The following is a 71,584-nucleotide window of genomic DNA, read 5'->3' as shown; positions in this document are numbered from 1 at the left end:
GACCCCAAAGTCTAAGGGGGGAGGGGCCAGCACTCTCCCTCCAGACTGGCTTGGGAGGCAGAAACTGTCACATGTTGCAGACCTTTCTGGAGGACAGCATTGTGCTTAACCCTTCCTGTCCCTGAGAGATCTTCAGGGCTGCCAGGTGAGCACACGTAACAACTGGTCAGCATGGTCTTGCCTTTTGATTTATAGCGCCATCAGGTGCTGAGGTGCAGTACAAAGGGGTATAAATACATCACAACTGGTCAGCACGGTCTTGCCTTTTGAGTTATAGCGCCATCAGGTGTTGAGGTGCAGTACAAAGGGGTATAAATACATCACAACGGGTCAGCACGGTCTTGCCTTTTGAGTTACAGCGCCATCAGGTGCTGAGGTGCAGTACAAAGGGTTTACTGCAAGTTAGGCTGGATGACTCGGAGGCAGGTTTTTGGTGTCTGGTTCTGGTAACTTGGAGAAGCTTTTAGAAGCTAGAGGGTGGAGGCCAGGAGGGTTGATCTGTATAGTCAGGGGAGCTTGGCCAATCCCCAGGCAGTGGGCCCATAGGGTACCCCTAAATATGGAGGAGTTATGCTGAGGTGCAGTACAAAGGGGTATAAACATGTCACAACTGGTCAGCACGGTCTTGCCTTTTTGAGTTCTAGTACCATCAGGTACTGTGGCGCAGTACAAAGAAAGAAATCTGTTATACTGATATACACCACATTGTGAAAGGGTAGCTGTGGGTGTCATGAGCCGTGACCTATCTTCTCTGTTCTAACGTTCTCCCCGTCTCTCCCCTCCCCCCCCAGATAAGCTGCGAAGCACCAAGGAAGAAAACAGCCAGATGCAGAAAACGTTGGAAGAAACTCTGAACGAATTGCACAGCTTGTAGGAGTGATGTCACTGCCAGACCACACCCAACTGCGACCCTTCCTGCACCCCCCCTCCTTTTACCCAGCCACCCACGGACCGGACCGCGCACCCGCCACCCCAGCAAGCCGATTGTCGCGTTCTCGTAAAAAAACGCGCGGTGAAGGACGTTTTTTTATTCAGCATTTAAACATTCCTGTGGCCACGCTCTCGTTTATCAGTTGATCTATCTATTTGCTTCTTGCATGGGCGAGACCCGTCTGTGTACGTGTAACCCGTTCCGCCCCCTTCACTTCGTACAGCCAATCAAAAAGCGGGGATCAAATCATGCTAATTTTTATATATGGACCAAATCCTGCTGCTGTGTTCATAGTGCCAAATTTCTAAAGATTTGTTTTTCATACAGGATCAGTGCTATCGGCCTGCTACCCGGATCGATGTGATGACCAAAAATAACAAAATTGGGGGGGGGGGGGGGGGGGGGCATCATGAAAATATGACTCTTTCATCTGGGTGTAGCCACAACTTTCTTGGTCATGGATAAAGTAGGGAAGGGGTAGAACCTTGCCAGGTTATTGCTGTGCTGCTGGAGAGATTTGCCTCACTTCCTGAGGATCAATTTCTCCACGGCAACACCGACCAAAGTCAATTTTTCTTCTGTTTAATGATCTGGCTGTGTCCTTCAATGAATGGAAGAAAAATGTCATTTGGTCATTGTTGCCGTGGAGAGATTTACCCTCACTTCCTGTCTCGGCAAGACATGACGTGAGACCCCCTAGGGAGTGTTTGTGTTTTTGGGGCTGCATCCTCCAAGGCCTTCCGTCTAATGATCTGGCTATGTCCTTCAATGGACGAAAAGGCGTGACATCGCCGCCTGTTCGGTGCAGTACAAAAACACGCCCTAGGGGGGCCTCGCTTCCTCACTTTGCTGAAACAGGAAGGTGAGGGTAAATCTCTCCATGTTTCTTCCGTTCATTGAAGGACACAGCCAGATCAATAATTTGGCCAGTGTTGCCGTGGAGAGATTTACCCTCACTTCCTGTCTCAACAAGACAGGAAGTGAGGCCCCCTAGGGAGTGTTTGTGTTTTTGGGGCTGCATCCTCAAGGCCTTCCGGCTAATGATCTGGCTATGTCCTTCAATGGACGAAAAGGCGTGACATTGCCACCTGCAGGATGCAGTGGTGGTGAACCTTGGCACCCCAGATGCTTTGGAACTATATTTCCCATGATGCTCATGCACTCTGCAGTGTAGTTGAGCATCATGGGAAACGTAGTTCCAAAACATCTGGGGTGCCAGGGTTTGCCATCACTACCCTAGGGGACCTCGTTGACTGACGGGAAGCGAGGGCAAATCTCTCACCAGCAGCACAGACCAAATTAAAAACCCTGTTGAGATTTTTATTTCTGGATGTGTCCCAGTTGCAGTCCGTTGTCATCAGGGCAGGAAGTGGGGGACCTTTTCTAACTGACCCCTAGGTGGCATGACAGGAATTCTTATCCTTCCCCCCACTCTATCATTACCAGATTTTTGGCTTGAAATACTCTGTGCAGGCTTTTTTATGAAGTATTTACATTTTTTTTCCATTTGAATTAATTTTTTTGCATTTGAGGAAGACTCTGGAGCCTGAGACACCAGGGGGGGGTGGGGGTCCGTTTCCTGTCTCCATGCCCGGTAGGTGTCCCGCAGAGGTAGGCTAACTTCGTACCTCCAGCTGGTCTGGAACTACAAGTACCATGAGGCATTGCAAGAACTTGACCGCCACGAGCATGACTTCTTAGAGGCATGGTGGGACATGTAGTCCCGCAGCAGCTGGAGGGGTGAACTTTGCCTACCCTTGCCCTAGAGGTTGGATTGCAATTGCACACACTCTAGAGATGGGAGACCGCATATATTTTTGGTATATTATTTTTTTTTCTCATCTTTTTTATATTCTTTTTATTTTTTTTTTTTATTTTTTTCTCTTTTTTTTTTTTTTTTTTTTTTTATTCTATTTTTAGCATGGGGTCAGGCAGTTTTAGGATCTTTTTATTTGCACCTGGCTCCTGAAATGATCAATTTTTGTTATAGGAAGTTGTAAATCTCTCGCACAGGTCTAAGATCGAACGCACAGATTCATGCTTTAAGCCCGGGGTGACGGGTTCTCTTTTTTTTATAATCATGTCTCAATGCAATGGAAAAGGGCCCTTTGAGGAGGTAATCCTGTCTACGATGGGGGGGAGGGGGATTCGAGGGGTTTTTTTGTAACCATTTAACCTGTAAAAGCATTCCTATTTTCCTGTACTTTGTAAACCCGCCCCTTTGTGATGTCATGACCCCGAATTAATGACGATCGTCCAGTCACTGGTGTTAAAGCTTTTTCATGTATATTTTCAGATTGTCGGTAACTGGTGACGTTTTTTTTACTAAACACTACCCGTTTGCCGCGGTCGGCGTTGCCCTGGCTGCTGGGGGGGCGGGGGTAGGTGGTGGGGAGGGTGGGGGAAGGTAACTGCTGATATTTTTATTTTTTTTTGCTTTGGAGCAACTAGTACAAAATAAATTCACGTGCCACTTTTCAAACGACTGCCTTGTGTCCTGTGTGCGGGGGAACGGAGGATTCTGGGACTTCCGTCCATGTTGAATTTTTTGTTCGTTTGGGGGGGGGGGGGCAGGGAGGCGGGCGGGGGTTGACTGTCACAATTTATTCTCTGACTGGTTTTAAACAATTATTATTTTTATTTTTTTTTTTTTTTATTAAGGGGGGGGGAAGCTTCCATATACATCAATAAAGTAAGGCTGCTACATGAACTGGAGACTGGTGTGGTGATTGTGGGCGGGGTCATGACCCTCAGGTCAGATGAAGGGTTTGTGGTGGGATGCAGGGTGGTCGGTAGCTGAGCCTGGTTTGGTTTTGGGGTATTGCAGGAGATCAATACAGATTGAAATCAGTTACCTCTAAAGCAGTCGCCAAACTGCTCCCCATAGGCTGGATGTGGCCCTTGCCTGCTTTATCTGGCCCTTGAGGCACGGTTCCTTCCACTGCCACCGACAGCGAGGCACGGTTCCTTCCGCTGACATTTGGGGGGGAAGAGATATCTTTCCCAGCACTGACACCCAACAGTTTGGGGGGGTGTATCGTTTTTGCACTGACACCTGCCAGTTGGGGGGGGGGGTATTGTTCCTTGCACTGACACCTGACGGGGGGGTGTGTATCGGTCCTTGCACTGACAGTTGGGGGAGGGTATCTGTCCTTGCACTGACACCTGATGGGGGGGAGGGTATCGGTCCTTGCACTGACAGTTGGGAGAGGGTATCTCGGTCCTTGCATTGACACCTGACGGGGAGTGGTGGTTATTGTTCCTTCAACAGTGTGGTCCTTTCCAAAGTCTGAAGGGCGGTAATCTGGCCCTTTCTTTAGAACGTTTGGAGACCCCTCTGCTCCAAAGTGACATGATGGGAGTTTTCTCTTCCGAAGAGTTTATTAAAGATTTTACATGTTACAAAATAAGCTACAATACAGATTCCGCTAACAGTGGAATTAATAAGAAAACAGATGCCAGATACAAAATGTCAATACCTGTCTTAAAACAGTAAAGATAATAGTATTTGCAACAGGGGTCAATAATCAATCGACCAAAGCATCAAGAGGAAAATACTCTGAAGACTACACCATTTTCAGAATGCAAGATATATATATATATGATGGTAAGTTATCAAAAGTCCTGAGTAGTCCCCTAGCAAATGAAGAGAGGACAGAAGAAGAAAGAAGAGTAAAGAGCAATGCTCCAAACTGGAGTCAGAACAAGTAATTCCCCAAACCCGGAAGGACAGACCATTCTAATGCACCAGAGAGACATGCATATAGTCGGCCCATGGTTCCTATATCTGTTCAAATGTTTGGGCAGTGTCTTTCAGGGTTCTAGCAATTTCTCTTTTATTCATTGACGGACACAGCTCCTGATCTTAATAACCATTGGGTTATACTGGCCCCTACAGGACACTAGGCAGGAAAAAAAAAAGTCAGTCTTTGCCCATGGGCAGTCCCAGGGGGTATATTCTCTCACTCTGCTGTAGGTACTGAGTTTTTTTTCTGCCTAGTCAGGACCTAATTCCTTCCTGGGATCTCTGGTCCTGGCACATTTTTCTTTTTAGATAGAACTTTTTCCTGTGAGATCTACAATCACCTGCTGGACTGGGCGACGGGTTGGATAATCTAGATCCAGTGGTCACCCCAGCCAGTGAGCATGCACAGACCTCAGCTCCGCGATAGGTCGGCCGCGACATAGCCTCACCGGACGGGGGCTGGCCTGCGAGTTAAATGCCTTGCGAGGTAGCATACGACTTGGTCTCGGCCCGAGTCACACCATTCCTTCTGGCCAACAGCCCACCCCCCCCCCCCATTTAGATGGTAGGGGGTTTGGTCTGGAGCAGTGCCCGCCTCGTTCCTGGTATGCTGGGTAGCTGTCCCCCCTCTTCCCCCTGGAGGGTTTTGGGGTGGACGTGGGCCCCTCCTTGGGACGGCTGATTCGGCACTGAGGCCGGTATTCACCATTGCCCTGGTGTTGCAAACTCTGACTAAGTGGGCTCAGCTTATACGTCGTGACGTGGAGGGAGAACAGCTCCCCCCTACCTTTGCTGAGCTGGCAGACCAGCTGATCCAGAGGCTGCAGTTTATCTGCGATGCCTCTTTGGATGCGGCTCTCCTAGTGGCTTGGCTCTCTATTTTGGCAGTGGTCCTTTGGCTCAAATGCTGGTCTGCAGACCAGACTTCTAAAAAGGCCTTGACTGACCTCCCCTTTAAAGGAGATCGCCTGTTTAGAGCTACCCTGGATGACATCATTAAAGGTCTCACAGGGGGAAAGAGTACCTTTCTTTCGCAGGCTACTATGGGCAAGGACCCTTGTAGATGTGGGCCCCCCTCCTCGGCTTATAAGAAGTTTTTTCATCCCTTAGGGTTGACTGACAAGGGCTCAAAGCCTTTCAGGGCCTCCTCTGGAGGATCCAAACGAACCTAGTCTGGCAAGCTGAGAACGGGCTTCTCCAGAACCACGGACGGGGTCCCTTCAGCATAAAGGTGTGCCCTCACCTGTTCCGGGTCGGGAATGTCTTTGCTGGATTGCGGACCCGTGGACGTGGACTTCCTTAGTACAACACAAGTGGGTCCACAAAGTCATTTGGTCCGGCTACAAGATCGAGTTTTGCTCTTGTCCCCCCCAGCAAGGTTCTTTCCTTCCAACTTGTGCCTGTCCCAGAACCGCCTTCAGGGTCTGTTTGGGGGCGGTACAAGACCTGTTACTTCAAGCGATGATTGTCCTGGTTCCGACTTCAGAACGTTTTCAGGGTTTTTACTCAAACCTGTTTACAATTCCCAGGAAGGAAGGCAAGGTGCGTCCAATTCTGGACCTAAAGGCACTGAACTGCTTTGTGCGGGTGCAGAAGTTCAGGATGGAGTCAATTCGCACGGTGGTGGCATCCCTGCATCAGGGATTTTCTTGCCTCTATCGACATTAAGGATGGTTACCGTCACATTCCATATGTGCAGGTCACTAGCGCTTCCTCCGCTTTGCTGTGGGAGAGGAGCATTATCAGTTTGTGCTGTTTACCCTTTGGTCTTGCCTCTGCTCCTCAGGTCTTCACAAAAGTGTTAGCCCCGGTGTTAGTACTGTTACGCCAATGGGGGGGTCGCGATACTGGGCTACTTGGGAAGAGTTCTCTCTGCGAGCGGAGTGTCCTACTGCTCTAGTGGAAAACCTGGAAATCACCATACGAACTCTGAGGGAGTTTGGCTGGATTCTGCATTTTCAGAAGTCTGCTCTGGTTCCATCCACAAAGCTGGACTGTCTGGGTCTGGCTTAGCCAGATTGCTCCTTCCCCTAGACAAACTCCAGAATTTTCAGGCTGCAATTCGTCTATCGTCCAGCAGATGGTCAACCCTCCGGACTTGTATGCGTATGCTGGGCCTGATGTTTACCTTTGAGGCGGTTCTGTTTGGACAATTCCAGGGATGGCCAGTGCGCATTCAATCGGACAGTGCCACGGCCGTGGCTTATGTAAATCATCAGGGGGGCACAAGAAGATTCCTGGCGGCTCTGGAGGTAGCCGGCGTTCTAAGGTGGGCAGAACGGTTCGTTCCAGCCCCTTCCACTGTACACATTCCTGGGGTGGAAAACTGGCAGGCGGATTACCTCAGTTGGCAGGCGTTAGACCAAGGGGAGTGGTGCTATCATCCGGAGGTGTTTCATCAGTTGTATCTGGTGAGGCATCCCTGAGGTGGATCTGTTGGCATCTCGGCTCAACCGAAAGGTCCTGAGGTTTGCTCGGTCACGGGATTCTCTGGCAGATGCCACAGACATGCTGGTGGCCCTTTGGGGGTCAGTATCGTCTGATTTACGCCTTCCCTCCTCTCAAGCTTCTGCCAAGACTTTTACGCAGGATTGAGGCAGAAGAGATTCCGGTCATCTTAGTGGCTCCGGATTGGCCTCGTCCAGCTTGGTATGCCAATCTAGTGGGGCCAGTCGCCGACAGAGAAACCTCTATCCTATCTATCTAAGTCGGTGATTCCAACGCTGTTAAAAGCTTGGAAATCTACTTCTAGGAAGATCTACCATTGTACGAGGAAATTGTACATTGCGTGGTGTGAGTTGCTTGGGGTTCATCCTTGAATTTCTCGGTGGCTCGATGGATGGTTGTGACCCGGAGAGCCCCACAGCCTCAAAGAGGGAATCAGGTGGGGAGATGTGCTCCAAAGACTCCATGAGTCACCAGGGGACCCCACAAAAGGTGTAAAACACTACAAAGGGAAAACCCCCATTATGCTAGCAGCCCCACCCAAGTGCCAGGCACAAAGCACCAGAGAGAGGACCCCACTAGACTCACCACCCGCAGAAACAGGCACCTGCAGCCACCAGGATAATGCACTACACATGCAGCGATCATGAAGTATAACGATCCAAGTGTCAGCACCAGGGTATGAAGAGGGGCTCCCTTTGTGGAAATCACCGCCCACAGGGCTCTACTGTCATTGCTGCTGCTATTTTCAAACCACAGCAAAATGGCTGCCGCGTCATTTTACCTGTATGGAGTCTACCTAGCCAGGATAAATTATGAAGAGACCACTGTTGGAGGTCCGCTTCCAATTTATGGAGCAGGGGAGGGTAATTGTGTTTTTATAACAAGTCTATAGAAGCCATCAACTGTATCCCCAAATACGGGATATGAGTAGGGTTCAAAATAAAAGGAAGGTGGTCCCTAAGGCGATCGACCACATCCGCAGTCACGGAAACATTCAGTGCCACAGACTTAGCGATATTAACTTCCACCCCCGATACCCTGCCAAAGTCTTGTACGATGGGAATTTTATGGTCCTCATGTCTTAGAGATCTCTCGCCTTGGTGTTACTTCATATATGACAGGTATGCACCTCCACATAGCCTTACATGCTCCGTAATAAAGGACTTTTTTTTGCATCAACCCATCAAAGATGCTGATGCAGGGATGTGCATATTGATGCTCACTGTTGGCCTCCTCTGGAAGGGGGGGGGAACAATCTTTATAATAAGAGCCACAGTAGGTAAGAGATGACCTCACAAGGCTCAGTTTAAAGAAAAAAAAAAAGTCACAAATGATTCCAACATAATAGGTAAAGGGAACATTAACGAACCTCCAATGTAGCCTGGGTACTTCTCCCCAATGACAACAAACGTAAGGGGATCATTTTCACGTTGAGGACCAATGTAACAGGGTACTTCATCCCACTGACCACCAATGTAACTGGTTTCTTCTCCCCCAATGACAACCAACGTAAGGGAATCATTCTTCCCACTGAGGACAAATGTAAGCATTCGACCCACTAACCAATACAAGAGTTGTCCTCCCCACTGATGACCAATGTAAAAGGAACATTCTTCTCATTGATGACCAATGTAAAAGGGATAATCCTCCCACTGATGTATGGAGCAGTCTTTTTATTGACCACCAATAGAAAAGGATGTTTCTCTTACGTCCTCCGACAGTCGCCGCCCCTTCATATTCATCACCAATGGGTTATGTCCTCTTATCCGTAGGAGTAGCTAGGCAATAGAATATGTTAGTACAAAAGACTTTTAACATATCCCCACCCCCAGGGGGTGGTCCCCTCAGTACATAACCCTCCACTTCCTGTAACCAAACCAGTTTCATTTGTCTAGCTGTCAGGAGTGGCTGGATGTTTCTGTGCTGGGACACCTTGTCTCAGCTCTCTTTCCTTTCTTTGGATTTTATTTGAGTTTTTTCTCTCTTTCTTGTTAGCTATTATTTTATCAGCGTTAGTTAGTTCTTCGGAAGAAGAGGATCATGCGGGCTGCGTCTCGGGCTGACCCCCCTGGTCGCAGGTTGTGGGTCAGTGGTTTCTCAGCCCGCCATCGAGCGTTCAGTCAGGTATCGCTCCTGAGTTTTCTGAACGACCCATCCCTGTGTCGTGCAGGGATGCCAGGTGAGGTGGCTACCTCACCGGACGCTGTGCGGTTTCTCAACCCACCTTCTGATGCGTCCTAGATGCGACTCTCCCTGCCTTATGTTCAGCGGTTTGTTCGCCTGTGCGGGTTCCCCACGCCATGTTAGAGGTAAGTGTATGTATGTGGGGACCTGTCTGTCTGGGGGGTGTCAGTCTGGGACTGTGTTACCTTACCCTGTGTTCACAATGTTACTGTCTCCCTATCCCTCATGTTGCATGCTGTGGGCTGCAGGAGGGGGGGGTTGTGCTGCACTCTGTGTCAGTCTGTATGTGAACGGCTGTGTGCTGTGGGGCTTGAGTTTCTCGTGCTTGGGGCACATTACAGCGCCGCTGCGGCGGTTTACCATGCTTCCTTTTGCTGGGCAATTTGGATGTTTTTTACTTCACCCTCATGGGGTGTGGGAGCGGCGGTTTCGGCGCCAAACGGCGCCATTTTGGCTGCGATCGCTCCGGCCGCATGTTTTACATGCATGGTGGCCATTTTCTTGTAGCCTCCATAGGCTTTAATAGAGCGCCCTGTATACCAGCACTTCCTTTCCTTCAGGAGCACCGCAGGCAGCAGCAGCAGCAGCGATCTCCAGGTTCATTTCCCTCTATTCCCTGTATCCTGCCTTGGTTTAATTGTCCCTGTGGGGGTCCCTTGTGTGGGGTGTTTGTGTGCAGTGGGCTACGATCGCAGCGCTCTCTTAAAGGGGCGGTCACCCATTTATTTTACTGCTACAGGGGCATGGATTCTCAGGAAAACAAATTTCCTACAACTTTAGTGGGAAGCCAGGGGTCTGCACTCTCCCCCCCTGGGGGGGATTTGGCTGCGATTGTGGCTAGCCTTGCGACTCAGGTGCAAATGCTGGTGGCTGCTCAATCCACAAAAAGGCCCAGAGTTTCAATTTCCTCTGATTCAGAGGGTGATGGTGCTGGGGCTGATGTGGCTGGGGTCTCCTTATCGGGGTCCCGTTCCTCCCTGGACCTTATCGGGTCAGAAATGGAGGCTGAGGTGGAGGGGGTTGATAATTCTCCCCCTGGCTCGTCTGAGGAGCTTGCACTCATGGATGAATTGGTTGCTTCTATCAAGCAAACACTGCGGTTAGAGGAAGAATCATGTCCTCCAGCTGCCTTGGCGGCTTATGGGACGCAGAAAAGGCGCAAAACGTCGCAGGTGTACCCCTGCACTGATGATTTCCAAAACGCTGTGAAAGAACAGTGGCGTAATATACGCAAGCCATTTGCTGTACCTAGTAGGTTTAAGCTACGCTATCCCTTTACGCCTGCTACTGATGAGCGCTGGTGTATTCCACCGCCGGTGGATCATGCGATAGCGGTTTTGAACAAATCCACTGCGATTCCGGCTGAAGACACCCCGGTGTTCCGGGATGCCACGGACAAGAGGATGGAATCTCTTGCCCGTCACACCTATTCTATTATGGGTTCTATGTTAAAAGCCTTATTTGCTTCTCTTATGGCGGCCCAAACGGTCGCGAGCTGGACGCAGGTGCTTAGGCGGGTCCTGGTGGCTGATTCTGCCCCCCAGGCGACTTTGGATATGGTGGATCAAATCCACCAGGGTGTCATGTACTTGTGTGATGCGGACCTGGATATGGTTCCGTTGGCTGCACGTGTACACAGTGTGGCGGTGTTAAATCGCCGCCTGGTTTGGTTGAAGTGTTGGTCTGTGGATCAATCTTCCCGTAAGACTTTGGCCAATCTGCCTTATGATGGTTCTCGCCTTTTTGGCGAATCCTTAGATGCACTAATTAAGGGAGTCACGGGTGGTAAGAGCACGCTCTTGCCCCAATCCCACAAGCCCAAGGCGGCTCCTGGTAAGAAGCATGCTTCCTTTCGACCCCATCAGGGGTCCTTTCGTGCCTTTCGGTCACACTATAGGGGCAAGCCGTCAAAGGGTCAAGGCTCCCACAAGAAGCCGTGGGCTGGTAAGCAAAAGTCCGGCCAATCCGGTTCTGCGGCCCACAACAGTGCGGCCTGAAGGGGCGCCCTCACCCGAGTCTGGGGTGGGGGGACGCTTGCTCGCTTTCTCTCGGCCATGGCTGTCCCGGGTTCGGGACAGGTGGGTTCAGGAAGTCGTTCGATCTGGTTACAAGATCGAGTTTCTCTCTCGGCCGAAGAGCAGATTTTTTCCCTCAAATCTTCTGTTATCCCCGGAGCGTTTGCGGGACCTGCGTCTAGCGGTGCAGGACCTGAGGGCTCAGGGTGTGGTGGTCCCGGTGCCTCATCGGGACAGATTTCGGGGGTTCTATTCCAATCTGTTCACCGTGCCCAGGAAAGAGGGCAAGGTACGTCCGATTCTGGACTTGAAGGCGCTGAACCGCTTTGTGCGGGTGCGCAAATTCCGCATGGAATCCCTGCGGTCGGTGGTGGCTGCCCTGGTTCCGGGGGAGTTCATGGCTTCCATCGACTTGAAGGATGCGTATCTTCACATCCCCATTTTCGAGGGTCACCAGAGGTACCTTCGATTCGCCATAGCGGAGGATCATTACCAATTTGTGGCTTTGCCTTTCGGTCTCGCCTCGGCTCCGAGGGTGTTCACCAAAGTGCTGGCTCCGGTTCTGGCCTTGTTGAGAGCCCAGGGCGTATCGGTCCTGGGATATCTGGACGATATTCTGGTTCGGTCTGCGACCAACCAAGGTCTGGTGAAGGATATGTCCGTCACGTTGCAGACTCTGCAAGAGTTTGGTTGGACGATCAATTTCCCAAAATCAACATTGTGCCCGTCAGTCCGCCTCCCATACCTGGGAATGATTCTGGACTCTGTCCAGGCGAAGGTCTTCCTACCGGACGACAAACTCAGGACTCTTCAGGAGGGAGTCAGGTCCCTCAGGGACAATCAGTTCTCGTCCATTCGGACGTGCATGCGGTGTCTGGGATTGATGGTCTCGGCTTTCGAGGCGATTCCCTTCGCTCAGTTTCACACTCGGGGTCTCCAAGCGGAGATATTGTCCAAGTGGGACGGGCGACCGCACTCTCTGGATCTTCAGATATCCTTGAGTTCTCAGACCAGAAGGGATCTTCTGTGGTGGCTTCGGTCCCCCTCAGTGTCGGGGGGCAAGTCTTTTCGTCCCCTTTCGTGGACGGTGATCACCACGGACGCCAGCCTGTCGGGCTGGGGTGGTGTTCTGGGCGTTCTGTCCGCCCAGGGTGTGTGGTCGAAGGAGGAATCCTCCCTTCCGATCAACGTTCTGGAACTGCGAGCGATACTCCTCTGTCTTCGTCGTTGGACGGACAGTCTCCACGGCTGTCCGGTCAGGGTGCAGACGGACAATGCCACGGCGGTGGCTTACATCAATCACCAAGGGGGCACCAGGAGTGCCCAGGCGGCTCGAGAGGTGGCTGCGATTCTGTCTTGGGCCGAGACGCATGTTCCGGCAATAACAGCAGTTCACATTCCGGGAGTGGAAAATTGGCAGGCGGATTATCTGAGCCGCCAGACCCTGGACCAGGGGGAATGGTCCCTTCACCCGGATGTCTTCCAGATGTTGTGCGCGAAGTGGGGTCTTCCGGAGGTAGACCTGTTCGCGTCTCGTCTGAACAACAAAGTTCCACGGTTCGTGGCAAGGACGCGCGATCCTCGGGCAGACGCGTCGGACGCGTTGGTTGCCCCGTGGCATCAGTACCGACTGATGTATGCGTTTCCACCGCTTCAATTGCTGTCCAGGTTCCTTCGCAGGTTGCACTCGGAACCAACTGCGGTGATTCTTGTGGCACCGGACTGGCCTCGCCGGTCCTGGTACGCAGACCTCGTAAATCTGGCAATCGACGTCCCGTGGCGTCTGCCTCTTCGAGAAGATCTTCTGTCGCAAGGACCGATCTTCCATCCTGCTTTACAGTCGCTGGCTTTGACGGCCTGGCTGTTGAAACCGAGGTCCTGAAGAACAGGGGTCTTTCCCCTGAGGTCATTCACACCTTGATCAATGCGAGGAAGTCTTCCTCGGGGAAGGTTTACTACCGTACTTGGAAGGCGTATTTTGCCTGGTGCGAATCCAGGGGTTTCTCTCCTACCACTTATTCAGTGTCTAGGGTATTGTCCTTCCTTCAGACGGGTGTTGAACAGCGTTTGGCGCTGGCTACGATCAAAGGTCAGGTGTCCGCTTTGGCCGTTCTGTTTCAGCGTCCTGTGGCATCTAACGCTTTGGTTAGCACTTTTGTGCAGGGGGTACGTCATCTGATCCCTCCTAGGAAGGACCCTCTACCCCCTTGGGACTTGAATCTAGTCCTGTCTGTATTGCAGCGTGCTCCTTTTGAAAGGATCAGGGAGATCTCGCTGTCTTTGTTATCCAAGAAGGTCGCCTTTTTGGTGGCTATCACTTCGGCTCGTCGAGTGTCGGAGCTGGCAGCCTTGTCCTGCAAGTCTCCGTATCCGGTTGTGCATTTGGACAAGGTGGTCTTGCGACCTAACCCTTCTTTTCTTCCAAAGAGGGTTTCGGACTTTCATCTCAATGAGGATATTGTCCTGCCTTCGCTCTGCGCGAAGCCTAAGCATCCGACGGAGGTGCTGCTTCACTCCTTGGATGTTGTCCGGGCGATTAGAGTCTACTTGAAGTCGACGGAGTCTTTTCGCAAGTCGGATGCCTTGTTTGTTCTTCCGGAAGGTCCTCGGAAGGGCATGACGGCGTCGGCTTCTACCATCGCCAAATGGATCAGGCAGACCATTGAACAGGCCTACGCTTTGAAGGGGAAAGTTCCCCCTGTACCTGTGAAGGCGCACTCTACCAGGTCTCTGAGTACGTCTTGGGCCTGTCGTCATGGGGCCTCTGTGGCCCAGGTGTGTAAGGCGGCGACTTGGTCGACCGTTCACACTTTCACAAAATTCTACAGAGTAGATGTTCAGGCATCGGCTGATGCTTCCTTTGGCCGCAAGGTTCTTAGTGCGGCTGTTCCCTAGAGCCCTTGTTGCGGGTTCTTTGACTGTTTGGGACTTTTGTTTTTTCCCTGGGTTTTCTTGCTCCTGTTGAGCGAGTGTTTTGTTCTTATGCCCGACTGGTTTCCTTCCTTTGGTAAGGTTCCTTTCTCTGATGGGGAGACGGCGTTGCCTTGGGCGCGGCTGCGTTCTTCCCACCCCTCATGTTTACACTGCTTTGGGACATCCCATTGGTGATGAATATGAAGGGGCGGCGACTGTCGGAGGACGTAAGAGAAAACGGAATTTTTGTAAAATCTTACCTGTAAAATTCCTTTCTCTGAGTCCTCCGACAGTCGCCGCCCCCGCCCCTCTTTTGGGGTTTTTCATGTACTCTCTACTGCTATTTCACTGAAACTGGTTTGGTTACAGGAAGTGGAGGGTTATGTACTGAGGGGACCACCCCCTGGGGGTGGGGATATGTTAAAAGTCTTTTGTACTAACATATTCTATTGCCTAGCTACTCCTACGGATAAGAGGACATAACCCATTGGTGATGAATATGAAGGGGCGGCGACTGTCGGAGGACTCAGAGAAAGGAATTTTACAGGTAAGATTTTACAAAAATTCCGTTTTCTTCTTACTCCTGACCAATGTATGGGGATTCTTCTTCCCATTGACCACCAATGTATGGAGCATTTTCCCTCTTCCCATTTATTACCAATGTAAGAGGATCATTCTCATTGATGACCATTGTAAGAGGATCATTCTTCCCATTGATAACACCAATGTAGAGGGCATTCTGACCACCCATGTAAGGCGCCTTTCCCCTGACTACGGGGTGGCCAACTTAAGGTGGTACTTTTTCCCCACTGTCCAGTTTGGCATGGAGGAACTCGGGCGTCCTGCACAACGCCCTGACCTCAACCCTACTGAACACCTTTTGGGATGAATTGGAAAGAAGATGGTGAGCTAAGCTTATTTTGGAGCCCAATGTGTCAGCCAGATCTTTTCACTCAACAGTAGTATCTGACCTCACAAATGTTCTTTTGGCTGATTGGACACGACTTCCCACAGACGTACTCAAATATTTAATAGGAAGCGGTCACAACAGCCAGTTCCATGAGTGATGTGGAGCAGTGGTCCTCAACCCTGGTCCTCAGGGCCCACTAACAGGCCAGGTTTGCAAGATAACCAAAATACATCACAGGTGATATAATTTGCTGCTCAGTGATTGCAGTACTCTAGTCTACATCTCCCCAAGGTAATACCTAAAATCTGGCCTGTTAGTGGGCCCAGAAGACCGGAGTTGAGGACCACTGATGTGGAGGATCTCCATAAAGACATGGTTTGGAGAGTTTGGTGTGAAGTAACTTGAGTGTCCTGCACAGAACCCTGACCTCAACCCTACTGAAATTTTTGGGATGAGATGGAATGAAGATTTTGAACCAGGTCTTTTTTGGCACCAGTTGCATGAACCATGTCTTCTCATCCAATATCAGCACCTGACCCCACAGAATCTTGTGGAAAGAGTCCCAAGACCCCCCCAACTGTACAAGTTGAATAAATGATGCAAACATTTTCAGTTCCACCATCGACTATTTAAGCTGGAAACGCACAGCTGTATATTCCTAGTTTTCTACTTCAAGGTTAATAAAAGCAGAACTTCCTAAATGCTAAGGTCCGCTTACTCAAGTTGCTCCCCACCCCCAAAAAAAACACAATTACCTGTGGAAGGAAACAACTTTCTCTTCCTCCAGCAATGCTTGGGCTATGGCACCACTCATCCCTGCCTGATCTCAAAGAACGTTGGAGGAGCCCAAACTGCAGAAGATGATCCTGCAATCTTATAAGATTTGGGCCACTTGGCAGTCCCAGAAATCTTGTTGGCATGGCAAGAGTCAGGGAAATGCCACTGTATCATCAATTTCTCCCTCCAGAAATTGAAGGCAATGTTTTGTGAGGGGGATATACTGAACAAGCATCTCTTACCTGAAGCGCAAGGTTTAAATTATTTTTCATAAGTATTAGTGGATCAGAGAACTAGGAACCCGCGAAGTTGCACGCTCCTAGTTCTCGGCAAAGTTAATGAACAGTCTCACAGCCCGGGGCATCTTACATTTCAACTTCTCATGTTCTACTGCACTCATAAGATTATAGAGCAACACTCACACTGGCTCCCCAGAAGCTGGACCCAACATTCGCACTGGCTCCCCAAAGAGGGGGGCACTCGTATTGGCACCCCCGAAGCCAAAGGGGAACATTCAAACTGGCTCCCCAGAAGCCAGGCCCATCAATCACACTGGCTCCCCAGAAGCCAAAAGGGAACATTCACACTGGCTCCCCAAGGAGGGGGGTGGGGGGACTCACACTGGCCGAGGGGGTGTGCACTTGGCACTGGCTCCCCAGAAGCCAAAAGGGTAACATTTACACTGGCTCCCCAAGGGTGGGGGGACTCACACTGGCCGAGGGGGTGTGCACTTGCTCCCCAGAAGCTAGGCCCAACATTCGCACTGGCTCCCCAAAGGGGGGGCACTCATATTGGCACCCCAAAAGCGAACATTCAAATAGCCGGGCCCATCACTCGCACTGGCTCCCCAGAAACCAAAGGGGAACATTTGCACTGGCTCCCCAAGGGGGGTTACTCACACTGGCCGAGGGGGTGTGCACTTGCACTGCCTCCCCAGAAGCTCAACATTGGAACTGGCTCCCCAGAAGCCAAAGGGGGATGTGCACTCACACTGGCTCCCCAGAAGTCAAAGGGCAACACTCACACTGGCTCCCCAAGGAGGGGAGTGGGGGGACTCACACTGGCCGAGGGTGTGCACTTGGCACTGGCTCCCCATAAGCCAAAAGGGAACATTCACACTGGCTCCCCAAGGAGGGGGGGACTCACACTGGCCGAGGGGGTGTGCACTTGCTCCCCAGAAGCTAGGCCCAACATTCGCACTGGCTCCCCAAAGGGGGGGCACTCATATTGGCACCCCAAAAGCGAACATTCAAATAGCCGGGCCCATCACTCGCACTGGCTCCCCAGAAACCAAAGGGGAACATTTGCACTGGCTCCCCAAGGGGGGTTACTCACACTGGCCGAGGGGGTGTGCACTTGCACTGCCTCCCCAGAAGCTCAACATTGGAACTGGCTCCCCAGAAGCCAAAGGGGGATGTGCACTCACACTGGCTCCCCAGAAGTCAAAGGGCAACACTCACACTGGCTCCCCAAGGAGGGGAGTGGGGGGACTCACACTGGCCGAGGGTGTGCACTTGGCACTGGCTCCCCATAAGCCAAAAGGGAACATTCACACTGGCTCCCCAAGGAGGGGGGGACTCACACTGGCCGAGGGGGTGTGCACTTGCTCCCCAGAAGCTAGGCCCAACATTCGCACTGGCTCCCCAAGGGGGGGGGGGGGGGGGGACGACTCATATTGGCACCCCAGAAGCCAAAAGCGAACATTCAAATAGCCGGGCCCATCACTCGCACTGGCTCCCCAGAAACCAAAGGGGAACATTTGCACTGGCTCCCCAAGGGGGGTAACTCGCACTGCCCGAGGGGGTGTGCACTTGCACTGCCTCCCCAGAAGCTGAACATTGGAACTGGCTCCCCAGAAGCCAAAGGGGAACATTCGCACTGGCTCCCCCAAAGAGGAACATTTGCACTGGCTCCCCCAAAGAGGAACATTTGCACTGGCTCCCCCAAAGAGGAACATTCGCACTGGCTCCCCCGAAGGGGAACATTCGCACTGGCTCCCCCGAAGGGGAACATTCGCACTGGCTCCCCAAGGAGGGGACTCATGCTGGCCGAGGGGGTGTGCACTTGCACTGACTCCTCAGAAGCCAAAGGGCCACCCTCGCACTGGCTCCCCAAGGAGGGGGGTGGGGGGGGGACTCACACTGGCCGAGGGTGTGCACTTGGCACTGGCTCCCCATAAGCCAAAAGGGAACATTCACACTGGCTCCCCAAGGAGGGGGGGACTCACACTGGCCGAGGGGGTGTGCACTTGCTCCCCAGAAGCTAGGCCCAACATTCGCACTGGCTCCCCAAAGGGGGGGCACTCATATTGGCACCCCAAAAGCGAACATTCAAATAGCCGGGCCCATCACTCGCACTGGCTCCCCAGAAACCAAAGGGGAACATTTGCACTGGCTCCCCAAGGGGGGTAACTCGCACTGCCCGAGGGGGTGTGCACTTGCACTGCCTCCCCAGAAGCTGAACATTGGAACTGGCTCCCCAGAAGCCAAAGGGGAACATTCGCACTGGCTCCCCCAAAGAGGAACATTTGCACTGGCTCCCCCAAAGAGGAACATTTGCACTGGCTCCCCCAAAGAGGAACATTTGCACTGGCTCCCCCAAAGAGGAACATTTGCACTGGCTCCCCCAAAGAGGAACATTCGCACTGGCTCCCCCAAAGAGGAACATTCGCACTGGCTCCCCCAAAGAGGAACATTCGCACTGGCTCCCCCAAAGAGGAACATTCGCACTGGCTCCCCCGAAGGGGAACATTCGCACTGGCTCCCCCGAAGGGGAACATTCGCACTGGCTCCCCAAGGAGGGGACTCATGCTGGCCGAGGGGGTGTGCACTTGCACTGACTCCTCAGAAGCCAAAGGGCCACCCTCGCACTGGCTCCCCAAGGAGGGGGGTGGGGGGGGGACTCACACTGGCCGAGGGTGTGCACTTGGCACTGGCTCCCCATAAGCCAAAAGGGAACATTCACACTGGCTCCCCAAGGAGGGGGGGACTCACACTGGCCGAGGGGGTGTGCACTTGCTCCCCAGAAGCTAGGCCCAACATTCGCACTGGCTCCCCAAAGGGGGGGCACTCATATTGGCACCCCAAAAGCGAACATTCAAATAGCCGGGCCCATCACTCGCACTGGCTCCCCAGAAACCAAAGGGGAACATTTGCACTGGCTCCCCAAGGGGGGTTACTCACACTGGCCGAGGGGGTGTGCACTTGCACTGCCTCCCCAGAAGCTCAACATTGGAACTGGCTCCCCAGAAGCCAAAGGGGGATGTGCACTCACACTGGCTCCCCAGAAGTCAAAGGGCAACACTCACACTGGCTCCCCAAGGAGGGGAGTGGGGGGACTCACACTGGCCAAGGGTGTGCACTTGGCACTGGCTCCCCATAAGCCAAAAGGGAACATTCACACTGGCTCCCCAAGGAGGGGGGGACTCACACTGGCCGAGGGGGTGTGCACTTGCTCCCCATAAGCTAGGCCCAACATTCGCACTGGCTCCCCAAGGGGGGGGGGGGGGGGACGACTCATATTGGCACCCCAGAAGCCAAAAGCGAACATTCAAATAGCCGGGCCCATCACTCGCACTGGCTCCCCAGAAACCAAAGGGGAACATTTGCACTGGCTCCCCAAGGGGGGTAACTCGCACTGCCCGAGGGGGTGTGCACTTGCACTGCCTCCCCAGAAGCTGAACATTGGAACTGGCTCCCCAGAAGCCAAAGGGGAACATTCGCACTGGCTCCCCCAAAGAGGAACATTTGCACTGGCTCCCCCGAAGGGGAACATTCGCACTGGCTCCCCCGAAAGGGAACATTCGCACTGGCTCCCCCGAAGGGGAACATTCGCACTGGCTCCCCAAGGAGGGGACTCATGCTGGCCGAGGGGGTGTGCACTTGCACTGACTCCTCAGAAGCCAAAGGGCCACCCTCGCACTGGCTCCCCAAGGAGGGGGGTGGGGGGGGGACTCACACTGGCCATGGGGGTGTGCACTTGCTCCCCAGAAGCCAAAGGGCCACACTCGCACTGGCTCCCCAGGACCCGGGGGTGGAGAAGGAAGGCTTAGACGGAAAGAGAGTGACATGCGAATGGCTGCATTAGCCCGGAGCTCCCAGCAACCACAAACATTGCACATTCAGGACGTATGAAGACGTCTTCAGGCAGCCTTATGACCAGACTGCATTGGTCAATTCAGTCAATACACAACATGAACACTCCTCAGCCACTTCCGGGAAATAAGCACAAAAAACTCCAGAAAATTGTATCCAAAATTTATTGAGAGAAAGGGATGGGGCTACAGTGTCCCAGATGATGAGCAAAGGCACCCTTCCCCCTCCCACCGCGTCCTTCAAAATATACATCCGCATCACCACACACAGCGAACGCCATAACGCGTCTCCGGCTTGGGGACACTTAGTGCTGCTTCCTCCGAAAAGAGCAACCTGTGGACGAAGGAGACAATCGTTAAAATCCGAGGCTTCTCATACTTGGGGACACGTACCCCCCCCCCCTTAATTTTTTTACTGTTTTGGATAATGTGATGAGTTAGAACCCCCTTTTATTGCCATCTCTGTCCCCACTGAGGAGATTTACTCTTACCTGTCCCGGTGTCACCAAGACAAAGATTAGAAATCCCAAAATTTAAATATAAATCCTAATAGACCCCAAATCTCTCCATAAAGAGGACTTGTCACAGCCCCATGCTATCACATGTGATGTTGTTCGTCCCTTGCGATTGCAATAGTTTGTACAAAAAAAAATAAGTCTTCATGGGAGGAGGGGCCTTCTGAGCTTAAGACACCCTCTCCTCCCTGCATGCCCAAGCTAAGGGCAGATAGTGGAGAAGGCGCAGAGCGGGTCAGGCAGATGTCCAATCCCGCGCTCTCTTAATTCTGTAGCCTTGTTTTAAAAGCGCCACATGGGAGACGGCCATGAGGCACCAGTTATAACAGGCGGATTATTCTTGCACTGACGCTTGGCCGGTGACACCACATCCAGGCAATTCATCGGTTCAAAAACAGTGCAGTAAACAATTCTCAATTTTTTTTTTTTTTAGAAAACATTTCCTCAGTTACTTCCTGGTTTCTGGGCTAGGCCTAAATTAGGTCATACATCCCAGGAGTCTTCAGGAGGAGGAGGGGCTCTCAGCTAGGAGCACACCCTCCTGCCTTCACTAAGGGCAGATGGATTCCAGGAAGTAAATGCTACATGAAGCATCTGCCCTTACTCAATATGGCCGCAGCTAGAAACTCTAATGGGGGGGTGTTTCTCAAAGTGATTTCTCACCATGGAGATATGGATGGGATTTGCTTTGATTGTAATTTTTTTTTCAATAAGCTTTATTCTGTAGGAAACAATTAATTATACAGTCCACCAGATGCCGACGTGTTTCATTCAGGGAGGGGCTTAATCATGAAGATAGTCAATGACTCCTCCATTGGAAGGAAGCTGGATGACGATGTACGGTTCCTGACAGAATAAAGTTTATTCAAAAAGAAGAGGATCTGGCGCAGCTTCTTCCACTGCGTACTTGGGACAAGGACAGCCCCCCCCCCCTCCCCCTGTCTGATTGGGGTGGTGTTCAAATCTGCTTTGTTTAGCATTTGTTATGTATATCACAATCTATTATTCTCCATTATGTTATCTTTAATCTTTGCTCAGCTGAAAATACCTGTAAAAAACCCATAAAATACCCACCATCAGGCTGAAAACACCTGGCATAAACCCGAAAAATACCCACCATCAGACTGAAAACACCTGGCATAAACCTGAAAAATACCCACCATCAGACTGAAAACACCTGGCATAAACCTGAAAAATACCCACCAGACTGAAAACACCTGGCATAAACCTGAAAAATACCCACCATCAGACTGAAAACACCTGGCATAAACCTGAAAAATACCCACCATCAGACTGAAAACACCTGGCATAAACCTGAAAAATACCCACCAGACTGAAAACACCTGGCATAAACCTGAAAAATACCCACCATCAGACTGAAAACACCCACCATAAACCCAATAAAAACCCACCATCAGACTGAAAATACCCACCAGACAAACTACCCATCAAACCTAAAAAATACTGACCAGACTAAAACTACCTGTCAAACCCGAAAAATACCCACCAATGAGACTGAAAATACCATTCAAACCTGAGAAATACTGAACAGACTAAAAATACCCGGCATAAACCTGAAAAATCCCCATTAGACAAATTACCCACCATGAGACTGAAAATCCCCGTCATAAACCCACAAAATACCCACCATGAGACTGAAAATACCCATCAAACCTGAGAAATACCCACCATCAGACTGAAAACACCTGGCATAAACCCCAAAAATACCTGTCATACTGAAAATACCCACCATAAACCCAATAAAAACCCACCATCAGACTGAAAATACCCACCAGACAAACTACCCATCAAACCTAAAAAATACCCACCAAACCTTAAAAATACCCACCATGAGACTGAAAACACCTTACATAAACCTAAAAAATACCCGCCAGACCAAAAATACCTGTCATAAACACAAAAATACCCACCATGAGACTGAAAACACCTTACATAAACCTGAAAAACACCCACCAGACTGAAAATACCTGTCAAACCTGAGAAATACCGGACTAAAAATACCTGGCATAAACCTGAAAAATACCCATTAGGCAAATTACCCACCATCAGACTGAAAATCCCCATCATAAACCCACAAAATACCCACCATGAGACTGAAAACACCTGGCATAAACCCCAAAAATACCTGTCATACTGAAAATACCCACCATAAACCCAATAAAAAAAAACACCATCAGACTGAAAATACCCACCAGACAAACTACCCATCAAACCTAAAAAATACCCACCAAACCCGAAAAATACCCACCAAACTACCCGTCAAGCCCGAAAAATACACGAGACTGAAAACACCTTACATAAACCTGAAAAATACCCGCCAGACTGAAAATACCTGTCAAACACAAAAATACCCACCATGAGACTGAAAATACCCATCAAACCTGAGAAATACCGAACAGACTAAAAATACCTGGCATAAACCTGAAAATACCCATTATACAAATTACCCACCAGACTGAAAATACCCGTCATAAACCCACAAAATACCCACCATGAGACTGAAAATACCCATCAAACCTGAGAAATACCCACCATCAGACTGAAAACACCTGGCATTAACCCACAAAATACCCACGAGACTGAAAATACCCATTAAACCCGAGAAATACTCAATAGACTAAAAATACCTGGCATAAAATAAACCCGAATGCCCATGAAATCCAAACATCCTCGTCATTAACCAGAAAAATCCCCGTCATCAATGTACATTTCCTCCCCCAGGTGACCCCCCTGCATGTGCCCCTCCCCCAAGTGACCCCCCCCTTTATGTGCCCCTCCCCCCGGCTCACCCTCTGTCAGTCGGGCCTTCCCCCCGGTGGGCTGGCAGAGGACGGTGGAGCAGCCGACACACAACACCACGGTCTGGGCGTGGCTGAACACGGTGGTGATCTTGTAGCATCCTGAAAAGGGAGGAGAAAACAAAAGTAAGTGACGGCAATCACACAGACCCCGCCCCCCTCTCCAGGCTCCTCCCCCGGTACCTACCCGGACATTTGACGTCCATGAAGTAGGAGTTGGGGCTCTGTACCAGGCGCTTCTTCTTGTGTTTCCTCTTCTCCTCCTCGGGGGAGGGGTGTAGGAGGTCTTTAGCGAGCTGTCGGGGGAGGAGAGAAACGTGAGAATCCGACCAATAGAAATGCAACGTCCCCGCCCACACACAGCCTGTACCCTTCCATTAACTCCTCCCCCCATACCTAAAACATGTTATAGTATGCTCCTTTCCTGAGCCCTTCCCCCATACACAGGAGGGACCCCCGACACCTTCACATGGCCAAGCTCCGCCTTCTCTTCCCTAATATGTTATGCAACACCCCTCATCCAATCAGAAGCCAGGGTCTTGTCCTGTGTGAAAGGTCAGCTTCCATCAGAGCCTTCTCACACAGACGAGACCGTTTTCTCCGCCTCCTAATATGATCCCGCCCCCGCATCACAACATGGCCAAGCCCCGCCTCCCAAGACTCCTCCCCATTCCCTTAAACATGTCACACTATGCTCAGATTGGATGAGGGGCTCACGAAGGAAAGTCAGGAGGGGACCCCAACATCCACCAATGTAATTCTGGGGTGACCACCCCCTGCCAAGCTCCACCCCCTCCTGTAACTCCACCCCCAGTGCCTGAAATCTGTTATACTACTACCATTTCCAAGTCTTCTCCCATGACCCCTCCCCCCAGTCAGGAGGGACCCCAATAGTCGCAACAGTAATTCTGGGGTGACCACCCATTCTTTGCATCATCTCAAAGCCAAGCTCCGCCCCCTCCCTGAGACTCCTCCCCCAGTACCAGAAACCTGCTCTACTATGCTCGGATTGGATAAGGTGGCAGAAGGGGGAGGGACCCAGGAAAGCTGAATGGGGAGCAGCATAGTGACATGTTTCAGGCAGGAGGCGGAGCTTGGCTTTGGATACTATTGGGGTTTCTCCTGTAACTTGCCTGAGACTCCTCCCCCAGTGCCAAAAACCTGTTATACTGTGCTCTGATTGGATAAGGTGGCAGAAGGGGGGGGATCAGGAAAGCAGAATGGGGAGGAGCATAGTGTGACATGTTTCAGGCACTGGGGGAGAGCAGTTCCAGGCAGGAGGCAGAGCTTGGGATACCAATATTGGGGTCCCTCCTGTAACCTGCCTGAGACCCCTCCCCCCAGTGCTTGAAACATGTTACACTGTGCTCTGATTGCATGGGGGGGGGGGCAGAGAGGTATTAAGCACAGGGGGAGGAGTTCCAGGCACTGGGGGCGGAGCTGGGCTGAGTGATGTCAGGGATACTAATATTGCCCCCCCTTCTGTAACCTGCCTGAAACTCCTCCCCCAGTGCCTGTAAAATGTCACACTGTGCTCTGATTGGATGAGGAGATCGGTGTAACATGTTTCAGGCTCTGGAGGAAGATTTTCAGACAGGTTGAGGGAGGGGGGGTGACACAAAGGGTATAATAGAATATTGGGGTCCTCTTCAGTCTACTAAGGGGGGAGGGGCTCAGTAAAAGGGGGGGTAGGATAACATGTTTCAGGCACTGGGGGAGAATTTTTAGGCAGGTGACGGGGGAGGGGTGATGACATGAAGGGGATCTGTGAATATCGGGGTCCCCATAAGTCTATTGGGGGGAGGGGCTCAGGATAACATGTTTCAGGCACTGGGGGAGGAATTTCAGGCAGTTGACGGGGGAGGGATGACAGTGGGGGGGGGGGGTGACACGAAGGGTATCTGAATATTGGGGTCCCCGTCAGTATTGTGGGTGGGGCTAAGGAAAGGGGGAGTATGATAACATGTTTCAGGCACTGGGGGAGGGGGGATTTTTCAGGCAGGGGGAGGGATGAAGGTTGGGGGGGAGGGGTGATGACATGAAGGGGTATCTGAATATTGGGGTCCCCGTCAGTATTGTGGGTGGGGCTAAGGAAAGGGGGAGTATGATAACATGTTTCAGGCACGGGGGGGGGGGGGGGAAGACTTTCAGCCGGGGGGGGGGATTTTTCAGGCAGGGGGAGGGATGAAGGTTGGGGGGAGGGGTGATGACATGAAGGGGGATCTGAATATTGGGGTCCCCGTCAGTCTATTGGGGGGGAGGGGCTCAGGATAACATGTTTCAGGCACTGGGGGAGGATTTTAAGCACTTGGGGGCGGGGCTTGTCCAAGTAATGATCCCAGGGATAGGAATGAATATTGGGGTGACCTCCCTAAGACTTCCCCCAGCGCCTGAAACATGTTACACTATGCTCCTCCCCCCAGGCTTCTTTCTAGAGCCCCTCCCCCTCAGTCTTGGCCCTCACTGGGGCCCTCCTGTGTGGTGTGGCCCCTGATGGAAGCTCTTAGGTTGGTCAGACACGTGTTCCCGGCAGAGTCCGCTTCCATCAGCGCCTTCTCACACAGGAGAGTCCCCCTCCCCCACCTGACATCTCCCCTCCCCCATCCTCACACACGAGGCCTCCTCCTCTCCTAGGCCCGGAGCCGTTCTATGTCTCCCCCCCGGGGCCCCTCCATCCCATCCCGGGCCTCCCTCACCCCTCCTCAGCCCCGGTCTCCCCTCCCGGGGGGTCTCCGCTCTCCCCGCACTCACTGGCATCTTCTCAGGTTGAGGCCGCCGCAGAAAAGGAGGCAGACCGGAAGCCGAGCCCGCAATATAAGGAAAGGGGCCGGATGTGACGTCACGGCGGGAGCGGGCCGCCATCTTGGTGGAGGCAGAGAGGAATTTTACACCTAATTGTGACCCCTGGAGGGGAGGGATGGGGGGCCCGGGGTCTGAGGGGACCCATTGTGTGCTCGGGGTGTCAGTGTGCCCGGAACTGGGGGGAGAGGAGCCCGGAATACCCGACTATGGGGAGACACCATGGGGGAGACAAGTCGGGACATGTCCGGGGAGGAGTCATGTGATCTCTGACGTCATCATCAGTGCTATTATTGTTATATCATATCCCATAATATATAATATAGTCTTATAATGACGTCATTATTATTCCTATTATAGAATACAATGTCTTATTATTATATCATATAGTATATTACTATTATTATTACTTTCTATTATTATATCACAGGGTTCAACATTTCAAGTCCTGAGCCAATAGCCCGGCCTTAAGTGTTACTCGCCACCGGTTACCCCACCCAACCCCTACCCTGCCCCGCCCCTAGCTCCACCCCCAAACACAGCCTCATCAGTGCCCATCAGTACCACCTCATCAGTGCAGCCTCATCAGTGCCCATCAGTGCCGCCTCATTAGTACCATCTCATCAGTGGCCATCAGTGCAGCCTCATCAGTGCCCATCAGTACCACCTCGTCATTGGCCATCAGTGCGGCCTCATCAGTGCCCATCAATACCACCTCATCAGTGCAGCCTCATCAGTGGCCATCAGGACTCCTTCATCAGTGCCCATCATTGCAGCCTCATCGGTGCTCATCAATACCACCTCATCAGTGGCCATCAGTACCCCCTCATCAGTGCAGCCTCATCAGTGCCCATCAGTACCACCTCATTAGTGCCCATCAGTATCACCTCATCAGTGACGCCTCATTAGTACCATCTCATCAGTGGCCATTAGTGCAGCCTCATCAGTGCCCATCAGTACCACCTCATCAGTGCAGCCTCATCAGTGCCCATCAGTACCACCTCATCAGTGCAGCCTCATCAGTGCCCATCAGTGCCGCCTCATTAGTACCATCTCATCAGTGGCCATTAGTGCAGCCTCATCAGTGCCCATCAGTACCACCTCATCAGTGCAGCCTCATCAGTGCCCATCAGTACCACCTCATCAGTGCAGCCTCATCAGTGCCCATCAGTGCCGCCTCATTAGTACCATCTCATCAGTGGCCATCAGTGCAGCCTCATCAGTGCCCATCAGTACCACCTCATCATTGGCCATCAGTGCGGCCTCATCAGTGCCCATCAGTACCACCTCGTCATTGGCCATCAGTGCGGCCTCATCAGTGCCCATCAATACCACCTCATCAGTGCAGCCTCATCAGTGGCCATCAGGACTCCCTCATCAGTGCCCATCATTGCAGCCTCATCGGTGCTCATCAATACCACCTCATCAGTGGCCATCAGTACCCCCTCATCAGTGCAGCCTCATCAGTGCCCATCAGTACCACCTCATTAGTGCCCATCAGTATCACCTCATCAGTGACGCCTCATTAGTACCATCTCATCAGTGGCCATTAGTGCAGCCTCATCAGTGCCCATCAGTACCACCTCATCAGTGCAGCCTCATCAGTGCCCATCAGTACCACCTCATCAGTGCAGCCTCATCAGTGCCCATCAGTGCCGCCTCATTAGTACCATCTCATCAGTGGCCATCAGTGCAGCCTCATCAGTGCCCATCAGTACCACCTCATCATTGGCCATCAGTGCGGCCTCATCAGTGCCCATCAGTACCACCTCGTCATTGGCCATCAGTGCGGCCTCATCAGTGCCCATCAATACCACCTCATCAGTGCAGCCTCATCAGTGGCCATCAGGACTCCCTCATCAGTGCCCATCATTGCAGCCTCATCGGTGCTCATCAATACCACCTCATCAGTGGCCATCAGTACCCCCTCATCAGTGCAGCCTCATCAGTGCCCATCAGTACCACCTCATTAGTGCCCATCAGTATCACCTCATCAGTGACGCCTCATTAGTACCATCTCATCAGTGGCCATTAGTGCAGCCTCATCAGTGCCCATCAGTACCACCTCATCAGTGCAGCCTCATCAGTGCCCATCAGTACCACCTCATCAGTGCAGCCTCATCAGTGCCCATCAGTGCCGCCTCATTAGTACCATCTCATCAGTGGCCATCAGTGCAGCCTCATCAGTGCCCATCAGTACCACCTCATCATTGGCCATCAGTGCGGCCTCATCAGTGCCCATCAGTACCACCTCGTCATTGGCCATCAGTGCGGCCTCATCAGTGCCCATCAATACCACCTCATCAGTGCAGCCTCATCAGTGGCCATCAGGACTCCCTCATCAGTGCCCATCATTGCAGCCTCATCGGTGCTCATCAATACCACCTCATCAGTGGCCATCAGTACCCCCTCATCAGTGCAGCCTCATCAGTGCCCATCAGTACCACCTCATTAGTGCCCATCAGTATCACCTCATCAGTGACGCCTCATTAGTACCATCTCATCAGTGGCCATTAGTGCAGCCTCATCAGTGCCCATCAGTACCACCTCATCAGTGCAGCCTCATCAGTGCCCATCAGTACCACCTCATCAGTGCAGCCTCATCAGTGCCCATCAGTACCACCTCATCAGTGCAGCCTCATCAGTGCCCATCAGTGCCGCCTCATTAGTACCATCTCATCAGTGGCCATCAGTGCAGCCTCATCAGTGCCCATCAGTACCACCTCATCATTGGCCATCAGTGCGGCCTCATCAGTGCCCATCAGTACCACCTCATCAGTGCAGCCTCATCAGTGGCCATCAGGACCACCTCATCAGTGCCCATCATTGCAGCCTCATCAGTGCTCATCAGTACCACCTCATCAGTGGCCATCAGTACCCCCTCATCAGTGCAGCCTCATCAGTGCCCATCAGTACCACCTCATTAGTTGTCATCAGTGCCCATCATTACCACCTCATCAGTGCAGCCCCATCAGCACCACCTCATCAGTGCAGCCTTATCAGTGCCCATCAGTACTACCTCACCATTGGCCATCAGTGCAGCCTCATCAGTGCCCATCAGTGCAGCCTCATCAGTGCCCATCAGTACCACCTCATCAGTTGCCATCAGTGCAGCCCCATCAACACCACCTCATCAGTGCAGCCTCACCATTGCCCATCAGTACCACCTCATCAGTGGCCATCAGTATCACCTCATCAGTGCCCATCAGTGCAGCCTCATCAGTGCCCATCAGTACCACCTCATCAGTGGCCATCAGCGCAGCCTTCACAGTACTGTCTCATCAATGCCCATCAGTACCACCACAATTATGGCCACTTTGTGTCAGTGTATCACATAAAATTCCAATAAACGGCCGATCTTATTTCTAAAGACCCAAAAATACCAGGACAGTACAAATACCCCCAGATGACCCCTGATTGAAAAGTAGACAGTCGGAGGAATTTACTTAGATATACTTGGCGGGTTTTTTGGAGTTGTAATTTTTTGTCATAATTTTTTTTGAAAATTAAGAAAATAAAAGAAACAAATGTTCACAATTTGTTTTTTTTTTTGTTTTTTTACATACTGTCACCAGTACAGTACAGAGCCGTCACATAACTGGTATGGCGGTCATTAAGGACACTGACTGGTGACCGCATGAAAAAAAAAAAAAAATGTTATAATTTTTTTTTTTTTATTTAATTTTTTTTAGGATTTATTTTTATTTTGTAACACACTGGGACCAGAGCAATAAAATGCTAATTGTGCTGCTCTGGGGAAGTGATCAGGATTTATTTTTTTATGATTGCTTATAGCGGTGAAATACATTGCTATAAGCAAGCATTTTACTGAATGAAACCGAATCATTCAGTGTGTTTCCTTGTGATCAGCTGTGTAATTTTTCACACAAATTGAGCTTTCTTTTGGCGATACTTGATCACCACTGGGTTTTTTTTTTTTTTTTGCAATATAAAAAAAAATATTAGTACCCCCTTGAAAATTTTGAAAAAAAAAATAAACCCATCATTATTTTGTTTTCTGCTATAAAAACAAAACTTTTAAAAATCAAATTTCTTCATAAATTTTGGTAAAAAAAAAATAAAAATCACAATAAGTGTACATTATTGGTTTGTGTGAAAGTTATAGCAGCTACAAACTATGGGATATATACTGGATTTTAATTTTATTAGTATAATGGCGGCGATAAGCTACGTACAGAGCAATTATTCACAGACCTCTTTTTCCACATTTTTACAAAGGAGATCTAGTGCTAGAATTATTGCTCTCACTCTAACGATCGCGGCGATACCTCACATGTGTGGCGCGAATACCATTTACATATTTGTGCGCAACTTACGTATGCGTTCTCTTCTGGCCTGGGTATGAAGGAAGGGGGGGGGGTAAAACCTCCCAGGGCTAAAGTGGTTAATAAAAAATCAAACATGTTATACCTACCTGGTATTGCACGGAGTGGCCCTGAACCTCCTTTTCTGGGGACCCCTGCCAGCGATCTTGACTCCTCCTCATCTCTGAGTGCCCCCCCCCCCCCAAAGCGAGCCATTTGCTATGGGGGACACTTGTGCGGGCCGGGCTGTGTGCATCCATAGACGCACACAGCCCCACTCCCTTCTCATAGGATTTAATTGACAGCAGCAGGAGCCAATGGATCTATGTCTTGTGAATCCAGAAAGGAAGAGCAGCACTGCCGCAGAGGGGACCGCGCTGGACTGAAGGAGGAGCCGGGTAAATATTTAGGAGGGGGGGGGGGAGGGGGGAGGTGATCATGGAGGAATTTTTTCCCTAATACACAGAATGAATAAAGGTAAAAAAATAAAAATAAAATTAATCTCTTCTACCTTTAGAACCACTTTAAGGGCCCTTGGGCAGCAGCTTCCTACATCCGTACAGCTCTGGGGTGTTTGGCTCCCACGCCCCTTTTTACTAGGCACCTCCCACACTGATATATATATATATTTACATATATATATATTTTATATATATAAATATATATATATATTTACATATATATATAATTATATATATAAATATATATATATATACCGGTATATATATATATATATATATATGGGATAACTCCACCCGTTACATTACTAAGGAGGGACTTGAAAGGAGACCTAACACCCAATTACAGAATTCCCTATACATACTATACTGGGAACAGAGACATCTAGTGGCAGACAAGCTAACTGCACCCACCAACACTAACAACTAGGCGTGAGATATTTCTGTTTTTGGTTAATTTTTTTATTTTGCAGGTGTAAAGACCCAGGAACTCAGCACAGGGATGGTGGGAACCCCTCATAATGGGCACAGCGGGTGTACAGACCCAGGAACTCAGCACAGGGATGGTGGGAACCCCTCATAATGGGCACAGCGGGTGTACAGACCCAGGAACTCAGCACAGGGATGGTGGGAACCCCTCATAATGGGCACAGCGGGTGTACAGACCCAGGAACTCAGCACAGGGATGGTGGGAACCCCTCATAATGGGCACAGCGGGTGTACAGACCCAGGAACTCAGCACAGGGATGGTGGGAACCCCTCATAATGGGCACAGCGGGTGTACAGACCCGGGAACTCAGCACAGGGATGGTGGACACCCCTCATAATGGGCACAGCGGGTGTACAGACCCAGGAACACAGCACAGGGATGGTGGGAACCCCTCATAATGGGCACAGCGGGTGTACAGACCCGGGAACTCAGCACAGGGATGGGGGGAACCCCTCATAATGGGCACAGCGGGTGTACAGACCCGGGAACTCAGCACAGGGATGGTGGGAACCCCTCATAATGGGCACAGCGGGTGTACAGACCCAGGAACTCAGCACAGGGATGGTGGGAACCCCTCATAATGGGCACAGGGATGGTGGGAACCCCTCATAATGGGCACAGCGGGTGTACAGACCCAGGAACTCAGCTCAGGGATGGTGGGAACCCCTCATAATGGGCACAGGGATGGTGGGAACCCCTCATAATGGGCACAGGGATGGTGGGAACCCCTCACAATGGGCACAGCGGGGGTACAGACCCGGGAACTCAGCACAGGGATGGTGGGAACCCCTCATAATGGGCACAGCGGGTGTACAGACCCAGGAACTCAGCACAGGGATGGTGGGAACCCCTCATAATGGGCACAGCGGGTGTACAGACCCAGGAACTCAGCACAGGGATGGTGGGAACCCCTCATAATGGGCACAGCGGGTGTACAGACCCAGGAACTCAGCACAGGGATGGTGGGAACCCCTCATAATGGGCACAGCGGGTGTACAGACCCGGGAACTCAGCACAGGGATGGTGGACACCCCTCATAATGGGCACAGCGGGTGTACAGACCCAGGAACACAGCACAGGGATGGTGGGAACCCCTCATAATGGGCACAGCGGGTGTACAGACCCGGGAACTCAGCACAGGGATGGGGGGAACCCCTCATAATGGGCACAGCGGGTGTACAGACCCGGGAACTCAGCACAGGGATGGTGGGAACCCCTCATAATGGGCACAGCGGGTGTACAGACCCAGGAACTCAGCACAGGGATGGTGGGAACCCCTCATAATGGGCACAGGGATGGTGGGAACCCCTCATAATGGGCACAGCGGGTGTACAGACCCAGGAACTCAGCTCAGGGATGGTGGGAACCCCTCATAATGGGCACAGGGATGGTGGGAACCCCTCATAATGGGCACAGGGATGGTGGGAACCCCTCACAATGGGCACAGCGGGGGTACAGACCCGGGAACTCAGCACAGGGATGGTGGGAACCCCTCATAATGGGCACAGCGGGTGTACAGACCCAGGAACTCAGCACAGGGATGGTGGGAACCCCTCATAATGGGCACAGCGGGTGTACAGACCCGGGAACTCAGCACAGGGATGGGGGGAACCCCTCATAATGGGCACAGCGGGTGTACAGACCCGGGAACACAGCACAGGGATGGTGGGAACCCCTCATAATGGGCACAGCGGGTGTACAGACCCGGGAACTCAGCACAGGGATGGGGGGAACCCCTCATAATGGGCACAGCGGGTGTACAGACCCGGGAACACAGCACAGGGATGGTGGGAACCCCTCATAATGGGCACAGCGGGTGTACAGACCCAGGAACACAGCACAGGGATGGTGGGAACCCCTCATAATGGGCACAGCGGGTGTACAGACCCGGGAACTCAGCACAGGGATGGTGAGAACCCCTCATAATGGGCGCAGCGGGTGTACAGACCCAGGAACACAGCACAGGGATGGTGGGAACCCCTCATAATGGGCACAGCGGGTGTACAGACCCGGGAACTCAGCACAGGGATGGTGGGAACCCCTCATAATGGGCACAGCAGGTGTACAGACCCAGGAACACAGCACAGGGATGGTGGGAACCCCTCATAATGGGCACAGGGATGGTGGGAACCCCTCATAATAGGCACGGGGATGGTGGGAACCCCTCATAATGGGCACAGGGATGGTGGGAACTCCATATAATGGGCACAGGGATGGTGGGAACCCCTCATATTGGGCACGGGGATGGTGGGAACCCCTCATAATGGGCACAGGGATGGTGGGAACCCCTCATAATGGGCACAGCAGGCGTACAGACCCAGGAACTCAGCACAGGGATGGTGGGAACCCCTCATAATGGGCACAGGGATGGTGGGAACCCCTCATAATGGGCACAGGGATGGTGGGAACCCCTCATAATGGGCACAGCGGGGGTACAGACCCAGGAACTCATTTGATAAAATGTTGCGATTTGGAAGAATTATGTTATCTACCCTAAAAGTTTGTATCCAACCAGACAGGCTCTGGCAGTACATATTATTATTATTATTATATAGGATTTATATTGGTTGAAGATTGTACAATCAGATTGTACCGTGTATGGTGAGCAATGTAAAATCTGGCCAAACACACGGAGTGTCAGTTGCGGGTGGAGTGCCCCTTTAGGAGAATTCCCGGGGGTGTGTCCTGACTCCTCTTCCTATGTTTTCCTGCTTTCCAGTCAACCAATCCTGAGTTGTGTGCTATGCGGGCTCTCCCCCCTCCCCCCCCCCCTCCTCTCCTCTCCTCCTCCTCCTCCCCCATCTCCACCCTCCTTCCTCCCTCTCCTCTCTCCTTCAAACATGGCGAAGTCCTACGATCATCTCTTCAAACTTCTCCTGATTGGGGACAGCGGGGTGGGGAAGACGTGTCTGATCGTCCGCTTCTCTGAGGACAGCTTCAACAGCACCTACATCTCCACCATAGGTGAGTCTCCCCTCCCCCACCCCACCCCCCCAAACTTCTATCCGCATCCCCCCCCCCAGGGAAAAAAAAAAAAGTTGTGTCCTGTCCTGCCTGACTTCACCGACTGTAAGCTCTGCGGGTCAGCCGATACCCGGAGTCATCCCCGGCCTGGGGGCCAGAAGGTTCATTCAAAAAGATCGCCAACTTTTTTTTTTTTGGGAAGATAATTATTCGTCTTACCAAAAAAAAAAAAAAAAAAAAACAACGCCCTGAAAAAAAGGTAAAAGTTTTATAACGTCATCGATCGCGGTGACCGCCTTTGCGTGTCGGTTGGGTAAAAGTTAAAAAGTTGCGCCCAGTTTTGGTGAAATTGGGAAAATCCCTCCGAAGGCCGACGGCCTCCATAGAATTTCACCGAGCCGGAGACCCGAATCTCTCCAATCATTTACATTCTTATTTATTTGTTATTTACTTTTTTATTTATTTATTTTTTTAATTCGTTATTATTATTATTATTATTATTATGTTTATGATTTTGAATTCTATTCCGTACACTTTGTGTTTGGAATCTCTCCGGTCAGTTTGTTGGAATCTCCTGTGTCGATTTTGTAGGAGTCCCTCTTTGGTTGGGACCTCTGAAGTCTAACCGACCCCAGAGAATCCAACAACCAACCGACCCCAGAGAATCCAACAACCAACCGACCCCAGAGAATCCAACAACCAACCGACCCCAGAGAATCCAACAACCAACCGACCCCAGAGAGTCCAACAACCAACCGACCCCAGAGAATCCAACAACTAGCCGACCCCAGAGAATCCAACAACTAGCCGACCCCAGAGAATCCAACAACAACCCCGACCCCAGAGAATCCAACAACCAACCGACCCCAGAGAATCCAACAACCAACCGACCCCAGAGAATCCAACAACAAACTGACCCCAGGTTAGTTGTTGGATTCTCTAGGGTCGGTTAGTTGTTGGAATCTCTGGGGTCGGTTTGTTGTTGGATTCTCTGGGGTCGGGTTGTTGGATTCTCTGGGGTCGGGTTAGTTGTTGGATTCTCTTGGGTCGGTTGGTTGTTGGATTCTCTGGGTCAGTTTGTTGTTGGATTCTCTGGGGTCGGGGTTGTTGTTGGATTCTCTGGGGTCGGGTTGTTGTTGGATTCTCTGGGGTCGGGTTGTTGTTGGATTCTCTGGGGTCGGTTAGTTGTTGGATTCTCTGGGGTCGGGGTTGTTGTTGGATTTTCTGGGGTCGGGGTTGTTGTTGGATTTTCTGGGGTCGGGTTGTTGTTGGATTTTCTGGGGTCGGGGTAGTTGTTGGATTTTCTGGGGTCGGGGTTGTTGTTGGATTTTCTGGGGTCGGGGTAGTTGTTGGATTTTCTGGGGTCGGGGTTGTTGTTGGAATCTCTGGGGTCGGTTGGTTGTTGGATTCTCTGGGGTCAGTTAGTTGTTGGAATCTCTGGGGTCTGTTTGTTGTTGGATTCTCTGGGGTCGGTTAGTCGTTGGATTCTCTGGGGTTGGTTAGTTGTTGGATTCTCTGGGGTTGGGTTGTTGTTGGATTCTCTGGGGTCGGGTTGTTGTTGGATTCTCTGGGGTCGGGTTGTTGTTGGATTCTCTGGGGTCGGGTTGTTGTTGGATTCTCTGGGGTCGGGTTGTTGTTGGATTCTCTGTTGTCGGGTTGTTGTTGGATTCTCTGTTGTCGGGTTGTTGTTGGATTCTCTGTTGTCGGGTTGTTGTTGGATTCTCTGGGGTCGGGTTGTTGTTGGAATCTCCCGTGTTGATTTTGTAGATGTCCCTCTTTGGTTAGAATCTCTGGGGCTGGGTTTGTAGGGATCTCTGGGGTCTGTTATTTGGAATCTCTGGGGTCTGTTATTTGGAATCTCTGGGGTCTGTTATTTGGAATCTCTGGGGTCTGTTATTTGGAATCTCTGGGGTCTGTTATTTGGAATCTCTGGGGTCTGTTTGTTGGAATCTCTATGTGGTCAGTTTTTCTGACTCTGTCCATTTGATTTTGTCGGAATCTCTCTCTTCACCCTTTGGCCGGTTATTTAGACTCTTCCCGGTCAGTTTGGTGGAATCTCTCCAATGGCTTTTTCCGCTCTCAGTCTTTGATCGATTTTGTTGGAATCTCTCTATAATCGGTTTTATCGGATTCTCTCGGGTCAGTTTTCCAGACTATGGACTCTTTGTTGGACTCTTTCGGGTCGGTTCGGTGGAATCTCTCTTTGGTAAGTTATTATTTTTTTTTGTTGGAATTTTTTGTTGGTTGGTCCGGTGGAATCTCTCTGGTCAGTTTTGGTGGAACCCTTTTATTTGTTTGGTTTGTCGGAATCTCTCGAGTCAGTTTTGTAGGGGTCCCTCTTTGGTTGGAATCTCTGGGGCCGGTTAGTCGGAATCTCTGGAATCGGTGATCTTGTGATGTCAGGCGGGTTCCCGGTTGTTGTGTCTCTCGGTGAATCTCTTTATCTTCTCTCTGATGTGACATCATCCGGTTACTTTGTTATCAGTTGATTCTCTGTGCCGTCTGCTGTCATCCTCCGGCTTCCGATTTGTGGATTTCTCGGCCGGCACTTTTCATGAACCGTCTGACCATGCAGAGCTTCGCCGCTGTGGCTGTGTTTGGGATTAAAGTCCTTTCTGCTGATCAGCGTTTTCCTCCTGCACTCTCCAAAACCCAAATATCATTGTGTGGTGTTTTTTTTTTTTTTTTTTTACAGTAGACAATGCGGTGAACTTCTGTCAGCTTTGTTTTGCTGTCTGTGTCCCCACGGAGGGGGATTTCATTTCACTTCCTGTTCTGGTGACACAATAAAATATTTTTTCTCTTTTTTAATTTGGTTGTTTTTTTTTTTTTTTTATAGAATGTGACCACACAGGTGGCTGGGATGGCATTGGGGGTGGGGGTAAAAAGAAGAGGCCACTTGGAATTTTTAAAAAAATTATACCCCCCTCTTCTGTTTGGCGGGTCAAACGCACCCCATTCACATGAATGGGGCCACCCCACCCACATTGCTGTAAGGAGAAAAAAAATCCACATTGCTGTAAGGAAAAAAAGTAAAAAAAAAAAAAAAAATCCACATTGCTGTAAGAAAAAGAGTAAAAAAAAAAAAAAAAATCCACATTGCTGTAAGGAAAAAAAGTAAAAAAAAAAAAAAAAAAAATCCACATTGCTGTAAGAAAAAAAGTAAAATAAAAAAAAAAAATCCACATTGCTGTAAGAAAAAAAGTAAAAAAAAAAAATCCACATTGCTGTAAGGAAAAAAAAAATCCACATTGCTGTAAGGAAAAAAAAATCCACATTGCTGTAAGGAAAAAAAAATCCACATTGCTGTAAGAAAAAAAGTAAAAAAAAAAAAAATCCACATTGCTGTAAGGAAAAAAAAAATCCACATTGCTGTAAGGAAAAAAAAATCCACATTGCTGTAAGGAAAAAAGTAAAAAAAAAAAAAAATCCACATTGCTGTAAGGAAAAAAAAATCCACATTGCTGTAAGGAAAAAAAATCCACATTGCTGTAAGGAAAAAAAAAATCCACATTGCTGTAAGAAAAAGAGTAAAAAAAAAAAAAAAAAAAAAAAAAATCCACATTGCTGTAAGAAAAAAAGTAAAAAAAAAAAAAAATCCACATTGCTGTAAGGAAAAAGAGTAAAAAAAAAATCCACATTGCTGTAAGAAAAAAAGTAAAATAAAAAAAAAAAAAATCCACATTGCTGTAAGAAAAAAAGTAAAAAAAAAAAATCCACATTGCTGTAAGGAAAAAAAAAATCCACATTGCTGTAAGGAAAAAAAAATCCACATTGCTGTAAGAAAAAAAGTAAAAAAAAAAAATCCACATTGCTGTAAGGAAAAAGAGTAAAAAAAAAATCCACATTGCTGTAAGAAAAAAAGTAAAATAAAAAAAAAAAATCCACATTGCTGTAAGAAAAAAAGTAAAAAAAAAAAATCCACATTGCTGTAAGGAAAAAAAAATCCACATTGCTGTAAGGAAAAAAAAATCCACATTGCTGTAAGAAAAAAAGTAAAAAAAAAAAATCCACATTGCTGTAAGGAAAAAAAAAAATCCACATTGCTGTAAGAAAAAAAGTAAAAAAAAAAAAAATCCACATTGCTGTAAGGAAAAAAAAATCCACATTGCTGTAAGAAAAAAAGTAAAAAAAAAAAATCCACATTGCTGTAAGGAAAAAAAAATCCACATTGCTGTAAGAAAAAAAGTAAAAAAAAAAAATCCACATTGCTGTAAGGAAAAAAAAAATCCACATTGCTGTAAGGAAAAAAAAATCCACATTGCTGTAAGGAAAAAAGTAAAAAAAAAAAAAATCCACACTGCTGTAAAAAAAAAGAAGAGAAAAATAAACAATTACAAAAAATTGTGATTTTATTTATTTTTTTTTTTTTTTAACTTTTTGCCAACGTTTTGGCAGAAATACACGAATAAAAGCATCAGTTATTTGTGTATTGTCTTCCACAAAAAAAAAATCACAAATAACTGATGCTTTTATTCGTGTATTTCTGCCAAAAAAAAAAAAATCATAAAATCACAATGTGCACTCATTTTTGTAATTTTTTTAAATTTTTTTTTTTCTAATTTAAAAAAAAAATTGACTTCAGCTTGGAATATTGTTTTATTACTGCTGGATTGTGCGCGGCGATTCTGTATGACTTTAAACCTCAGCGATATTGACGCAATCAGTGTGAACGGATATATATATATATATATATATATATATATATATATATATATATATATATATATATATATATATATATATAAAAAATGTCTTCTAAAGTATATATAAAAAAAAAGGTAGAAAATTTTGGCTTAATAAAAAAAAAAATATATATATATATATATATATATATATATATAAATAAAATGTCTTCTAAAATATATATAAAAAAAATAAAAAAGGTAGAAAATTATGGCTTAATAAAAAAAGAAAATAATAATAATATTTGTTTTTCAGACTGCAGGAAATTATTTTTTATTATTTTTTATTAAGCCAAATTTTTCTACCTTTTTTTTTATATATACTTTAGAAGACATTATATATATATATATTTTTTTTTTTTTATTTTTTTTTTTTATTTTTTTTTATTTAGCCATAATTTTCTACCTTTTTTATTTTTTTATATATATTTTTTATATATACTTTAGAAGACAATTTACTAATGCTTTTATTCCTGTATTTCTGGTCCGGCACAATGTTTATGTTTTTAACCCTTTCACCCTCCATCCCAAATTTTAGCAAAAAGTTTAAAAAAAAAAATCATAATGCCACAATGCGCACAAATTTTTGTCTTTTTTTTTTTTTTACTCCAGTCTGGAATATTCTTTCATTACTGGTGGATTGTGCACAATGATGCCGTAGGACTTTAAACATCAGCGATATTGATGCAGTCGTTTCGATTGCGAACGATGGATATTTGTTTTTAAAACTTTAGGAATTTTTTATTTTTTTTTTTTTGTCTGTAAAAAGTTTGGGAAGTGAGTCAGTGCAGCCGGCCGGTCACTTTTTTTTTTTTTTTCCCGGAGCGCAGAATGCACATTAGACGCTTCCTTGTTGTCACGGCCGGGATGCGGAGTGATGTCATCGCACAACAATGGCAGGAACACCGCTCATCACTTCACAGCTCCAATCAGAGCTCTTTCTTCCTCCCCTCCCCCCAAACCATGGATGAGCTAATGTCACCATCATCATTTCACCAGAATTTTTCTGAAATTCTTATTATTTTTGCAAAATTTTATCAGAGTGCGTCGGAGTCAGTGGGGGAGGCAAAATAAAGGTTTTTTTTTTTTTAATGGGAAAATTTTATTTAAATGGAATCCAAGGATTGTTTTTTACTTTTTGTATTTTGTCTTAGTGTGTTTTTTTATTTTTTACAGGAAAAATGAAAAGAATATATTTTATAAAAAAAAACAATTGTGGGTTTTTACTTTTTGTTTTTTATTATTTTTTTTTTATTTTTATGGCAATAATAAAATGCACAAGTAAAGAAAAGCACTTTGCAAAAGTAACAAGGAAAAATATTCTTATATTACACATACACACAAAAAGTTGTATAATGTTTCTTTTTAAAGGATTTGTGAATTTATTCTTTTGTGCTTTTTTTTTTTTTTTTGTAAATACTAAAATACAACAAGCAGTAGATGGTCGATCAATAACTAAATACCCGGGCGACATTCATAGCACAGAACATTTGTATCATGGAGGACCACAGGCGTGTTCATGATGGAGCGCGGGGACCCCGTCCTCTGCCCTACTGACCCCATCCTCTGCCCTACTGACACCGTCCTTTGCCCTACTGACACCGTCCACTGCCCTACTGACACCGTCCTCTGCCCTACTGACACCGTCCTCTGCCCTACTGACACCGTCCACTGCCCTACTGACACCGTCCTCTGCCCTACTGACACCGTCCTCTGCTCTACTGACACAGTCCACTGCCCTACTGACACCGTCCACTGCCCTACTGACACCGTCCTCTGCCCTACTGACACCGTCCTCTGCCCTACTGACACCGTCCTCTGCTCTACTGACACAGTCCACTGCCCTACTGACACCGTCCTCTGCCCTACTGACACCGTCCTCTGCCCTACTGACACCGTCCACTGCTCTACTGACACCGTCCTCTGCTCTACTGACACCGTCCTCTGCCCTACTGACACCGTCCTCTGCCCTACTGACACCGTCCTCTGCCCTACTGACACCGTCCACTGCCCTACTGACACCGTCCTCTGCTCTACTGACACCGTCCTCTGCTCTACTGACACCGTCCACTGCCCTACTGACACCGTCCACTGCCCTACTGACACCGTCCTCTGCCCTACTGACACCGTCCTCTGCCCTACTGACACCGTCCTCTGCCCTACTGACACCGTCCACTGCCCTACTGACACCGTCCACTGCCCTACTGACACCGTCCACTGCCCTACTGACACCGTCCACTGCCCTACTGACACCGTCCACTGCCCTACTGACACCGTCCTCTGCCCTACTGACACCGTCCTCTGCCCTACTGACCCCGTCCTCTGCCCTACTGACACCGTCCTCTGCCCTACTGACACCGACCACTGCCCTCTCTGTATGAGCTCTGGGGTGCGCACTGTGATGCAGTAGACTGCGCACACCTAAGTTTGCACCAGAAAAATTCCCATCTTTTTTCCTGGTGAGGCCGGTCTGCGGAGTTCAGAATTGGGTAATAATTGTCTTTTGCCGATCGGCTGAATTTTGATACATTGTGTCTACATTCCTCGGACGGCTCGGGGGTTAATCATTAGTCAGACCTCCGCGGCCAGCGCCACCAATCATCGCCATGTGGAATGTCACCGTCTACAGAACACAAGTTCTACTGACTGACCCCCCCCCCCCCTCTTCCACGCTTCACCGCCTTGCTGCAAAAAGTCATGATTTTCCCACACACAAAGCCCCATACCAGCCGGCCCTGTGCAGTGCAGCTCACAGCAGCTGTACACAACTCTGATTGGTCATAGTAATGTCCCCCCATATCTTTCTTGCCCCCCCCCCCTTTTTATTTTTTTTTACATTTTCCTTCCCATCCCCCCCCCCCCCCCTTCATACATTTTTTATTTTTTTCTTTCTTTCCTTCCACTCTTTTTTTATTTATTTTTTATTTTTTTAATTTTCTAATCCCCCCCCCATTTGTTTTATTTGCTTTCCTTCTCCCTACCCCCTCTTCTTCTGTTTTTTTTTTTTTTTCTTTTCCCCCCTCTTTTTCCGTTTTTTTTTTTTTTATTTTTCTTTTCCCCCCTCTTCTTTTTTTTTTTCCTTCTCTTTTTTTTTTTTTTTTTTTTCTTTTCTTTCTTCCCCCCCCCCCCCCCTCTTTTTTTCCTTTTTTTTTGTTTTTTTTGTTTTTTTTGTTTTTTATATTATATAATTTTGCTTTCATTTTTCTGCAGGGATCGACTTTAAAATCCGGACCACGGAGATCCAGGGGAAGAAGATCAAGCTGCAGGTTTGGTGAGAGAATGCTTTTATTATTCAGAGTTCCTCCCATCCCCCTCCCCCCCCCCACCCAAATAAATAAAATTGAGCACTAATCTGCATGCTAACCCCCCCCCCCCCCAGCATAGATTCCTCCCTCCCATCCTCCTTGTGGTGCCCTGGGCAGCCGCCCCTCCTGCCCACCTCTTGCCCTCCGGTGATGGATGCCATGGCATTGCTGAGGATGGGTTTCCTGATGGTGCCTCTGTGTGTGTGACGGGGTGACAACACAGGAGGAGATTTAGAGGGGGGGGGGGGAGGTAAGGGACAGGAAGTTGTCACCTTATACCAGGAAATGAGATTTCAGTGGTTGGATTACAGATATGAGGAGGTGTCGGCGTCTCTCTGTGTGGAATTCCCCTTCCAGGGGAGGCGTGTTCAAAAATTAAAGATGAATAATTAACTTATATTCCCCCCCGGGGGGTGGAGGGGGGGGCTGTATTTGTTTGATGTCATTGCAGCAGCTGTGCCTGGAGCGATATCGGGGCGGATTGCAGAACAAATAACAATTACTGCCTACAGGAAATGTCCCCGTGTCACCAATGTGTCACCGTGTCTGCTTCAATCCTCCCTCCATCCACAATCGATCGAGGCCTTTCTCTGATTTTACCGCACACTGCGAGCTTCTCACAATGTCCATTAGAAAATGCAGAAAGTCAGATACAACCCCACCTCATTTCCTGGCTGGAGGACATCCAGCATCATCTAACCCTTTACTCCTCAGCCTGACTGTCCTTGGCCCCACCCATCTTATCAAAGCTGGGACAATAGGGGGGCAGAAGTTGCACGTGCCCCAGACTCAGTGCCAAAGCCTGACAGTCTCTGGCCCCACCCCCTTTCCTTCATTGGCTTTCAGCTCTTTCAGTCATGGAGGCTCAGCATCACATGTGGGCGTTACCTATGCAAATACAGCCCGCCTAGGAACACCCACTCCTCCCATCGGGGATTTTCATAGTTGCATAACTCCTCCCACTGCTTCCAATCTTGGAGGCTCAGCCTCAGATGTGGGCGTTACCTATGCAAATACAGGCTGCCTAGGAACGCCCACTCCTCCAGACTGACACCCCACCCATTACAGATTTAGATATTTGCATAACTCCTCCCACTGCTCTCACTCATGGGGGCTCAGCATCCCATGTGGGCGTTACCTATGTAAATACAGCCCGCCTAGCAACGCCCACTCCTTCAGACTGACACCCCACCCATTACAGATTTAGATATTTGCATAACTCCTCCCACTGCTCTCACTCATGGGGGCTCAGCATCCCATGTGGGCGTTACCTATGTAAATACAGCCCGCCTAGCAACGCCCACTCCTTCAGACTGACACCCCACCCATTACAGATTTAGATATTTGCATAACTCCTCCCACTGCTCTCACTCATGGGGGCTCAGCATCCCATGTGGGCGTTACCTATGTAAATACAGCCCGCCTAGCAACGCCCACTCCTTCAGACTGACACCCCACCCATTACAGATTTAGATATTTGCATAACTCCTCCCACTGCTTACAATTAGGGAGGCTCAGCATCACATGTGGGTGTTACATATGCAAATAGAGGCTGCCTAGGAACGCCCACCCATTAGGAATTTTGATATTTAGAAAACTCCTCCCACTGCTTCCTATCATGGAATCTCAGCATCACATGTGGGCGTTACCTATGTAAATACAGCCTGCCTAGGAACACCCACTCCTCCAGACTGATACCCGCCCATCAAGGAATTTTGACATTTGTATAACTCCTCCCATTGCTTCCAGTCATGGAGGATCAACATCACATGTGGGCGTTACCTATGCAAATACAGGCTGCCTAGGAACGCCTACCTATTAGGAATTGTGATATTTACATAACTCCTCCCTCTGCTTCCAATCATGGAAACTCCACATCACATGTGGGCTTTACCTATGCAAATACAGCCTGCCTAGAAACGCCCACTCCTCCAGACTGACGCCCACCCATCAAGGAATTTTGATATTTGTAAAACTCCTCCCACTGCTTGCATCAGGACTTAGGGCTCTGGAGCTCCTCCCACCAGCCATGAACTGCCTGCATTGTATAGAGAAGCACAGAGACTGAGCTGTGAGGACAGAGAAAGTGCCAGAGGCTAAGAAAATGGAAGTCTCCGGGGTAAAAAATAAAGAATTTCATGTTGAGGCCGGAGCTGACATCGGCTGATTGTGTGTGAAGAGAAATTGATTTATGAATTAGTGATGATCGATTATTTATACAGCAAAACAATTCAATATTTCCTTTTCCTTCTCCAGGGACACCGCCGGCCAGGAGAGGTTCAAAACCATCACTACGGCGTATTACCGGGGGGCCATGGTGAGTACCGCCCCCCACACCCTACTCTGAATGTGTACCCTCCCCCCCTCCTCCCCACTCCCATACAACCCCCCCCCCCACACAAAACCATCACTACGGCGTATTACCGGGGGCCATGGTGAGTACCGCCCCCCACACCCTACTCTGAATGTGTACCCTCCCGTACACCCCCCCTCCTCCCCACTCCCATACACCCCCCCCCCCCCATACAAAACCATCACTACGGCGTATCACCGGGGCGCCATGGTGAGTACCGCCCACCCCACTTCTCCCGTACACCCCCCCCATACAAAACCATCACTACGGCGTATTACCGGGGGGCCATGGTGAGTACCGCCCCCCACACCCTACTCTGAATGTGTACCCTCCCGTACACCCCCCCCCCCCCATACAAAACCATCACTACGGCGTATTACCGGGGGGCCATGGTGAGTACCGCCCCCCACACCCTACTCTGAATGTGTACCCTCCCCCCCCTCCTCCCCACTCCCATACACCCCCCCATACAAAACCATCACTACGGCGTATTACCGGGGCGCCATGGTGAGTACCGCCCACCCCACTTCTCCCGTACACCCCCCCCCCATACAAAACCATCACTACGGCGTATTACCGGGGGGCCATGGTGAGTACCGCCCCCCACACCCTACTCTGAATGTGTACCCTCCCGTACACCCCCCCCCCCATACAAAACCATCACTACGGCGTATTACCGGGGGCCATGGTGAGTACCGCCCCCCACACCCTACTCTGAATGTGTACCCTCCCGTACACCCCCCCCCCCCCATACAAAACCATCACTACGGCGTATTACCGGGGGCCATGGTGAGTACCGCCCCCCACACCCTACTCTGAATGTGTACCCTCCCGTACACCCCCCCCCCCCATACAAAACCATCACTACGGCGTATTACCGGGGGGCCATGGTGAGTACCGCCCCCCACACCCTACTCTGAATGTGTACCCTCCCCCCCTCCTCCCCACTCCCATACACCCCCCCCATACAAAACCATCACTACGGCGTATTACCGGGGGCCATGGTGAGTACCGCCCCCCACACCCTACTCTGAATGTGTACCCTCCCGTACACCCCCCCCCATACAAAACCATCACTACGGCGTATTACCGGGGGGCCATGGTGAGTACCGCCCCCCACACCCTACTCTGAATGTGTACCCTCCCCCCCCTCCTCCCCACTCCCATACACCCCCCCCCATACAAAACCACCACTACGGCGTATTACCGGGGGCCATGGTGAGTACCGCCCCCCACACCCTACTCTGAATGTGTACCCTCCCGTACACCCCCCCCCCATACAAAACCATCACTACGGCGTATTACCGGGGGGCCATGGTGAGTACCGCCCCCCACACCCTACTCTGAATGTGTACCCTCCCCCCCTCCTCCCCACTCCCATACACCCCCCCCCCATACAAAACCATCACTATGGCGTATTACCGGGGGCCATGGTGAGTACCGCCCCCCACACCCTACTCTGAATGTGTACCCTCCCCACTCCCATACACCCCCCCCCCCATACAAAACCATCACTACGGCGTATCACCGGGGCGCCATGGTGAGTACCGCCCACCCCACTTCTCCCGTACACCCCCCCCATACAAAACCATCACTACGGCGTTTTACCGGGGGGCCATGGTGAGTACCGCCCCCCACACCCTACTCTGAATGTGTAACCCCACCCACCTTCTCCCGTAAACCCCCCCCTCCTCCCCACTCCCGTACACCCCCCCCATACAAAACCATCACTACCGCCCCCCACACCCAACTCTGAATGTGTAACCCCCCCCCCCCAAACTTACTTATAAACAATGTTATTTTGTATCTCTGTCTTAAAGCTGTTTATAAATCTTAATCAGACAGGAGATAGAGATACAAAGTAACATTGTTTATAAACATCAGACGGTAGATGGAGATACAAAGTAACGTTGTTTATAAACATTGATCAGACGGGAGATAGAGAGATACAAAGTAACATTGTTTATAAACATTGATCAGATGGGAGATGGAGAGATACAAAGTAACAATTGTTTATAAACATTGATCAGACGGGAGAAAGAGATACAAAGTATCATTGTTTATAAACATTGATCAGACGGGAGATGGAGAGATACAAAGTAACGTTGTTTATAAACATTGATCAGACAGGAGATAGAGAGATACAAAGTAACGTTGTTTATAAACATTGATCAGACAGGAGATAGAGAGATACAAAGTAACATTGTTTATAAACATTGCTCAGACGGGAGATAGAGAGATACAAAGTAACATTGTTTATAAACATTGATCAGATGGGAGATGGAGAGATACAAAGTAACAATTGTTTATAAACATTGATCAGACGGGAGAAAGAGATACAAAGTATCATTGTTTATAAACATTGATCAGACGGGAGATGGAGAGATACAAAGTAACATTGTTTATAAACATTGATCAGACAGGAGATAGAGAGATACAAAGTAACATTGTTTATAAACATTGCTCAGACGGGAGATAGAGAGATACAAAGTAACATTGTTTATAAACATTGATCAGACAGGAGATAGAGAGATACAAAGTAACGTTGTTTATAAACATTGATTAGACGGGAGATGGAGAGATACAAAGTAACATTGTTTATAAACATTGATCAGACAGGAGATAGAGAGATACAAAGTAACATTGTTTATAAACATTGCTCAGACGGGAGATAGAGAGATACAAAGTAACATTGTTTATAAACATTGATCAGACAGGAGATAGAGAGATACAAAGTAACGTTGTTTATAAACATTGATTAGACGGGAGATGGAGAGATACAAAGTAACATTGTTTATAAACATTAATCAGATGGGAGATAGAGATACAAAGTAACATTGTTTATAAACATTGTGTCAGATGGTCGGTGATATTACACGGGGGAGGGGATTCTTTGCAGCGTCGGTGATTCGGTATTGCTGTGTCTTTCAGGGGATAATCCTGGTCTATGACATCACAGACGAGCGATCGTTTGAGAATATTCAGAACTGGATGAAGAGTATTAAAGAGGTAAGATTGCCATTTTGGGGGGGGGGGGGGAGGGGTTGGCACAACCATGATGTCAGCCAATTAGAATTTACCCCAATTAAATTTTCGATCCAAGCAGATTTCCCCGCCCCCCGGCCCTCCACCTATCAGCATAGAGCAGCCACCCCTTCCGCCAGCCTGATTTTTAGCTTTCAGCTGGCGGCCGGCAACCCCCCGATTTGTAGGTAATGAGGTTTATCGGTTGTGGGTGGAGCTTTTCCCTGATGGGGCGGTCAGTCGGGTCACATGACAGGCGGTGACGTCACGCCATCTTGGTTTTTTTTTGTCTCCGGCAGAATGCGGCTGCGGGGGTGGAGAGGATGCTTCTGGGTAATAAATGCGACATGGAGAGCCGGAGGAAAGTCCAGAAGGAGCGCGGCGAAAAGGTAATGCACCACTGCCAAGGGGGAGGGGAGTGAAGATGCTTTATATGGGGGGGGGTGCACACCAGCTGAAACCCAACATCAGGCTTTCGGTGAAAGGGGGGGGAGTGGAGTGAAGATGCTTCCTATGGAGGGGAGGGTGGTGCACACCAGCTGAAAACTGACATCAGGTTTTCGGTGAAGGGGGGGAGTGAAGATGCTTTATATGGGGGGGGGGTGCACATTAGCTGGAACCCGACATCAGGCTTTCGGTGAAGGGGGGGAGGGGTTGGCTGCTCTGTAATGTTTCCGGTTCTGTCCTCCCAGCTCGCTAAGGAACACGGGATCCGCTTCTTCGAGACCAGCGCCAAGTCCAGCCAGAACGTGGACGAGGTAAGAGAAGTCTCACCGTGTTCCCGGCTCTGCTCCAGCATGAGCCCCTGGAAGGGGCGGGGCTTCAGGAACAATGTTTTAGAGGGTGGATTTGTGGGCGGGGGTTATGCGCAATAATGGCGCCGCTGACCGTTTTTTTGTTGCTTCCCCAACAGTCCTTCAACGCTCTGGCCACAGACATCCTGATGAATATGACGCGGAGGGCGGTAAGTGATGATTGGACGCCGGTCATATAACCCCCCTTCCTTTCAGTCCCATGGCTAACCCCCCCCTTTTTTTTTTCGCAGGGTCACGGTATGAAGGACCCGGTGGATTTAAAGAGCCCCACCAAGAAGGGAAGCAGCAAGTGCTCGCTGGTGTAAAGGTCCGGCGGAGCGGAGTGCCCCTTTATGCGTCGTATTAGAGACTTTAGAATCCAATAAGAGACAATTTGGTGGCCCCGCCCTCCATGGGGTATCATTCCCCCCCTACATTTTGGGGTGTGGCTTTAGATTAAAGAACGTTAAAAAGGGGGAGGAGCTGCCACCCTGCGCCTCAGAGCTCCGCCTCCCCTAATATCCACCATGTTGGTACAGATTTAAAGGGGGGGGCTCCACATCCAGGTCGAAGGATGACCATGACAGCCGGGGATCCGGATTCCTTCAAGAGATCGAATTTTTTCCTCTTCTGTAACAAGTTTGATACAATGTGGCGGATCCCCTCCTGCGCCGCCTCTCTTGTTCCGCATGGCCTGCGCCGGCTCTTGAAGTATCCGCCACGCCCAATGGAAAACTCCCCCCCCCCCCCCCCCCTTAAGGAAAAAACACATGAACATTCCAGATGGATACTTTAAGAGCCTGGAGAGGAAGAACGATCGCCGTGACTACTACATAAGGAGGTGGCACCCTGAAAACGCTGGCGGTGGACGAAACTCGGCAGAAAGTGCTCCGCCCCAAATACGTGATTGCAGTATTATTATTTTTTTGGGGGGGATCATTAAGTGGCACCCCCGATTCTAAGACTGTGAGCCTGTCCCTAGAAATGACGGATTCCTATTGGAGAAGCAGATTCCGTGTTCTGGAGGATGGGAGGGAGGGGGCGGGGCATCTGTTACAGGAAGGTCCAGGGAAGTGCCCAGTGCATGCTGGGAATTGTAGTTCCAAGATTCTGAGGATTTTGTAGGATCGGACTAACTGATTGGATTGAAAAAAAAAAAGTGTTGCTTTTCTTTGGCCAATGAGACGAAGCGAAAGGGAAATCGGGCCACCACTGACGGCTTTTCTCCCACCAATCGGGGGCTGGCTCTTATTTTTCTCCTGGAAGTGATCGTCTGGTGGAAAACTTTTCTGAGACATTATAAATCTTACCTTATATGGGTGGAAGGCTCTGATTGGTGGAAAACATTTTTTTTTTTTCTCTAGAACTGGAGGCGGAGCCGACGTCCCATTGGTCAGATCTCTAGTTGTGGTTACTGTACCGTGCGTCTGGTTAACACGTTTATGTCTTTGTATGAGGAAAATATAATTTTCTAACATTTTGTTACTCCTGTGTCTCTTCATTTCCTTCCCCCGGAGGTCAGGGAAGCTCGAAATACAATCCCCCCCTCCCCTCCCCCCACCCGCTAAGACTGTCAGACAGATTTCATGTTGGATGGGGCGGGGGAGGGGGCAGAACTTTTAGCAGTGTTCTTATTGCGGTCTGACTTCCTGTTCTGGTGACAACCGCATCACCTCATTTCATGTATGGGTGTCACGGGGATAGGAAGTGAGGAAAAAGTGAACCAATGGGGTTCACATGCAGAAGAATAAACTCCTCCCACTCCGTCCTAAACCTAAATAAATATCTTTGGCTGGTGTTGGGCTGTAAACTGCTCAGTGCAGAAAGTGATGTCACACAATGTCCCCGAAATCCGGGAGTATGATGGATATCTGGAAGGTGGGGACCAATGGGTATGCAGATATAGAGAGGATACCCCCAATTGTTTGGGACTGTGGATGCACTAAAACACTGAAGAAGTATACACTGTGGTATTTAAAAAATCAATTTTATTTGTACACAAAAAAAGAACAAAATACTGAATAATACAGAGATGCATATTCCAAACAAAGAATAACTGGATATACATCAGAATTAAAATTGCATGCAAAAACAGACCATTTTTAGCACAGAAGACTCCTAGGTACAGCTGGTGAAGAGAACCGGACAGGACCCTACGCGTTTCGAGTGTAATACCCTTCTTCAGGTGTCAACCAGAGTTCAAAACACTAATTGTGCCTACATAAGTAAATTTTCTTTTAGTATTATATAAATAAAGATCTGTTCAGAAAAACACACATTTCTATATGAAATATCAAAATTGTTAAGTAGGGGTACCTACCAGAGGGAGTCCTCAGATGGAAAAGAATGGGCTGTTAATTAAAATGGTAATCTACCAAAAGAGGAATGCCGAGTCTCCCATATACATAGTTCACTGGGAAAGGAAGAAAAGTACAGAGTGGCTGTCAGACAATGTGCCCGTGAGCGCCACAGTGATCCAAAATCAGTCCAAAGGGATCCTTATAGGAGTGTATAGACCAGGATAGATAACCTAAGGTCTACAAGTTTAAAAAGTAGATATATTCAGTGTCAAGATGTAAGAATCCGTATAGAGAAAAAAAAAAGGAGGAGTTTGGATATATATCATACCTGTTGTCAGTGAATATTACGTATTGGCTAGAGGTCAACAGAGTAAGGTAGGAGTATTAGTCCAATACATGGAGTATTCCAAAAAGTGGAGGTCTAATGTGTAAAAAAAATGGGTATGCAGTACAAGTTCCTGATCACATGATCTACCTGTATAGGTCTAGGGGTCTCACAGGTCCTCTTTATAGGTCTAGGGGTCTCACAGGTCCTCTTTATAGGTCTAGGGGTCTCACAGGTCCTCTTCATAGGTCTAGGGGTCTCACAGGTCCTCTTTATAGGTCTAGGGGTCTCACAGGTCCTCTTCATAGGTCTAGGGGTCTCACAGATCCTCTTTATAGGTCTAGGGGTCTCACAGGTCCTCTTTATAGGTCTAGGGGTCTAACAGGTCCTCTTCATAGGTCTAGGGGTCTCACAGGTCCTCTTCATAGGTCTTGGTGTCTAACAGGTCCTCTTTATAGGTCTAGGGGTCTCACAGGTCCTCTTTATAGGTCTAGGGGTCTCACAGGTCCTCTTTATAGGTCTAGGGGTCTCACAGGTCCTCTTTATAGGTCTAGGGGTCTCACAGGTCCTCTTCATAGGTCTAGGGGTCTCACAGATCCTCTTTATAGGTCTAGGGGTCTCACAGGTCCTCTTTATAGGTCTAGGGGTCTAACAGGTCCTCTTCATAGGTCTAGGGGTCTCACAGGTCCTCTTCATAGGTCTTGGTGTCTAACAGGTCCTCTTTATAGGTCTAGGGGTCTCACAGGTCCTCTTCATAGGTCTAGGGGTCTAACAGGTCCTCTTCATAGGTCTAGGGGTCTAACAGGTCCTCTTCATAGGTTTAGGGGTCTAACAGGTCCTCTTCATAGGTCTAGGGGTCTAACAGGTCCTCTTTATAGGTCTAGGGGTCTAACAGGTCCTCTTCATAGGTCTAGGGGTCTCACAGGTCCTCTTCATAGGTCTAGGGGTCTCACAGGTCCTCTTCATAGGTCTTGGTGTCTCACAGGTCCTCTTTATAGGTCTTGGTGTCTCACAGGTCCTCTTTATAGGTCTAGAGGTCTAACAGGTCCTCTTTATAGGTCTAGGGGTCTCACAGGTCCTCTTCATAGGTCTAGGGGTCTAAGAGGTCCTCTTCATAGGTCTAGGGGTCTAACAAGTCCTCTTTATAGGTCTAGGTGTCTAACAGGTCCTCTTTATAGGAGAATCCGGTCCTCTTTATAGGGGAATCCGGTCATCTTCATAGGTCTAACAGGTCCTCTTTATAGGTGAATCCAGTCCTCTTTATAGGTCCAAGTGTCTGTTGCACCTATGGCTATTGGCTAATTCATAATAAAGAAAAATAGAAGAGGTCTCCACAGATTTATATTTATTGGTGAAATCCGCATCAGGAAACCTCCAAGGAGTGTGAAGTGAAGCTGCGGAGGGCGGTGCCTCCTGTGTACGGAGCTCCTCCTTCTTTTATTATATACTTTTTAAATTGGTAACAGGTTCCCCCCCACAAAGTCAACATGATTGTTGATGATGATAACATTTAAAGTAAAACATTACCATTTTTATTACATACCTTATTCTAGTCCCAGTGATGTCATCACTGGGTCTCTGTGCTTCCCTATGCAATGCAGGCAGATCATGGCTGGTGGGAGGGGCTGTACATCACTTCCTGAAGACATCACAGCCCCCGCCTCTGTACTCCCCTCAAGAGTCCTCAGCCCTGATGCAAGGAGTGGGAGGGGCTATGCAAATATCAAAATTGCCTTGATGGGGGTGTCAGTCTGGAGGAGTGGGTGTTTGTAGGCAGGTTAGCTTTGCATGCAGGAGGATGCTGATCCCCCATGATTGAACTGAAATCCAATGAATAAAAAGGGGCGGGTTCAGGGACAGTCAGGGTGGGGAGGAAAGAAAATAAATAAATCCCCAGGATTATAATTCTTCAGTATTGGGAAATAAGGATGACGTCATCATGGGTCAGCTGACAGGTGAGATGCTTTGTAACTGCGACATAAAATGTGGTGAACGGCAGTTCCTATTGTGTCCACACGAGGGCGCCCTGCAATATATTCTAACACTAAGCTCGGAGACCCAACAGCTGCAGTTCCACCTCTGGCCACATGGGGGCAGGCACTAACCATACATTATGAATTATTACCATAATAATTGCATTATCGTGTATTTTTTACTAGTTTATCAATTTTATTATAGTATTAAAATATGTTAACATATTTTTATAATAAAATATTATTAATTATTATTATAATAAAGGATTTATATAGTGCCCATTGCTTTTTTATATAATAATAAAATATTAATTATTATAATAAAGGATTTATATAGTGCCCATTGCTTTTTTTATAATAACAAAATAATATTAATTTATTATCGTAATAAAGGAAAGGATATATATAGTGCCCATTGCTTTTTATAATAATAAAATAGTATTAATTATTATTATAATAAAGGATTTATATAGTGCCCATTGCTTTTTTTTTTAATAATAAAATAATAATTATTATAAAGAATTTATATAGTGCCCATTGCTTTTTTTATAATAATAAAATAATATTTTATTATTGTAATAAAGGAAAGGATTTATATAGTGCCCATTGCTTTTTTTATAATAATATTAATTATTAAAAAGGATTTATATAGTGCAATTTATATAGTACCCATTCCATTTTTTTAATAATAAAATTAATTAATTTATTATTATTATAATAAAGAACTTATATAGTGCCCATTGCTTTTTTTATAATAAAAAAATAATATTAATTATTATAAAGGATTTATATAGTGCCCATTGCTTTTTTTTTTTATAATAAAAAAATAATAATTATTATAAAGGATTTATATAGTGCCCATTGCTTTTTCTATAATAATATTAATTATTAAAAAGGATTTATATAGTGCAATTTATATAGTACCCATTCCATTTTTTAAATAATAAAATTAATTTATTTATTATTATTATTATTATTATAATAAATAACTTATATAGTGCCCATTGCTTTTTTATCATAAAAAAATAATATTAATTATTATAAAGGATTTATATAGTGCCCATTGCTTTTTTTTATAATAATAAAATATTATTATGAATTATTATAAAGGATTTATACAGTGCCTATCACTTTTTTGATAATAAAATAATACTATTTATTATTATAAAGGATTTATATAGTGCCCATTGCTTTTTTATATAATAATAAAATATTATTAATTATTATTATAATTAATATAAAGGATTTACACAGCTTTCCCATAACTTTATGTTAGGGCAAATAGTACAGTTACAATACAGGAGGAATCATTAATTACAACATTAAAAATATTGCAACGACCGCCATTTTATTCTCCAGTCTTTGCTAAAAAAATTATATAATGTTTACGGGTTGTAAGTCAATTTCTAGCAAAAAAATACTGATTTTAACTTTTACACAACAAATGTCAGAAATTCGCCCGGTCCCTAAATGGTTAAGGGGGGGGGGGGTAAATCTTCCAGGGCTCCTCAGTGCTGCAGCCGCTGCCGTTCCTCTTCTCTCCATTAGAGGGCGCTCCTCCCTCATCCTCCAGCACAGCTCGGTGACTCGCGCAGGCGCAGCTCCTTGTGCGGCCACACGGTGGCGCTCGGGTGACTCCTCGTACCGGAAGTAGTCGCTCTCATACCGGAAGTAGTCGTTCTGTGTCACCCCGGTGGAAGGCGGTGAGTTGTCTCTCCGGGAAGGAGTCAGGAAGAAGTCGGAGATGGAGGCGGTCGGGTGGCTGCTGAGAGCCGTCATTGTTCTGGTCGCACACAGGTCAGTCCGAGCTTCTCCTCCTCTCTCCCCGGGACAGGTGGTGTAATTCCCCGCTGTGACCCCCAGGGGGCGCCCATTCCGGCCCTTCTCTATTATAGACGCCGCGTACTGTGTGCGGAGAGAATGTAATTCCCCGCAGTGACCGGCAGGCGGCGCTCCCGTCTTCTCTATATCGGTGTGTTTCCCTCGTTTGGCCGCCAGAGGGCGCCCGTACTACGCATTGTACCGTTTATTATATGGAGGGGATATCGGAGGATGCGCTTCTCTCAGACCGCCACCAGATGGCGCCCGTTCCCTGCATTGTATTCTATACACCAATATAGAGGGCTGTACTTCCCACCACTACCACCAGGGGGCGCTGGGATTCCATGTCCAGGCTGTGTCCCTTCCTGATCCATGGAGTGTCACGTTTATTAGTGTCCCCTCGCATCCCCCCTGTGTGTCACATTTATTAGTGTCCCCTCATCTCTCCCTGTGTGTCACATTTATTAGTGTCCCCTCATCCCCCCCTGTGTGTCACATTTATTAGTGTCCCCTCATCTCCCCCCTGTGTGTCACATTTATTAGTGTCCCCTCATCTCCCCCTGTGTGTCACATTTATTAGTGTCCCCTCATCTCCCCCTGTGTGTCACATTTATTAGTGTCCCCTCATCTCCCCCCCCTGTGTGTCACATTTATTAGTGTCCCCTCATCTCCCCCCTGTGTGTCACATTTATTAGTGTCCCCTCATCCCCCCCTGTGTGTCACATTTATTAGTGTCCCCTCATCTCCCCCCTGTGTGTCACATTTATTAGTGTCCCCTCATCTCCCCCGTGTGTCACATTTATTAGTGTCCCCTCATCTCCCCCCTGTGTGTCACATTTATTAGTGTCCCCTCATCTCCCCCTGTGTGTCACATTTATTAGTGTCCCCTCATTCCCCCCCCCCCTGTGTGTCACATTTATTAGTGTCCCCTCATCTCCCCCTGTGTGTCACATTTATTAGTGTCCCCTCATCTCCCCCCCTGTGTGTCACATTTATTAGTGTCCCCTCATCTCCCCCCCTGTGTGTCACATTTATTAGTGTCCCCTCATCTCCTCCCTGTGTGTCACATTTATTGGTGTCCCCTCATCCCCCCCCGTGTGTCACATTTATTAGTGTCCCCTCATCTCCCCTCCCCCTGTGTGTCACATTTATTAGTGTCCCCTCATCTCCTCTCTGTGTGTCACATTTATTAGTGTCCCCTCATCTCCTCCCTGTGTGTCACATTTATTAGTGTCCCCTCATGTCCTCCCCCCTGTGTGTCACATTTATTTGTGTCCCCTCATCTCTCCCCTGTGTGTTACATTTATTTGTGTCCCCTCAGTTTCTGATCATTTGTATTCATTTCCCCTCAGGTGGGCGGAGTCATCTCAGGTTCAGGAAGAGAGTCCGCCGGGGAATTCCGGTAAGTGTTGCGCCATGTTAGGCGTTGCGCGGTCTCTGTGGTTGGCGGTGCTCTCACCCCCTCCCCCGTGTTGTGTGTTGCAGAGGTCCCGGCGGTGAACCCGTGTTGGAGGACCGAGGAATTCACCGTCTCCAGAGATTGCTACAACTGTAACCAATTTGACCTGGTAAGTGTCCCTCTGTGGCTCCGCCCCCCCCGGTGTGCAGGGCGATGGGCGGGGCTGTGTGCGATCAGCTGATCCCCCGCACGCAGTGACGCTTTCTCTTTCCCTTCCAGAAATGGGTGAGTCAGTGCGGAGTCACCGGATTCATCGAGCAAGTCAGCTGCAGCCCCTCCAAGAAAGTGGAATACAAGAGGTAAGGAAGGGGGCGGAGCTTAGGAGCCGTCATGGCCGCCTGCGATCAGCAAACGGCTGCAGTGTTGTGTACCAATCTGCTGTGAGGGGGCGGGGCCACCAGGCGATAGCACTAAGCTAGTGGGTGTGGAATGTGGGCGGAGCAGTCAATGGCTGTCATTCAGTGAAGGGTTTAATTTAGACTGTCAGCTCTTCTGCCGAGTGTTGCACCCAGAGACAGAACGTACTCGCGGCTGGGCCGCCATTCTTGGTGCGGGATTACCTACTTTAACCTTAAAGAGAACCTGTCCGGGTAGATGTACAGCAGAAGCCCATGGTGACTGTGTGAGCGGGGGTGGGGCATTGTGAGGGCAGGGGCGGGGCATTGTGAGAGTGGGGGCGGGTCATATGTAAATTCTGTCCTGACAACACAACTTTTACTGCTGGAAAGTGATGACACATCCCCCATCTGGGTCAGATTAAAGGGGGGGCGGGGTTTATTTGCTCACTCTGAGATTGTCTCCGCCCTCTTTCAGCTGCCGCTCGGTCGGCATGGAGAAGAGGGTCTTCTGGGAGTTTGTGGGGATCATGATGGCGGCCGCCGTGTTCCTGGCGCTGGTGGTGGTGTTTCGGCAGAGGACGTTGGACCGGAGGGCCCTGGAGAAAGTGCGGAAGCAGATCGAATCCATCTGATCCTCGGAGGCGGATAGAGAAGTGACACGCCCACCTTATGGCCAATCCCATTCCTGGAGCTGCAGCAGTGATATTTCAGTTATGAGTGGAGCCCCCTGCTGGCTTCCTCTATGTCTTGGGGGACTCCAGCAGTGACCCCTCCCACCTTCATCCCTCCAGAGTTGTCACTGATGGGGAACCCTGAGACGGGGGGGGGGGATTTATTCTCCATCATCCATTGAAATGACTGTTGTGGGCGGAGTCACCGTTTTAGACTAAGGACCCCTTCACCAGGAGGGGCCCCCGATCTTCCCCCCAGGACTCCGAGGGGGGAGGGGGGTAACATGGACCCTCGATGTTTGGACTTTCGATGTATTTATTATATAAACTGATACAATGTTGGCGTTTTATATTTTTAGGAAAATAAAAAAATTACTTTTAATTTTATTATTTATTTCTTAAACACTTTTATACACATTTCACATCACCACCATAGAGATCCCCCAGTGTGAGGTCATGTGATCGCTCCCAGTGTGAGGTCATGTGATCATTCCCAGCCAATGTGGTGAAGGCTCCCAGAGTGGGGTCATGTGATCGCTCCCAGCCAATGTGGTGAAAGCCCCCAGTGTGGGGTAATTCACTCCTAGCCAATATTATGAAAGCCCCCAGTGTGAGGTCATGTGATCGCTCCCAGCCAATGTGGTGATCGCCCCCAGTGTGAGGTCATGTGATCGCTCCCAGCCAATGTGGTGATCGCCCCCAGTGTGAGGTCATGTGATCACTCCCAGCCAATGTGGTGAAGGCTCCCAGTGTGAGGTCATGTGATCACTCCCAGCCAATGTGGTGAAAGCTCCCAGTGTGAGGTCATGTGATCACTCCCAGCCAATGTGGTGAAAGCTCCCAGTGTGAGGTCATGTGATCACTCCCAGCCAATGTGGTGAAAGCTCCCAGTGTGAGGTCATGTGATCACTCCCAGCCAATGTGGTGAAAGCTCCCAGTGTGAGGTCATGTGATCACTCCCAGCCAATGTGGTGAAAGCTCCCAGTGTGAGGTCATGTGATCACTCCCAACCAATGTGGTGAAAGCTCCCAGTGTGAGGTCATGTGATCGCTTCCAGCCAATATTATGAAAGCCCCCAGTGTGGGGTCATGTGATCGCTCCCAACCAATGTGGTGAAGGCTCCCAGTGTGAGGTCATGTGATCGCTCCCAGCCAATGTGGTGATCGCTCCCAGTGTGAGGTCATGTGATCGCTCCCAACCAATGTGGTGAAGGCTCCCAGTGTGGGGTCATGTGATCACTCCCAGCCAATGTGGTGATCGCTTCCAGTGTGAGGTCATGTGATCGCTCCCAGCCAATGTAGTGGGCTGATGAAACATTGTCCCCTGAGGACCTCTATCCGACTGACACCAATGATTGAGGGTCTATTCTCCCCTAGGGGCCACTATTTCACTGACACCAATAATTTGATGGTTATTCTCTCCTGGAGGCCACAATCCTGTGACACCAATGATTTGAGGGGGGGGGGGGGGTTCTATTCTTGCCTGGGTGCCACAGTCCCACTAACACTAATGATTTAAGGGCTATTCTCCTCTGGGGGCCACTATTCTACTGACACCAATGAATTAGGGGGCTCTTCTCTCCTGGGGGCTGCTATCCCACTGACACAAATGATTTGGGGGGCTATTCTTTCCCTGGGGGCCACTATTCCACTGACACCAATGATTTGGGGGGCTATTGTCCCTTGGGGGCCACTATCCCACTGACAAAAATTATATGGGGGGTCCACTATTTTACTGACACCAATGATTTGGGGGGCTATTGTCCCCTGGGGGCCACTATTTGGCTGACACAATGATTTGGGGGCACTATTCTCCCCTGGGGGCCACTATTCCACTGAAATGATTTTGGGGGGGACTATCCCACTAACACCAATGATTTGGGGGGGGGCCACTGTCCCTTTCCATACTTCTATATACATGGAAGGTTCTGGTCTCACTAAGGTTGGTGAATAATGAAGACGCCATGAAAGTGATTGGAATGAAGTGATAGATTATTGATTATTGATCATGCAGTGTATAGATGGACGGAACCTCCGGTGTCATTGGCCGGCCCGCGTGTCTCATCCCCCCTCCCCCCCTATATTTGGCGCTCTGCGCCTCTCTTATCTCGGGCGGATTATTTATCGCACATTGTACAGACGGATAATCCTCATCTCACACGTCATTGATACAAAGTATTTATTTCCTCCTCTACAATAATCCCCCCGCAGGGCGGACGCCATCGCTCGCCTCGTCCGCCATCAGATTGGCGCTCCGGAGATCAGCTCCTCGTCTCATTCATGGCTGCCCCCGGGGCCGCGTCTCTGGAGATTGGCGGCTGCTGGGACGCCGTCTCCCATCGCTGATAAGCGGCGTCTCTGTCGCAGATCGGGAGATAGACGGGCGTCTCCATCTGTGCGCTCGCCTCTTCCAATATGGCGGAAAGTTTGGAAACTTCACAGAAGTGGCGGAAGATTCCGGCGTCTCAGAGGCATCTCAGGAAGAAATGGTTGCAGACGCTTCGTCTGGGGCAGTCGCAGAGCTTTCCGATCCGAAGTCCGCGTTTTACCGCGCACGCCTCTCCCATGATGCACTGAGAAAGAGAAGGCGGGAGAACGTTAGCTGTGTGATGTCATAGGGAGGCGGGACAATGTTCTGTGTACAGCGCTGCGGTATATGTCAGAGTGTGTGAGTGTGGGGGAGGGGGCATTAGAGTGTAAGCTCCTCTGGTACAGAGACTGATGTGACTGTGGGGGGAGGGGACATTAGAGTGTAAGCTCCTCTGGTACAGAGACTGATGTGACTGTGGGGGAGGAGACATTAGAGTGTAAGCTCCTCTGGTACAGAGACTGATGTGACTGTGGGGGAGGGGACATTAGAGTGTAAGCTCCTCTGGTACAGAGACTGATGTGACTGTGGGGGAGGGGACATTCGAGTGTAAGCTCCTGTGGTACAGAGACTGATGTGACTGTGGGGGAGGGGACATTAGAGTGTAAGCTCCTCTGGTACAGAGACTGATGTGACTGTGGGGGGAGGGGACATTAGAGTGTAAGCTCCTCTGGTACAGAGACTGATGTGACTGTGGGGGAGGGGACATTAGAGTGTAAGCTCCTCTGGTACAGAGACTGATGTGACTGTGGGGGAGGGGACATTAGAGTGTAAGCTCCTCTGGTACAGAGACTGATGTGACTGTGGGGGAGGGGACATTAGAGTGTAAGCTCCTCTGGTACAGAGACTGATGTGACTGTGGGGGAGGGGACATTAGAGTGTAAGCTCCTCTGGTACAGAGACTGATGTGACTGTGGGGGAGGGGACATTAGAGTGTAAGCTCCTCTGGTACAGAGACTGATGTGACTGTGGGGGAGGGGACATTAGAGTGTAAGCTCCTCTGGTACAGAGACTGATGTGACTGTGGGGGGAGGGGACATTAGAGTGTAAGCTCCTCTGGTACAGAGACTGATGTGAATGTGTGGGGAAGGGGACATTAGAGTGTAAGCTCCTCTGCTACAGAGACTGATGTGACTGTGTGGGGAGGGGACATTAGAGTGTAAGCTCCTCTGGTACAGAGACTGATGTGACTGTGGGGGGGACATTAGAGTGTAAGCTCCTCTTCTACAGAGACTGATGTGACTGTGTGGGGAGGGGACATTAGAGTGTAAGCTCCTCTGGTACAGAGACTGATGTGACTGTGGGGGGAGGGGACATTAGAGTGTAAGCTCCTCTGTACAGCAGTGCGGTATATAGAATGGTATTGGGTCGGTCCCGGCTCACCTTGGGCATTTGGTTCAGTTTGGACTCCCATAGGATTCCCCTCTTGGATTGGAGTTTTTCCAGAACATCCTGGAGCTCCAGAAGCTGCGGACAGACAGAAGGACACAGAGGACGGTTATTGATCTTCTATAGAAGAAGATATTGGAGAGTAGAATCCCCGCAATCTGACAACTCATTCTATAATAAACTAACAAGATTTGTAATACAATGCGAACGTTCGGATTGGTTCTCTGGTTAGAGGCGGGATCACACACTGGGGGAGGGTGTCAGGTAATGGGTTCTATAGAGATAGATTGATTATTGATGATCGGTGGAGGGATTGATATTGGTTTATAGTAATATAGAGTTATAGATTGATACGCTGATTAAAGAGATTCAGAAAAGATTTATATTAGATTAACAATATTAGATTGATGATTGATTAAAGATAGACTAACAGATTTATCATAGAGAGGCTGATAATTGATTGATAATGCAATAGATTGAGAATAGATAAACAATATTAGATTGATAATTGATTGATTAAAGACAGACTGATACATTTATGATAGAGGGGTTGAGAATTGACTGACAATACAATAAATTGATAATAGACAATATAATATTAGATTTAAAATGAGATCAATTATGCTGATTGATTAAAGATAAACTGATATCTATTCAATAGTGAAGTTGATAATAGATTGGTAAAATAAATTGATAATAGATAAACAATATTCGATTGATATTTGATTGACTGACTAAAGATAGATTGATAGTAAGGTAAATGATACTGATTGATTAAAGACCGACTGATAGATTTATAATAGAGAGATTGATAATTAATTGTAAATGCAATAGATTATTAATAAATTAATTAAAGATGGATTGTAAGATATATAACTGAGAGGTTGATTAAAAATTGATACAATAAATTGATAATAGATCAAAATATTAGATTGATAATTGATTGTTTAAAAATAGATTGAGAGATAATAGATTGATAATAAGATAAATTATGCTGATTGATTAACGATAAACTGATACAGTATATTTTAATAGTGATAATAGTGAAGTCGATAATAGATTGGTAAAATAAATTGATAATAGATAAAAAATATTGGATTGATATTTGATCGACTGACTAAATACAGAATGCGAGATAATAGATTGATAGTAAGATATATTATGCTGATTGATTAAAGACAGACTGATACATTTATGATGGAGGGGTTGATAATAGACTGACAATTCAATAAATTGACAATATTAGATTGATAATTGATTGATCAAAAACAGATTGAGAGGTAATAGATTAATAATAAAATAAATTGTGCTGATTTTTTAAAATAGACTAATAGATTTATAATAGAGAGGGTGATAATAGATTATTAATAAACAATATTACGTTAATAATTGATTGATTAAAGATGGATTGTAAGATTTATAACAGAGAGGTTGATTAAAGATTGATACAATAAATTGATAATAGATCAAAATATTAGATTGATAATTGATTGTTTAAATATAGATTGAGAGATATTAGATTGATAATAAGATCAATTATGCTGATTGATTAAAGATAAACTGATACAGTATATTTTAATACTGAAGTCGATATTAGATTGGTAAAATAAATTGATAATACATAAACAATATTAGATTGATATTCGATTGACTGACTAAAGATAGATTGAGAGATAATAGATTGATAGTAAGATAAATTATTCAGATTGATTAAAGATAGACTGATAATTTATAATAGAGAGATTGGTAATTGATTGATTAAAGATAGACTGATACATTTATAACAGAGCTGTTGATAATGGATGTACAATAAACTGATAATGGATAAACAATATTAGATTGATAAATAATTGATTGATTAAAGATAGTTTGAGAGATAATAGATTGATAATAAGATATATTAATTGATTGATTAAAGATAGACTGATATATTTTTAATAGTGAAGTTAATAATAGATTGAAACAATAAACTGATAATAGATAAACAATATTTGATTGATGATTGATTGATTAAAAACAGACTACAGAGATAATAGATTAATAATAAGATACATTATGCTGATTGATTAAAGATAGACTGATATATTTTAATAGTGAAATTGATAAAATAAATTGATAATAGTTAAACAATATTAGATTGATTAATAATTGATTAATTAAAGATAGATTGAGAGATAATAGATTGATAATAAGATATATTAATTGATTGATTGATTAAAGATAGACTGATAGATTTTTGATAGTGAAGTTAATAATAGATTGAAACAATAAACTGATAATAGATAAACAATATTTGATTGATGATTGATTGATTAAAGACAGACTGAGAGATAATAGATTAATAATAAGATACATTATGCTGATTGATTAACGATAGACTGATATATTTTAATAGTGAAATTGATAAAATAAATTGATAATAGATAAACAATATTAGATTGATTATTAATTGATTAAAGATAGGTTGAGAGATAATAGATTGATAATAAGATATATTATGCAGATTGATCAGAAGATAGACTGATATGTTTTTGATAGAAAAGTTGATAATATATTGACACAATAAACTGATAATAGATAAACAATATTCGATTGATAATTGATTGATTAAAGACAGACTGAGAGATATTAGATTGATTTTAAGATATGTTAATATTAGATTATTTGATAAAAAATTGACTGATAGATAATAGATTTATGATGAATACATTGATTCTAGATCGATAATAGGTTTCTAATAAACATAATAGATATTTTGATAATAGGTTGAAAATTTATTAAAAAGATAGACAAAGTGACAATAGAAGGACAAATTGATCGATTATAGATCGGTAGACAGATAAACGGATAGACTTTTAATGTTTTGCTGTCCCATATTTCTGCTGTGTCTAGGTATTATATAACATTCTATGGTATTGTGTTTTTTATGTTCTAAGTAGAAAACCGATCAGATTATAAAACAAAATGATAAAAAAAAGGCGTTTTGGAAAGAAAAATGGGATGTGGAGTTTCTGAGTAATTCTTATCTACATCCAGTTGTTGGCGCTCTGATTGATGTGGGACGGTGGGGTACAGAGACCCCCCCCAGCACAATGCCCACCTATGTGCCCAACAGGTCCTCTTTGTTGCTGGGCAGATAAGTTTCTTTTCGTTTTGCCCCTCCCCTTGCGCATGTTATTTTAAATTAACCCCGCTCCAGTTTTTCAGGTCGCTGTTCAGCAATTACCATTCGAGAAACGCTTGAAACAAAGTAACATTCAAAAGCGAAAAAATCTAAAAACGGCGAGACGCTCACCAGCTCCTTTTCGCTGCCTCTGGGATTGGCGCGCGTCTTCCCGAACTCCAGGATGGCGAGCAGAGAGGCAATAAGGCACAGAGACAAGGCTGGTGACCAGTGTGTGGGGCTCATGGCTGCGGGCGGGAGGTGACGGTCCGCGGTGTCGGTGGCTCGTCCAGTCAGTGACGGAGATTAGGTGGAACGCGGCGGTGTTAAAAGCTCGGCACGGGGGTGGCGCGTCGGGTCACTAAGCTGTGAAAGAAAGCAACTTAAATGACTTCAGCTGATCTCTGAAGAAAATCCCGTCTCTGACGTCATTGGCAGATTCTGTTACAATGTCGCATTTCTAAAATTCGCCAAATAATAACGGCGAGAGATCCGAGGATTGGAGGAGAGAGCGAGCGCCGGGGAGAATTCCCTGCTGTCCGCCATTACAGGCTGGGGACCGGGCCCTTCACAGCCAATGGAAAGAACTCCCTCAATTTATTATTATTTTCCTGTCTGTGACCCCATCATTGGGATGTTACCTGTACAAGGAATGGGGTGTCACCTGGACAGGAATTAAAACATTGTCAGAAGTTGTACCCCCCCCCCCCATCTCTTACAACAATGTCCCCATTGGTAGGATTTTTTTCCCTTCCTACCATAAGAAACAATGTTACTTTGTATTTCTTTATCTAACGTCTGATCAATGTTTATAAACAATGTTACTTTGTATCTCTCTATCTCCTGTCTAATGAATGTTTATAAACAATGTTACTTTGTATCTCGTGTCTGATCAATGTTTATAAACAATGTTACTTTGTATCTCTCTATCTCCTGTCTGATCAATGTTTATAAATAATGTTACTTTGTATCTCTCTATCTCCCGTCTGATCAATGTTTATAAATAATGTTACTTTGTTTCTCTCTATCTCCTGTCTGATCAATGTTTATAAACAATGTTACTTTGTTTCTCTCTATCTCCTGTCTAATCATTGTTTATAAACAATGTTACTTTGTATCTCTCTATCTCCTCTCTATCTCCTGTCTGATCAATGTTTATAAACAATGTTACTTTGTATCTCTCTATCTCCTGTCTGATCAATGTTTATAAACAATGTTACTTTGTATCTCCCGCCTGATCAATGTTTATAAACAATGTTACTTTGTATCTCTCCATCTCCCGTCTGATCAATGTTTATAAACAATGTTACTTTGTATCTCTCTATCTCCTGTCTGATCAATGTTTATAAACAATGTTACTTTGTATCTCTTTATCTCCTGTCTGATCAATGTTTATAAACAATGTTACTTTGTATCTCTCTATCTCCCGTCTGATCAATGTTTATAAACAATGTTACTTTGTATCTCTCTATCTCCTGTCTGATCAATGTTTATAAACAATGATACTTTGTATCTCTCTATCTCCTGTCTGATCAATGTTTATAAACAATGTTACTTTGTATCTCTCTATCTCCTGTCTGATCAATGTTTATAAACAATGTTACTTTGTATCTCTCTATCTCCCGTCTGATCAATGTTTATAAACAATGTTACTTTGTATCTCTCTATCTCCTGTCTGATCAATGTTTATAAACAATGTTACTTTGTATCTCTTTCTCCCGTCTGATCAATGTTTATAAACAATGTTACTTTGTATCTCTCCATCTCCTGTCTGATCAATGTTTATAAACAATGTTACTTTGTGTCTCTCTATCTCCTGTCTGATCAATGTTTATAAACAATGTTATTTTGTATCTCTCTATCTCCTGTCTGATCAATGTTTATAAACAATGTTACTTTGTATCTCTCTATCTCCTGTCTGATCAATGTTTATAAACAATGTTACTTTGTATCTATTATTCGGAGATTTCTGATTTCCGAGCCAAGGCCTGTATATAAACTTTGACCCCGCTATCCGATCCCATAATGCATTGCGGCCCCCAGCCGTGTCCTTTTGAGGGATGGAAGGCGCGCGGAGCGGCAGTTTGACGCAAAGTGGAGATTTGCATCCTTTTATCCCGCGCCCGCCGGACGCAGAGGGTGAAATCTAATTATCGGTGCCATCCTCATTCCTCCTGAAATAAATACCCGGAATTGCGGGGAATAATGGCGTATAAATTGTATTTTCATTTTTATTAAGTTTCCTGCAGCCGCCAGTGCGCCCAGACGCTGCCGCCGCCATCCGTCTTCCATGCAAATAAAATCATTAATGGGTGACATGGCTGATCAATAGGATTAGGGAGCGTCTTGGATATCGCCGTATTATGCTGCCCGGAGCCGGTCATCGGCGAGGCGAGGCGTCTACGCCGTATATCAATCCCAGATAATGACATCATACCATAACGCGGCGGGGAGACTCAGGAAATGTCCTCCGGTCACCATCAGTTATTTCTAAATACTTTCAGCGGAGACCTTTGTGCGACCGCCGGCAACTGGTAAAACCAGTCTGTAAATGGCAGACGCTGCAAGCGCGCCAAAGTCATCTTCATTCGCTTTTATTCTTCCTTTCATGTTATTCGTGGCAAAATTCAGCAGTTTTTTCACAGTGCTCCTGGACAGACCCACATTTTCTCATCACATACTTGTGCCGCAGACGCGTGTTGCGATAATACGCAGGTTTTGTGCCGTGGACACGTGTTGCGGTAATACGCAGGTTTTGTGCCGCGGACGCGTGTTGCGATAATACGCAGGTTTTGTGCCGCGGACGCGTGTTGCGGTAATACGCAGGTTTGTGCGGAGGACGCGTGTTGCGGTAATACGCAGGTTTTGTGCCGCGGACGCGTGTTGCGGTAATGCGCAGGTTTTGTGCCGCGGACGCGTGTTGCGGTAATACGCAGGTTTTGTGCCACGGACGCGTGTTGCGGTAATGCGCAGGTTTTGTGCGGAGGACGCGTGTTGCGGTAATACGCAGGTTTTGTGCCGCGGACGCGTGTTGCGGTAATGCGCAGGTTTTGTGCCGCGGACACGTGTTGCGGTAATACGCAGGTTTTGTGTCACGGACGCGTGTTGCGGTAATACGCAGGTTGTATGCCGCGGACACGTGTTGCGGTAATACGCAGGTTTTGTGCCACGGACGCGTGTTGTGGTAATATGCAGGTTTTGTGCCGCGGACGCGTGTTGCGGTAATGCGCAGGTTTTGTGCCGCGGACGCGTGTTGCGGTAATGCGCAGGTTTTGTGCCGCGGACGCGTGTTGCGGTAATACGCAGGTTGTATGCCGCGGACACGTGTTGCGGTAATACGCAGGTTTTGTGCCACGGACGCGTGTTGTGGTAATACGCAGGTTTTGTGCCGCGGACGCGTGTTGCGGTAATACGAAGGTTTTGTGTCACGGACGCGTGTTGCGGTAATACGCAGGTTGTATGCCGCGGACACGTGTTGCGGTAATACGCAGGTTTTGTGTCGCCGACGCGTGTTGCGGTAATACGCAGGTTTGTGTGGAGGACGCGTGTTGCGGTAATGCGCAGGTTTTGTGCCGCCGACGCGTGTTGCGGTAATACGCAGGTTTTGTGCCGCGGACACGTGTTGCGGTAATACGCAGGTTTTGTGCCACGGACGCGTGTTGCGGTAATACGCAGGTTTTTTTTGCCATGGACGCGTGTTGCGGTAATACGAAGGTTTTGTGCCATGGACGCGTGTTGCGGTAATGCGCAGGTTTGCTGCGATTGGTTCCTAACTTTTTGTGAATGAAGACCATTTTTTTTTTGTTTATATAAGCGCACTCAGAATTTCTATATATACTCGGCGCCTGTGAATACACGTGGATTTTTTTTTTTTTTCTTTAACCTAATCGCAATGACGGCGACAATTCCAACTGAAAAGATCTAATCAGCCTATTAGGCAATTTCACCGGCTTGCGAATGGCGGGCGTTTGGCGTCATTGCTCGGAGCGTTTCGAGGTGATGGTTATGTAAGAGAATAATTGCGAGTCGCTCACCTCGCCGGGCTCCCGTAATCACTTCCACCGCAGCAAAGCCGCTGATTATGTAAAACATTATGTAAACAGATTACAGCCCTTCTACCTGCAGGCGAGGTGCGAGGAACCCACAGGTCGGAGGCTCACCTAGCGCCCTCTGGTGGTCGTCTCATTTTAGTTTATTACATTCAATAACAAAAACAAAAAAAACTATAATTTTTTTTTTTTTTTTTTACAGTAACCCCCCCCCCCCCCCTCCATCGCGGGGGTTACATTCCAGACCCATCCGCAATGAGTGAAAATCCACAAAATAGAAATACCCAATTTAAATACACCCTAGGCATGTTTTTATAACTTTTACAGTACTTTTAAAAGCATTTTAAGGTCTTTAAACTCACTTTTAAAGCTATAGAAACACATTTAAACACATAAAAGATACTGAGAGACCGAGCAAGAGCTATGGAAACACAAAAATATTGAATTAATGATTTATTTAATAAAACAATACCCAAAATACCAGGACTGCGAAAACTGCGAAAACTGAACCGCGATATAACGGGGGTTTACTGTATATATATATATATATATATATAAAAAGATACATTGTAATCAGTTTATTTTATTAAATCTAATATACTCCTGCAACCATGGCAACAGTATTCACAAGATTAAAAAAAAAATATATATATATAGATAGATAGATAGATATTATTCTTTTTCTTTTTAATAAATAGGATTATACATAAAAAACATATATATATATATTGTAAAGATACATTTTAATCATTTTTTTTTATTAAATCTAATATTCTCCTGCAACCATGGCAACAGTATTCACAAAATTAGAAACGATATATATATATATAGATAGATAGATAGATATTATTATTATTTTTTTTTTAATAAATAGGAATATACATAAAAAACATTTATTTATATATATATATATATTTATTTTTTATTTATATATATATATATATATATATATATATATATATATATATATATATAAAAATAATATATATAATAACATAAAAAAATATAATAAATATATATATATATATATATATATATATATATATATATATATATATATATATATATATATATTGTAAAGATACATTTTGATTATTTTATTTTATTAAATCTAATATTCTCCTGCAACCATGGCAACAGTATTCACAAAATTAGAAACGATATATATATATATATATATATTATTTTATATTATAAAATTAATAATAAATAAAAATAAATATATATATCTAATATATAATAAGTAAAATAAAACAAAAATATAATATGTATAATAGCAAAAAACAAACTATATATATATATATATATATATATAATTATTATTTTATTTTTTATTTTTTTCCTGCAACCATGGCAACAGTATTCACAGGATTAGAAACTATATATAAAAAAAAAATATATATATATTATTCTATATTATAAAATTAATAATAAATAGAATTACACATACATGAATATATATATATATATATATATATATATACAGCGCCTTGCGAAAGTATTCGGCCCCCTTGAACTTTGCGACCTTTTGCCACATTTCAGGCTTCAAACATAAAGATATAAAACTGTAATTTTTTGTGAAGAATCAACAACAAGTGGGACACAATCATGAAGTGGAATGAAATTTATTGGATATTTCAAACTTTGTTAACAAATAAAAAACTGAAAAATTGGGCGTGCAAAATTATTCAGCCCCCTTACTTTCGGTGCAGCAAACTCTCTCCAGAAGTTCAGTGAGGATCTCTGAATGATCCAATGTTGACCTAAATGACTAATGATGATAAATAGAATCCACCTGTGTGTAATCAAGTCTCCGTATAAATGCACCTGCACTGTGATAGTCTCAGAGGTCCGTTTAAAGCGCAGAGAGCATCATGAAGAACAAGGAACACACCAGGCAGGTCAGAGATACTGTTGTGGAGAAGTTTAAAGCCGGATTTGGATACAAAAAGATTTCCCAAGCTTTAAACATCCCAAGGAGCACTGTGCAAGCGATAATATTGAAATGGAAGGAGTATCAGACCACTGCAAATCTACGAAGACCTGGCCGTCCCTCTAAACTTTCAGCTCATACAAGGAGAAGACTGATCAGAGATGCAGCCAAGAGGCCCATGATCACTCTGGATGAACTGCAGAGATCTACAGCTGAGGTGGGAGACTCTGTCCATAGGACAACAATCAGTCGTATACTGCACAAATCTGCCCTTTATGGAAGAGTGGCAAGAAGAAAGACATTTCTTAAAGATGTCCATAAAAAGTGTCATTTAAAGTTTGCCACAAGCCACCTGGGAGACACCAAACATGTGGAAGAAGGGGCTCTGGCAGGAAATTCTTGAGCAGGTAAGGATCTGCAGTAAAGGGGGTGAATGGACACACCGATGCTCTATCACTGAAGGCTTCACAAATACCAGAATTATAGATCATGCCACCCCTGCATATACCCCTCCCCCCACCCTCATATACCCCTCCCACCCATAAACCCCCCCTCCCATATACCCCTCCCCCCACCCTCATATACCCCTCCCACCCATAAACCCCCCTCCCATATACCCCTCCCCCCACCCTCATATACCCCTCCCACCCATAAACTCCCCCTCCCATATACCCCTCCCCCACCCTCATATACCCCTCCCACCCTCATATACCCCTCCCCCCACCCTCATATACCCCTCCCACCCATAAACCCCCCCACCCTCATATACCCATCCCACCCATAAACCCCCCACCCTCATATACCCCTCCCACCCATAACCCCCCCCACCCTCATATACCCCTCCCACCCATAACCCCCCCCCCCCCCACCCTCATATTTCCCTGTCTTATGGATAATGTTTCGGAGGAGCTGAGCTGTATATACATTCATTATTATAGTTCTGTCCCCCAACTGCCTGGATCCATCCTAGAGAGAGACGACATCCCATGTCCTGCAGCCATGGAAATTACATCACAGGAATGACCTCATATCACAGGAATGTGTATATAGTCAGTAATGAGAGTCACCACATTCATACACAAGACACTTTTATTGTGTTGTAGTCATACAAACCATCATATAAAACAATTCGGGGGACATTCAGACACGGGCAGGGGAGATAAGGGGGGGGAGAGACTAAACATTAGGGGGTGGAGCCTCTGTCATGGGGAGGGGAGACTGTACATCAGGGGGTGGAGCCTCTGTCATG

General features: G+C 47.3%; 4 protein-coding genes across 4 annotated transcripts in view; 3 read left to right on the top strand and 1 right to left on the bottom strand.

The window, feature by feature from the left end:
• The window catches only part of LOC309569695 (uncharacterized protein), a 47,359-nt gene extending 46,362 nt beyond the window's left edge, over window positions 1–997 (top strand). The window contains exon 8 of the mRNA XM_082275652.1: window positions 792–997. Coding sequence (XP_082131778.1) covers window positions 792–874 — 83 coding nt within the window. The 3' untranslated portion in view covers window positions 875–997. The remainder of the gene's footprint in view (window positions 1–791) is intronic.
• Window positions 998–20,167: 19,170 nt separating this feature from the next.
• On the bottom strand, window positions 20,168–26,249 carry RPS27 (ribosomal protein S27). Its single transcript, XM_082275065.1, has 4 exons — window positions 26,102–26,249; window positions 23,538–23,646; window positions 23,342–23,452; window positions 20,168–20,350 (listed from the first exon to the last, which is right to left on the bottom strand). The coding sequence occupies exons 1-4, from the start codon at window positions 26,210–26,212 to the stop codon at window positions 20,322–20,324; spliced, it is 360 nt and encodes a 119-aa protein (XP_082131191.1). The 5' UTR covers window positions 26,213–26,249; the 3' UTR covers window positions 20,168–20,321.
• A 7,953-nt stretch (window positions 26,250–34,202) lies between these two features.
• On the top strand, window positions 34,203–48,918 carry RAB13 (RAB13, member RAS oncogene family). Its single transcript, XM_082242836.1, has 8 exons — window positions 34,203–34,386; window positions 42,282–42,342; window positions 44,633–44,693; window positions 47,661–47,738; window positions 48,053–48,142; window positions 48,446–48,511; window positions 48,667–48,717; window positions 48,799–48,918. Exons 1-8 carry the CDS (start codon window positions 34,263–34,265, stop codon window positions 48,871–48,873), a joined length of 606 nt encoding a protein of 201 aa, XP_082098962.1. The 5' UTR covers window positions 34,203–34,262; the 3' UTR covers window positions 48,874–48,918.
• Window positions 48,919–54,804: 5,886 nt separating this feature from the next.
• JTB (jumping translocation breakpoint) lies at window positions 54,805–57,404 on the top strand. The gene is made up of 5 exons (XM_082242750.1): window positions 54,805–54,942; window positions 56,319–56,368; window positions 56,452–56,534; window positions 56,645–56,724; window positions 57,239–57,404. Exons 1-5 carry the CDS (start codon window positions 54,890–54,892, stop codon window positions 57,393–57,395), a joined length of 423 nt encoding a protein of 140 aa, XP_082098876.1. The 5' UTR covers window positions 54,805–54,889; the 3' UTR covers window positions 57,396–57,404.
• Window positions 57,405–71,584: the final 14,180 nt, after the last annotated feature.

This window comes from Pelophylax lessonae (genome assembly GCF_965119305.1).
Source record: "Pelophylax lessonae genome assembly, chromosome: 13".
Lineage (NCBI taxonomy): Eukaryota > Metazoa > Chordata > Amphibia > Anura > Ranidae > Pelophylax > Pelophylax lessonae.
This window is presented reverse-complemented; position numbering and strand designations above follow the sequence as displayed.

Excerpts from the sequence above, each read along its gene's own strand:
- RPS27 (XM_082275065.1), bottom strand. The coding sequence starts at position 26,212 with ATGGCGGCCCGCTCCCGCCGTGACGTCACATCCGGCCCCTTTCCTTAT. Across the intron at positions 23,647-26,101 it reads CTCAACCTGAGAAGATGCCA|CTCGCTAAAGACCTCCTACA; the intron begins GTGAGTGCGGGG and ends CTCCCCCGACAG. Across the intron at positions 23,453-23,537 it reads CATGGACGTCAAATGTCCGG|GATGCTACAAGATCACCACC; the intron begins GTAGGTACCGGG and ends CTCCCTTTTCAG.
- RAB13 (XM_082242836.1), top strand. The coding sequence starts at position 34,263 with ATGGCGAAGTCCTACGATCATCTCTTCAAACTTCTCCTGATTGGGGAC. Across the intron at positions 44,694-47,660 it reads CGTATTACCGGGGGGCCATG|GGGATAATCCTGGTCTATGA; the intron begins GTGAGTACCGCC and ends TGTGTCTTTCAG. Across the intron at positions 47,739-48,052 it reads GGATGAAGAGTATTAAAGAG|AATGCGGCTGCGGGGGTGGA; the intron begins GTAAGATTGCCA and ends TGTCTCCGGCAG.
- JTB (XM_082242750.1), top strand. The coding sequence starts at position 54,890 with ATGGAGGCGGTCGGGTGGCTGCTGAGAGCCGTCATTGTTCTGGTCGCA. Across the intron at positions 54,943-56,318 it reads ATTGTTCTGGTCGCACACAG|GTGGGCGGAGTCATCTCAGG; the intron begins GTCAGTCCGAGC and ends ATTTCCCCTCAG. Across the intron at positions 56,725-57,238 it reads AAGAAAGTGGAATACAAGAG|CTGCCGCTCGGTCGGCATGG; the intron begins GTAAGGAAGGGG and ends GCCCTCTTTCAG.